The sequence below is a fragment of the Pavona decussata genome, unplaced genomic scaffold (assembly GCF_977016875.1).
Source record: "Pavona decussata unplaced genomic scaffold, jaPavDecu1.1 SCAFFOLD_69, whole genome shotgun sequence".
Taxonomy (NCBI): Eukaryota; Metazoa; Cnidaria; class Anthozoa; order Scleractinia; family Agariciidae; genus Pavona; species Pavona decussata.
Window position 1 is genome coordinate 938410 of NW_028145488.1, and position 72089 is coordinate 1010498.

General features: G+C 37.8%; 2 protein-coding genes and 1 pseudogene across 2 annotated transcripts; all 3 read left to right on the forward strand.

Annotated features, from left to right (window-relative positions):
- Nucleotides 1-10539: 10539 nt before the first annotated feature.
- Nucleotides 10540-12977, forward strand: LOC146477682 (adenosine receptor A2b-like; annotated as a pseudogene).
- A 1174-nt stretch (nucleotides 12978-14151) lies between these two features.
- LOC146477683 (adenosine receptor A2b-like) lies at nucleotides 14152-15827 on the forward strand. The gene has a single exon (XM_085113087.1). The coding sequence runs from the start codon at nucleotides 14766-14768 to the stop codon at nucleotides 15825-15827; it is 1062 nt and encodes a 353-aa protein (XP_084969213.1). The 5' UTR covers nucleotides 14152-14765.
- A 7596-nt stretch (nucleotides 15828-23423) lies between these two features.
- Nucleotides 23424-42243, forward strand: LOC146477684 (uncharacterized). The gene is made up of 16 exons (XM_085113088.1): nucleotides 23424-23729; nucleotides 24843-24990; nucleotides 26322-26588; nucleotides 26982-27155; nucleotides 28503-28748; nucleotides 29874-30056; nucleotides 30520-30827; nucleotides 32004-32151; nucleotides 33246-33548; nucleotides 34391-34696; nucleotides 35733-36038; nucleotides 37472-37777; nucleotides 38610-38915; nucleotides 39365-39637; nucleotides 40494-40805; nucleotides 41749-42243. The coding sequence occupies exons 1-16, from the start codon at nucleotides 23442-23444 to the stop codon at nucleotides 42093-42095; spliced, it is 4221 nt and encodes a 1406-aa protein (XP_084969214.1). The 5' UTR covers nucleotides 23424-23441; the 3' UTR covers nucleotides 42096-42243.
- Nucleotides 42244-72089: the final 29846 nt, after the last annotated feature.

A 72089-nucleotide genomic window follows, 5' to 3' on the forward strand; every position in this document is an offset into this window, starting at 1 on the left:
TGTTTCGTCAACTACATAAAGTGTTAAAATATGTAAAAGTCCAAAGTTGCAGGTACATAAGGAAGAACAGAGTAAAAGGAAAATGGTGGGATTTCTTCTGGACAGAACCAGTGAAAATCAAGGTTCCCTTGCAGGGCAGTGGCCAGACCAAAATTTATACCGGGTTAGTCGTAAAAATGAATCGATACAAACAAGCAAATAAGGGAAGAGAAAAAAATGAAGAAACTGGTTTGAACGAAAAGAAGCTGACATAAAACAATATATCTTTCTTTGAGCAAACTGATTTTTCTCATCATTCAAGTATCTGCAGAGGAACAAACATTTGAAACCTCACATAATCAACAAATCACAAGTTCTTACCATATACCGCATGAAAGGTGGAATCTGCAGGTACATCATAATTTAACGCGCATCTCAGAAATTGAGAGAAAAAAAATTTCTTCGACTTGATTGATGCGACATATAGGTAGGGGAATTTGCATTTTAGAAAAAATTAGCCAAACCCATATATCGTTTAAAAGAAATCCTAAAAACATCGTAAACGTAGGAATAACTCAATTGCAAATGGACCAGGTTTATAACGCGATTTGTCCGTACATTTGCATTGTAGAAAAAATTAGCCAAACCCATATATCGTTTAAAAGAAATCCTAAAAACATCGTAAACGTAGGAAGAACTCAATTGCAAATGGACCAGGTTTATAACGCGATTTGTCCGTACAGAAAAAAAAGGGGGCAAAAAAAAGGGGACAAAAAAAAAAAAAAAAAAAAGGAGGAAAGAAAGCGATAGTCAAAATTAAAACCAATTTTACTATGATATCAAAGTGATGTCGTAATAAACCAGATACGGTTTTAGAGGACATCGACCTTGAAACGTCTTGCAACTACAGGATGTTCCGTAGAATAAACTGGTCGAGCGGGTAACTCATACCTGTCTTATATTAACAACAAAAAATGAAAGTTTCTCCCGAAAATCACTCAGTGAGAAAATCTCTTGTCAGAATCCCAATATGATCTTTGTTATCCATTTGCAAGAATTGCCAGGGTTTTTTTTAAGAAATTACTTTCAAGAAAAATACCTCGGGAAAGGGCGAGACCGGTTGTCCATATTGGGACCTGTGAGAGGTATTTCTGTTAAAAAGGAGTGCTTTTGCACCTCTTTTAGGAGAAAGGGTGAAAATGTAAAATTTTGCCTTTGCAAAGACTCGCTCGAATAGACCACCAACAGAAAGGGTAGCATCAAACAGAATTATCAGAGAGAGCACCAAAAACTGAGCAGAAATTATAACGCAATAATAGCTACTAGTTCTACTATGAAAGGGAAAGGGAGGTGATATCTTTCAGTCTTGGCGAATTCTTAAGGCACAAGAATAGTCTATTTATTTTTCAATTCGTCTTCTGTATGTAAAATGAGTACCATTTCGGTAAACGCGGCAAACACAAAGGCCAGGAGTGGCAAATCTAGGTGGAGTTTTCAAATACAAAATTAATAATACTTATACAAACAAAATATAAATCTATCCAAAAGCACACAAGTCTTGTTAAGAAGAAAACACAGCTGACACATTTGACCTAACCCCTTTGGTGGCCGTTCTACGTGACCTAGAAGATAAGGGGGTTATGAGCTTGAGTTGAGGTAACCTGCTACGCTTGAGTTCCCGAGAAGTGTCATCTGCTGTAATTTGAATTCATCACCATTCAACCTTTAGACGTGACTCTTAGAGGGACTTTTCTTGTTTATGGATGAAATATTCCACAAGAACATTACCTTATGAAAGTTTGGCCACGTAACTTCTTTATCCTGCATAACGAAAGCAAACGACATCTCTTCAGAGTGGAAGGTAAGTGTCGTGTCAACACTTTTACAAAAAAACATACTGCTTAGACTTTATCAAATAGTCATTTAGTTTTATAGTTCCACAATTCTTAAATATGTTGTATATTTGAGTAAGTTCAAGCCAATAACAAGGATTATCAAAGAACGTTTTGCAAGCGATTTCGTGTTTCAGAGAGTACTATGTAGAGACAGAAATTACCCATATATTTGTATCGTAATTTTACAACTTTTAAGTAGCAAGAAATAGGACAATAGGACGCATTTGATGTTATCACGAATTCTAGAATGCTGTCAATGAAGATATTTTTATGCACAGATTTGAATAATTTTGTTTTCGCTTTCACCGAGAAGTGTTTTTGACGGGGGACAACAAAAACATGATTTGTTTATCGCATTTATTGTCTGCCTTTTTACAACTAGAAATATACTTTGCGATGCCTTTTATTTCCTTAAAAATCTACTATGTTTTATTAATTCTAATTATTATTCACTATGAAAGTTAACAGAAAAAAAAATTTTAGGGAAAATCTTTGCTTCAGTAGTAATGCATTTATACTTTAAACAATTTAGAATCAAACCAACTACAATCTACGAAATAACCAAAGTTAGATGATGGCTTCTTTGTTCGACCAATAGGAGCACTTCAAGTGATGTCCTCTTTTTGGTAATTATAAATATATTCTAGAGAATCTTCACTTGAGTACAAGGAACTGTACGGTGGCCCAAAAGTGTCACGGCAATTTCAATTTCATCACGGCAATTTCAATTTCACCACGGCAATTTCAACTTCGTTCACGGCAATTTCAACTTTGTCACGGCAGTTTCAATTTCACCACGGCAATTTCAACTTCGTTCACGGCAATTTCAACTTTGTCACGGCAATTTCAATTTCACCACGGCAATTTCAACTTCACCACGGCAATTTCAATTTCACCACGACAATTTCAATTTTGTCACGGCAATTTCAACTTCGTTCACGGCAATTTCAATTTCAATTTCACCACAGGGAGTCTACAAAAGTTGTGAAAAAGAAATAAATTGTTAAATTATTGACTTACGTTGTTCGTTTCTTATGGTTTTCTATAGTGCTCATTTGCATAAAATTTACGCGACAGCACTAATGTCGTGTACTGAGTTGTGCGCGAGCTGATCTGCATCTGCTGACTTTACTATACAAATATTGACAAGGGAGGCAACTTTTTCGCGAAACAATTTGAACATACTCAGCAAAATAGCTTTGAGCGTTCGACTTGTTCGCCTCTTTGCAACCAAATTCGTATTAAATGAAATCTGGATAATTTTGGAACACACTTACCTGTTAGAATCCCAAGAAAAAACAATTTTGAGCCAGCATTTGAGCTCTCTTTTCGTAGTTTTGCTCGGTGAAGTTTTTCGCAACAGCTGCGGCCAGTTAATACCTTGGCGCAGACGTCACAGATTTACGCGCCATCTCGAGCGAAATGTCGCCTCTCCCTACCTCGCAAAGATGTTTTTGCGCGACAGCCATGGACAGTCACCGCTCCCTGTTTAGTCACAAATTGAGCGGGGCCGGAAATAAATTTCAGCCGACTTGTCGCGCAAATCTAAATTTTGTAAATAAAACCAACGTAGAATTTCAGTTCGCGCAATTTGTGACTAAACAGGGAGCGGTGACTGTCCATGGCTGTCGCGCAAAAACATCTTTGCGAGGTAGGGAGAGGCGACATTTCGCTCGAGATGGCGCGTAAATCTGTGACGTCTGCGCCAAGGTAACTGGCCGCAGCTGTTGCGAAAAACTTCACCGAGCAAAACTACGAAAAGGGAGCTCAAATGCTGGCTCAAAATTGTTTTTTCTTGGGATTCTAACAGGTAAGTGTGTTCCAAAATTATCCAGATTTCATTTAATACGAATTTGGTTGCAAAGAGGCGAACAAGTCGAACGCTCAAAGCTATTTTGCTGAGTATGTTCAAATTGTTTCGCGAAAAAGTTGCCTCCCTTGTCAATATTTATGTAGTAAAGTCAGCAGATGCAGATCAGCTCGCGCACAACTCAGTACACGACATTAGTGCTGTCGCGTAAATTTTATGCAAATGAGCACCATAGAAAACCGTAAGAAACGAACAACGTAAGTCAATAATTTAACAATTTATTTCTTTTTCACAACTTTTGTAGACTCCCTGTGGTGAAATTGAAATTGAAATTGCCGTGAACGAAGTTGAAATTGCCGTGACAAAATTGAAATTGTCGTGGTGAAATTGAAATTGCCGTGGTGAAGTTGAAATTGCCGTGAACAAAGTTGAAATTGCCGTGGTGAAATTGAAATTGCCGTGACAAAGTTGAAATTGCCGTGAACGAAGTTGAAATTGCCGTGGTGAAATTGAAACTGCCGTGACAAAGTTGAAATTGCCGTGAACGAAGTTGAAATTGCCGTGGTGAAATTGAAATTGCCGTGATGAAATTGAAATTGCCGTGACACTTTTGGGCCACCGTAGAACTGCATATCTTCTTATAAATTGCCTAAGGAGTTCAATTCCAAAATGAGGAGTTTTATGCTCTATACTTTGTAAAATCAAAACTTTCTTGTACAGTTACTATTTCGAAGGAAGTGATGTTTCATTGAAAAATATAATCCCTTATTGTTAGTTGGTCTTAGTTGTAACTGTGGAAGAAATGTTTCGACTTTGTCGTTCCTTTTTTGCAGTGTAGCTGACGTTCCTATCTTCTTGACTTCAATGACATTGTTTCGGCTATGAATTGTAACTGACCCCCAAAATTAAGAACATTTCTCTTCGACGTATAGGTCTTATGGTTTCTTAAATAAAAGAAGGAGGGAGAGTAACCCTACGCTAGGGTTACCCACGGCACTCGCACATTTCTTGTCTTTTTTTTTTTTTTTACGCGACGTGTTTACGTGGCAGACATGGTAATCCCAGCTAAGCGCTAGGATTACCCTTGCGTCAGGGTAAGCTTCCTGCCTTGCATTTGAAAAGCTCTCAGTAGGGAAAACTCATCTACCCGGAACAATCTTTTACCTTTTTTTAGACCCTTTGGAAAGTTAAAAAATGGCAGAACGAGTATGACACGGTAAAACCCTAATGGGGCGTAAAGAGGTGCATGAAACTGCTCTTATTGCAAACATTTCCCATCTGTTTAATACGATTTGAAGCTGTCTCACCAGTGATTCAAGATGTGGTATTCTCTCGTCATTCGCTTGATCATCTCTGTCCAACGAATCAACCAAACGGCGAACAGAATCTACAGCAACCTTAAGGCTCTCCGCCATGTTGCGATCAGCGTGAGGATAAAACCTTGAACAGTCGGTTAAAAGCCGAGTAATAGTCTCCAAGAGTTCTGTTGTAGGAGAGCAGTGACAAGAAGAAAGAAGAAGAAAGGCCACAACAAGAGATCTTAAAATCGCCGCCATGTTTTTTCATTGCCATCATACATGGGGGCCTTCCCAAATGAAGGTACTTTTCGTGCCTACATACACAGACGGAATTTCGAAACCCCGCGTATATGCGCATTTTAGCACGCGTATATATGGGCCCTTTTTGGACACGTATATAGGGGGATTAATTAAGCATATATGCGCGCTGGTGGTGACGCATATATACGCTTATTTTAGTACGCGTATATACGCGATAATATAAATATTTAGCCAAGCCTAAAAGCGGAGCTCCACAATAGAACTCTGCTTATTGTATGAACGTAATAACCTCATGAGTTCCTCATCAATTCTGCAGTTATATAGTACATTTTTAATGCATATGCAGCTAACTGCTCATCAACAATAACAATGTAAAACAGAGGGCAAAATTACTGAATGCTGATTTGTTGTAACAGAGGGCAGTTTTTCGTAATTTTCCTTTCACCGAGGGCAAAATTAGTTACTCCTGATTGGTCGAGCGGCGAAAATACTCGCCCCTGATTGTCTGAGCACGACAGTTTTGCATTTTGTTGGTTTCTGCATTCTGCCTCCAAAAAAACAAGTTCTTTGAGGTTCTTTCGAAGTTCGACTCTTTAAGCCGGGTTGTTTGTACCAAAAATACATGGAAATCAAGTGCTGCAGCTAGGAAGGAAATTCCTAAAGGTTAATTTTGGTGTCTCTCACAAGAAACAGCAAAACATTATTGTGTCAAAAGCTAAAGACTTGGATCAGATTGTTTTTATTTTGTTTGGTCGAGAAACTGAAATCAGTCATGGCGTCCAAGTGCTTTCAACGAACGATAACCGAGCATGAAAGTGTTCTTTTAATGAGAGGAAGAAGCAGGAAGAAATTACTCCGCAAGTTCCTTCTTTGGATCCATCTTTTGGTATTTTTATCGATCTATGTTCGTGTGATTTCCAAGCGGTAGGAAGCTTCACAGCGCAGGTGAACAATTAATTGATGCCTAACATTTGATTTATCGTTGTTAGTTTGCTTCTGAATTAAACTTGTATTCTCTCTTAATTGCATGTGTATAATGGGAACTGCTCTCGTCGGTTTTGTTTGTTTTGTACGCTACGAAAAAATTAAATAATTTGTTGGTTTGCTTGTGCCTTCGATGAGTGTTTTACTTACTGTTTTACGAAGTTCCTTGATAGTTTTAGGAACATTCTGCCCCCTGTGTTATAAAAGCGGAATTTAAATGGCTCAAAACGATATTTTCTGTTTTTATTATTGTTTTTAGTTTTTAAGATGATCGAGGCAAAACGGTTTGTGAACAGCCAACGCGCGCTACCGGCACTGTCACTGTCTAGTAAATTTTGCTTATCAAGAAGGCCGTACGCTATAAACCTCAGAGAAAATGGATGCACTAACCAAAAATCACACTTCAGATATATCTTTGAGTAATAAATGAAAAAAGCACTGTGATAATTCATAGCAATAAGTACAGAAATAAACTAAACAACGATCTTTGAAAAATTCACAAAAAACAAGCGAATGAATGTTTTGCGTAAACTTTGTTTTGATGAAAATGAAATCACACTTTAATTTTACATTCGCTTTTAACGTTCTTTGAAAAGACTTTCAGTGAAAATTACTCACACATCTTAATCTTTGCGGTTATATCCTACTGTTTTAAGTATTTTTGTTTGTTCTCTGTCAAGATTGTCAGAAATAAATGCTAGAATTAGAAATATATGCGAGAAAAACTTGTCAGTAGTTTATGCCAACGATACAATGTTGGGAGATCTAGACGTTTGTTTGACTGACTATTTTAGCTCAGAATCATTTTTTTTTTAAATGAAGCAAAATGGGATGAGATTTGAAAATAAAACTCCAAGGGAAATAGCGCGGAACATGGACCGAAAAATTAGCTCAAAAGGCTGCTCTGAGGGTAAAGAAGTTGCAGTGTCAACACTACAAAAAAAAGTGTCAACACTAAAAAAATATCTTGCAAAAACAGCAAAGTTTTGTCAACAAAATCACATGAATATACTTGCCTCTTTGAAGAATAACCAGTCCTTTTATTCGATTGCTGATTTTTTCGTTCGTTTACAACGTTAAGTTTCATTTCAAGGGGATAAATCCATCGCTAATTTCTTATCAAGATTCGGCCGCTGTTTATGAAGTGCCGCCTCTAAAAGCTGCTAAAAGAATCGATTTGTTTCTCCCGCCGCGATCCGCCTTGCTCTTTCTCTCGCTGTTTCACGGCAAAATTGGACGAGATCAGAAAATAAAACTCCAAGGAAAATAATCAACATGGACCGAAAAAATGAGCTCAAAATACTGTTCTGAAGTTAGCAGTATTAGCTTAAGCTTAAGTTAAACGGCGTGTCAAAACTGCAAGAAAACAATATCTTGCAAACCAGCAAACTAGCAAAGTTTTGTCAACAAAATTGCATGAATGTACTCGCCTCTTCTGAGAATAACCAGTCCCTTTATTCCATTGCTGATTTTTCCGTTCGTTTTACAACGTTTAGTGAGCGAAACGTTTCACTTCAAGAGGAAAAATCCAACGTTTCGTGGCGCCGGATCGGAGTAAAATGATTTCACTTCCAGATTCTGATGACGTGCCAGTCGATTTGTTTCTCCCGCCGCTAGTTTCCTTGCTCTTTCTCCTGCTGTTGGTCACATATAAAAATTGACTTTGTAACTTGTCGTCTTCAAAATTATTTTTTTTGTTTTTTTTTTCTCAAACGCAGTTGGCGATGCAACTTCCCGCCAAACAAACGCGGCCGGCAGCGCAGTTGGCCATGCATTTTCCCGCCGAAAAACAACCCGGGTTACAGCACATATGCTCCTTTATGTAAGCCAATGTGAAATGAGACACTCAAACCCTGTTCCGCAACACGGGGTTTTTTCTGCACCCTTTCCTGTTCTTTCTCTCTTTGTTCGTCACTTATGTTTCGCCTGTTTGCTACCGCTCTCACTTGCTCTCTTTGACGTCGAACTTCGCTTCTTCGTCGCCTGTTTTCTCGATCTCTTTCTATCTCCCTTTCTTTGCTTTACAGGTTTGTAGAGGTATTCATAAAATGAGTTGGTGTTTTGTCGTACACGTCGTCTTCAAAATTATTATTATCTTTTTATCAAACGCAGTTGGCGATGCAATTTCCTGCCAAACAAACGCGGCCAGCAGCGCAGTTGGCCATGCATTTTCCCGCCGAAAAAAAACCTGATTGGCAGCACAAGGTTTGAGTGTCTCATTTCATGTTGGCTTACATGGAGGAACGTACGTACATACGTTGTACGGTCGGTCGGACGGAAGTGACGTCATAACCAAACCACTGATGGGTTTACCAAAATCTCTTAGCTATGGGGCTCCGCCGCGCGCGCCTACGGCGCGCGCGCGAGCTCCGCTATAAATGGTCATATATATGGGATAAAAGCCCATACATAACGGATGTTACGAGTATACGCGGCAAAAATACCCACGTATATCATGTCATAATTTTGAAACGAATGGCCAACAATAATAGATTGCCCTTAATTTTGAACGATTTTTTTAAGAGTATCAACAAAGTGCATCAATATCAAACAAGATTGGCTTGTAAGATCTCATACTATCTGCCTAAAGCGAGGACCAACTATGGCAAATTTAACATTCGTTTTTTTGGAGCTAAAGTTTGGAATTCCATTGAAGAGTCATTGAGATCCACGAATCGTACCTGTTTCAAAATCCTCTTAAAAGAATCGCATATCTCCAACTACTGTCTGGCTCATTGATGTACTTTATTTTCCAGTTTTTGCGTGTGCACTTCCCCTTGTTTATTGCTATTTTTGTGTGTGCGTGTGTGTGTGAATGGTAAATCGTGTCCGTAGTTCCATGTTAATGTAGGGTATTTGCAAATTTTTCCGCTTGGCCCAGCCACTTAGCTCGATTAGCTTGCTATTTCTAAGTGGCTGTGCTCTCTTCCTTAGTAACTTTTCTTTCTTGCATTTATGTTAACGCTGTATAATTTCTGGGCACGAATAAAGATTGTTGTTGTTGTCTGCACTTCCGCCCGCAGTACAGTTGAACTAAGTGATAGCCTTCCTTAACCTTCTTGCTAGGGAAGCCCTAGCACTAAAGTGTTACTCTCCTTTCTTTTAAACCGGCAATACATCCCCAAAAGGAATTGGTGCAACGACGGGGCTTCATTTAACCCTCAAAAACTTAACCAGTAAAATGGAATTATACTCACTGATCTCTCTTATTTATTTAACAAATAAAGAAGCCTCGACTGTACTCTGTTCTGTTGTAAAACACGCAGGAAGCGGCTAGAGCACGAAAGAATTGTAGGGGAAAACACGAGACGTAGTCGAGTGATTCCCCCTGTTTCTTGAGTGCTCTATTCGCTTCCTAAGTGCTTTATAACAGAACAGAGCACAGTCGAGGCTTCTTTATTTGTTTTATGATAAAGAATTCTTTTATTTCCCCCCGCATTCACCCTCATTTTCAAAACAAACTTCATCTTCCGAGCGGTGAAAATCACTTGATTGATACCGATTTTTATCGATTGACCACGCCGGGTTAGGAAGCGTGTGCAATATATTGGCAATTTTTATTTCAATTTCTTTATATTCTGGCAAGGACACATTGTGTCTCCACTCTTTTCCTCAAAAGCTCGAGTGCGTGCTGATATTCTATTGTCGATGAACACGCTGTACTTTTAAACCCTTGAACTTAAATGTATTGATTTAAATATTATTACAACACATTAACAGTCTTAGAGGTATTGACATGTCTGCTCATTCTTGCGTATGTCCATCAAGTCTCCACTTCCTGAAAGATCGACAGCATCTTCCGCAGGATATTTGCCGTTTAGCAGTGTGTCACCTTAATGCCAAAGAAAATGTTTTTGGGCATCAAATTTCGGGGTTTTGGCGGAAACTATGGATGATATCTGAACCTACCGTCAGTTCACAGCGCAAATTACTCTCGTTTGTCACTTGATGGTTCAACTTTAATCAAGGCGACGATTTTTAATTTAATAGTTGAATCTTTCCTGTCCGGCTGACGGCAAGTATAAAATTGAAAGTTTAATAGAAAAATGTAATTTTTTAATTTTTATATAAGTTAAATAATATAACAGAAATAACGGAAAATTTGATATTAAATTTTTGAAATGAGTGATAAAGGAATGCTTAATTTCCATGGTAAATAGCAAGAACTGTTCAACCAACCACGAAGAACGCAATGTACGAAAACAAAAATTGAAAAAAAAGTTATAATTAGCATATTTGAGCCTGCCCTCATTTCATTTTTTCTAGACAGTTTCAAGTTTTATTGTATGTTATTCTTTAGGATGGTGAACTCTTGCAGGCTCTTTAATGGGTAGCTGACATTTGAAATGAAAACATATTAAGTGAAAGGAAACTACATCGAGATTGTCTGATAGCAAGATTTAGTGCAAGAGTCAATAAAACGGTTTGTCAACAGCAACTAATTCACAGCTTTCTGAAATCACCCGCTGTAGTCACACATGGGAAAAGAATTGAGATGAACGAAACGGCTTCTTTGTCCTGTGAAAACGGAACCCATCAGCCACCTTGTTTGGCAGAAGTGTGCTTTGTCCTTCCAGATCCCAACTACAACATGGTCATGGCCCGACATGCATCAAATCTCATAACAGCAGCGATCAACGGATTCTGATCGCCTTTGGCCGTAATCGCCAATTTCCTCGTGGTGTTTGTGATCGCGAGGAACAGTGTTCTCCATACGCCTTCAAACGTTCTCCTGGCGTGTTTAGCGTTGTCTGACCTCTTGGTGGGTCTGCTGGTGCAGCCATGCTACGTTGTTCTCCGTCTTTTGGAAAACATTAAGCATTTTGTGCCGTGTGCGCTAAGAATCTTGTACTCCGAGAGCTTCTAGGTTTGCTATGGCGTTTCGTTTTTGACGCTGAGTGCGATAAGCTTTGAACGGTACATTGCCTTACGATTGCACCTTCGATACAAGGAACTGGTCACATCAGTGGGCGTTCTAAAAGTTGCAGTCGGCTATTTGGATCCTGGACATCTTGTTGACCTTTTTGGAATGGATCGCTCAAAGCAAGCGTCTGCGAAATTTCCACGCTGGGCTTTTGCTCTTGTGTCTTGTTGTAACGCTTGCCACTCACGTCAAGATGTTTTGGATTTTACGCCGGCACCAGCGTCAGATCAATAGCTTCCATGTTAATCGCACACAACCACAAAAAAACATTCGACGACAAAATCGACTCGCCGTTAGTGTAGCTTATATTGTAGTCATTTATGTTACGTGCAATATCCCTGTGTTAATTGCAACGGCGTATCTTTTTGCTTGAGGACATTTTTCAAGCTTTAATGTCTTTAGTTGGACTGAGACCATTACCTCTCTGAATTCTTTTATTAATCCGATCATTTGTTGTTGGAGGAACAGGGGAATTCGCCTAGCAATCGTCAACATTTTCACCAACGTCATTCAGTGCTTAAGAAAATTACCGATGCAGGTGGACTTTGGGTTTTCATCAGTCTCTTGAAGGGGTAGTAATAAAATCAACAGAGGGCTGCCGCAGGAAATGAAGATAAATAACTTGACAAACGCTAGAAGCCAATATTGTGCAGAAGAGTAAAATCGCCGACAACATCTCGATGGAAAAAGATTTACCGCCGGAGATTAAAGATCATCAACAACGGAAGGTGATAAAACTGAACGCAAATGCATAATGCAATCAAGACATTTTGGACTGTCAGGGACTGTCGCGGTCGCTTTCTGAGATGTCGCAACATTTACAAGCAATATAAAAGTTCAGAATAAACGCTAGTTTGAATTCTTTTCAAAGCATCACCAGAAGACACTGCGGATACAAAGATGAACTAAGGACCTCTTCATATTTGTCCGGTAGACGGGATGAATTTTGTCTTCTGTTTATATGGCCGGGAAATTTAATCCCGGTTACCGAATTGAAAAGTGTCCAAAAGGGCCCCAAAATACCCGTGGAACCTCGTTCCGACTTGTCAGTGACCTTGCAAGCCATGTGCAGTTGAAAATCTTTCGTCCCGGACATTCCCGGTATCCGGGCTGGAGTGTTCATGTGGGAAAAATTTCAGCTCGGTTACCGAGATCTCGGTCGCAAAAACCGAGATCTCGGTAACCAGGCCAGCCCACCTTCTGATATGAACACATCGAAATTTTTGTAAAGAAAAGAGTCGTGGGGCGAGATCTCGGAAACCGAGCCAGCCCGGTCTACCGGGCTCGTATGAAGAGGTCCTAATTCATGACTCACCCGAAGAAATATATGCATGCTGTCAATAGTCGCGTCTTTTTAAACAGCAAAAAGAAGGCAAAGAAATATATCCACTCTTTAATTCAGCATTTAATTAGACATCTTTAATCTAAAACATTGCAATTGTAGATTAATTTATATCATGATTTACTCGCGATAAGAATACAACAGAGTAAATATGTTGCATTCTCGAAGGCCCAGGGAAATTTCGATCAAGGCTCAAGTGGAAAAATAAATTATTTTCGCCGAAATTTCTCTTGCCGCCACAATATCTTCCTGGCAATGGGTAAATGTAAATATAAATGTGAATGTGAATGTAATTTATTTACTCACAAAGCACCAAAGAGCTCTAGGAGCTCGTTCCGGAAGGTGTCCGTGCGTTCCCGGTCGAATAGAATTTGGAAATGTTCAGTTTCGTGCAGGGAGGAAAACCGGAGAACCCGGAGAAAAATCCTCGGAGCAGGGACGAGAACCAACAACAAACCCAATTCACATATGACGCCAAGTCCGGGAATCGAACCCCGGCCACATTTGTGGGAGGCGAGTGCTCTCACCACTGCGCCATCCCTGCTCCCCTCAACTAGCGTGATGTGCTTAATTAAAATCACTTTCGAAGGTATTGACATCTTAACTGAATGTGAGCAAAAATGTTAACTACTGCTGATGATATGTTTCAAAGGGAGGTTTGACCCCATGAGTTTGTGTTTGAAACCTTTTAATTAAAACATTTGAGTTTATGGTTACAACTCTAAACTGTTACCCTAATTTAAAGCAATAAAAATATACGGCTGATCGACCGAAGCTATAACAATAGTAGCGTCAGTGCAACAGAAAACTATACATAGTTCGGATATCACATCAAAACCATATTGATCAGAAAAATATGTTTTGTTATTTGTTATTAATTATTACTATTATTATTATTATTATTATTATTATTATTATTATTATTATTATGATTTTAATGCAAAGCACAAACATTCACAGCATTTTATAATTATACAATCAACCAATACTATCAACGATTTACGATCTAGGTTACAAGATACGTTTTTTTTCTAGTTTGGACGGTAAATGATTGAACTTGCACAAATTGACAACATTTACTAAAAAGAAACAACGACAACAAGTTAGAAAACAAAACATAAAGAAAAAACGTCACAAATGCATATTGAAGGAATATTTAAAGGTATTTACGAAGTTAGTGATAGCAGTTAAAGTGGAGGTTGGGTGGAGTTTAGAGAGTACGATGTATTATCTGGAGATGCGAGTGTGCGTTAGTTTCTTCGATCAAGTGTTACATAATATTCGATCACTCTGTCACTGAACAAAACTCCAAGCAGATAAATGACTTGTTATATTTTACCTAATGATTCGTATATCTAAAAGAGATTTAGCCACCATTTAGTTTAGCGTGTTTTTATTTTTGTTGACTAATAACTAGTATTTTATTGCATTTTAAACAATCTCTCCCAAGACGACCTCTTACATTATGAAATAGCTACATTTGCTGAATTTGTTAAGTTGTAACCAGATTTAACAACCCCGGAGTATTTCAGTTTTAGTGATCCCCTGAAATAACACTAGAAAAGTTTAAAAAGGTATAGAATTCGTTGAATGTCTGGTCTAGATTAATTTAAGAAAATAAATAGCCTGTTTTCATAAACCCAGGAAGAAGAAAATTTCTATTTCACTCCGAGAAAGAACAAAGTTCTATTTGATCATTCTTTGTTATTGGTGTTAACTGGAAAAAATAAGGAGTGTGAAATTTAATTTCCTGTGACGTTAACATTTTGATAAAAAAAATAATATTGGTTTCTAAAGTGATATAATTGTTCCATTTTTTAGGAAAGTATAAGTTCCACAAAGACACATTTTTTCATGCACTTCATCCAAGATGCACCAGCGTCAATTTTATCTAGCCCGTCGGAAAAAACACAAGGGTAAATTTTAATTTGTTTTTTCTGTAACACTGTAATTCATATTATGGCTCTAACAACTCATTTATTTACTTTAACCGTGTGGTATATCTAATTTACATACTGATTGAAATAAAACAATGCTTGTTTTCATCTTTCCAGCTTATGATAATAATTTTATGGCGGCGGCCAGGGCGAATTAAGTGCTATTCAAAGTTGATGACAGTATTTGAATAGCGCCATATCTCCTTGCCATATCTGGATGATATTTTACTGACATTTTTTAGTGCTTTCGTCGACAAGGGTTATTGGGAGGCAAAAATATAGCCCTGGAAAAACAGTTTGCTTTAATTCATTTGATTTTGTCAAGCAGGGATTCAATGGCATCGAATCAATCGGATCAGTGCTTTTTCCTATTCAATCCTGACTTTGATAAAATTCATTACCGTTACACAACTAACTTCATAACAAGCATTCTTAACGGTATCTTCTCTCCGGTCGCCCTTCTTGGAAATTTCGCTGTTCTTTTCATAATTTGCCGTACACCATGGCTTCGAGAACCGTCAAATCTTCTTCTGGGATGCCTATGTGTTTCTGACATTCTAGTCGGTGTAATCGTCCAACCCAGCTACGTTGCTTTTAGACTTGGAGAGAACCTTGATGGTTTTGTGCCTTGTGCTGTGAGGATAATCTACTCGACTTCGTTTTACGTATGCTATGGCGTATCCTTCCTGTCTTTGAACGCTATAAGTTGCGAAAGGTACCTCGCGTTAGCGCTTCATCTGCGTTACAAGGAGCTACTCACCAAACGCCGTATCCTAATGGCAGCAGTTCTAATTTGGACCCTTAACGCCTTTCTCACCTGTCTCCAATTTGCTGGGATCAACACAGTCGTGCGAGCGATACACTTGTCTTTGTGGTTCACGTGTTTGTTATCCTCAGGAATACTTCAATTTAAAATCGTCGGTATTGTCATTCGGCATCACGATGACATCCGAAGACAAGAAATCCAGTTGAATTCACATGGGCAAAGCTACCGACGCCAACTTAAGGTCGCTGTAAACATCGCTTATATTGTTGGTATATACGTTTTCTTCAATCTACCAGTCCTTGTAGTGACAGCTTATCATCAAGTAGTCCAGGGAAATCTCAGTAGTTATAATTACTACAGCTGGGCAGAGACGGTTGCTCTCTTAAATTCGTCTCTTAATCCCCTGGTTTGCTGTTGGCGGAATCGAAACATACGAAAATCTATTTTGAAGTTAATATCATCATGGTTTAACTGTAATACTTCCAATATGAATAGAAATCATATAGCAAGATCAGAAGTTTCTGGTGCACTTTCTGATGGGTATGATTTTCGTTGTGTTGAGTACAAGAGAACACAACACCACGAAGAACTGAAGTTTGAAAGGGGAAAGTTTATTCCAGTAAAGCCTTAAATCTGCTTTGTGCTACAAGTAAACTTCAACGTTACTACATGTATAATTTATGCTATATTTTTTTTACAAGCTTTTGTATAGCTCTGAGAGTGTGATAAAAAACAAACAGTAGCATTACATGTGTTATGTCGACATAAAAGTAGTATTTGCTTTTCATATCCGAGCAGTGGGGCTGCTTTTTTTTTTTAAGATTAAATATTCAAACTGTTATGTAAATGAGCCTTGATTTTGTGTAGCTTTCCAAGATTGTTCTCGTCAGCAAATCCGAGATTAAAATATTAATTGTCAAACTGGGAGAAATATTTGAGAGGCGAGCCGAATCAATTTCCTGATCATGTTTTTTAGCTTTCTTATTGGCTGGTTTGCCGATGATATTTGCGGAAGAGAGACTTGTTTCTTTAACTGCAATATTTAACGGAAAATCAAGCATCAAACGTCAAATACTAGCCAGGTAAACTAAGACCGCCAGTCAGTTTGTACCGTCCACCATTTAAGGAGTTTGTCAATTGAGTAGTGATTCGTTTGGTGTTTCTTCGCAGGTTTAGCTGATAAAACAAGGAATTATTTTCCTTTTCAGCTGTGCTCACATTGTTATAGGAATTGACAAATAACAGACCTGTGCTCCTTTTTTGTATAAATCAACGAGCTTGGCGGGAGTGTAAAAAATAACTACGATTTTCGCCTCTCATTTTATGGTGATTTCAAAGAGATGTAATTGTGATTTTTGGCGTTAAGCGACGAGCGCATACAATATGAACATAAAACGATCCCTTGTGTTTTTTATTTCTGCTCTCACTGAAAAAAAAAAATAGAAATCAAATCTCTGCGAAAATCGCTAGTACAGTGGAACCTCGAGCTAAGGAAATTGTTTCATACGTTTTAAAAGGCTGGGCTGGAGAATATCGTTCGTTATATACAGAGGACTTCGTTATATGGAGTTTCGTTAAATCGTGGTTACACTGTAGTATACACTGGCGATTTTTATATCGCCCCAAGAATCGGCTGTGTATATGGCTCTTTAAACGTGCTGCACAACCAAATTTTCATGCAATGATAGTGGTGATTTGATGTGACATTTTCTATTGCCTCTGTTAAGACTACCAGGGATTTTAGCTGCTGTTTTTCGTTGGGTTTTCTTCACGGCAATTTACCGAGATCGAGACTGTAATAAGAATGTTGTAGAAAGTACAGAAGCAGAACTTATACTAATGTGGGAAAAGTCGCTCTTGGCAAGGGCTATTAAAATCTTAACAGAATAGTGGAGGTAACCATTTCTCAGATCGTGCATTAAGTATTAATTAGAAAAAAATGTCAAACATTGTTACGTAAGTATAAGGCTATTTAAGGACGGTGCCTGCTTTTGTTACTGCGCATACGTTCTGTACATCTTGACATGCTTGGGTTTCCTACGGGTGGTGCCTACTAATACAGGAATATTTTTGCGCGGTTTAAACTATGCGGAGAAAGCAGAACTTAGAAAGTGATCCTGGTATCCAAAAAGAAAATTTGGGGTAACCATTAAATTTTCAGAGATAATGCAGTTTTAATTCGGAAAAAGACGCCGTACATTGCTTTGTATTTTACTGTATTTTTAGAATAATTGTTGTTTTATTACCTCTAAAAAATGCGTGGTTACCCCCATTTTTTTCATTTCAAAAGCCCTTGCTAAGATCTGCTTTTCCCGATTAGTCATAAAAGCGTAAAAATATTTTTGAATTACGAGGAATCGGTCTGAGAAACTTCGATTTATTAGGGACATCTCGAGATGCGAGCAACGTATGCATTGAAATAAAAGTTTCGCTTTGTTGATTTACAGCTTGGGTGTAACTAAGAGAAAACATTGAAACTACTGGAGAGGGTATCAGGAGCTGTCTAAAATTTGCCTGCCACCAAAATGAAACGTTTAAAAACTTGGATTTTTTGCGTTTTCCTCGCCACATCTTTGTCTCTTAAGAAGACTAGCGTGGGTGAAAGTTTGTTTGGCCCAGTCTGTTTGTTGGTAAATAGCACACTTTCCAGTTGTTTTTGGTGGCGTTCTGATTATCACACCAACAGACTTAGAAAAGCTACGCGGAGGTCTTACTCTAGAGGTCCGATATAAACGGCTCTTTTGAACTGATATCGCGTTCGATATTCTGTATACAGTTCAAATTACGTAAACCTGGTCCCCTTTTCCTTCCCCCCCCCCCCCACTAGAAAAGCGTTTGTTTTGGCGCTATTAGCATTATTTTCTGGTTTATTGTACACATAGCATCGTTCGATGTTAGACCACCGCCTAATAACGCTTCTTTTCCTACAGCCAAGACGAAAATTGGTTGAGACATCGTTTTTGTCCGTACAATATCTTTCCCCACACCAAACCTCAACAAACCGTGACCACAGAAAGAATATAATACCATATATTGTCGGCAATTACTGTACTCTGCATAACAATGGCTTGTTTTTAGGAACAAAGAAATTAGTTTAAACAGTTTTGATTAATGGGCTGGGTAGTGATAGCTATGTTACAATCCAGATTGTTTACGCCGGTGGCACACAGTGACTGCAGTCATGTCGTTGGCGCTTATTCGTTGTCTCTACCTTCATGTCACCCTTTTCGCAACTTTATTTCATTTGGTTTCAGGTAAGTACAATTGAATCTTCAAGGTGTCCGGAACTGAACATTTTTGGGGTTTAAATAACTCTATTTTCCGTCAAGCCTGCCGTGTACATTCATAAAAAAACCCGTCATTACAACTCAAAGCTATATCCAACCCGAATTCTTTTTGATCCCATGTCGATTCCCCTTCTTGAAAGAGCAGCTGCTATTTCACAATTCTTACGAGGACTTTCATCTAACAATGGCCGCAGTACGACATTGAGACTTTGAACCATCTTTTTTACTTACTGGTTCAAATTACAACATTTTAAACCAAACAAACTGCAGGATTAATTTTTTTGGTGGCCTTTTCTCTTCATTGTCTTCTCTGCAGGAAGACCATCTCGTTTGCATAAGTAGGACTTCTAACAACATTTAAGTTAACAAGATAACGTACATGAAATTCGCTGTTGTTGGACTTCTAGTTACAGCTATGAAATCAGTGCCCACCTTGTCCAATCACCCCTCTCCCTTCCCTCCACCTCCACTGGAGGTCAAACCTTACAGTGCAGTTAAACCAACTATCCGGGACGAAAAGAGTGGTTCTTTGAGGAATGATAATATTGCCATAATATTTTTTAGGCGTCATTCTATTTTTCGACTTTTCGTTAAGAGATCACTGAGAGCCTAGCAGACAATTTTATTTCTCAAAGAACATATTACAAAAAGGCAGATGCTTTTAGAAAATAACTAAATGGCAATCGCATACTGGTTGCTCAGTCTTGAATTGGTCAGATTTTTCAGCGCGAAATAAAGTCAGCCTGCAGAATCCATTTTTCTTTCTTTCTTTTTTTTTTTTTTTGCGGATGACAAAGATTTTCGCTTCGTTTTTGTTCATCTCAGAGGTTATGTTAGCTGTTGATTCTATTTATCTCAGGATCTGCCAAAGAGTATATAGTTTGTAAAATCGGTGAAGCCATACCAACTCACAAAGATCTCTGTGTAGTAAAGAAATTAAATACTTCCGGGGTCTCAAGGTCCAACTTTTGCTTTGATATTTGTTCTTTGTATTATTAAACGGTGATTATTCACTTGTTCAGCCATTCAATATATCGGCCTCATTTCGTTGGTACTGTGCTGCTTTGCTAACTTTGAGCCTAAAATTTTATTTACAGCCTCAGTCTAACTTCATGATGCACAATTAGGACCCTTGAATCCTGACTAGGCCTGATTATCAATAGTGAATATAAATCAAGTTTATTTAGACATATATATAAGGCGAATTCATATCATGGACGTTTCTTTCTGTTATAAGAGGTTACTAAAATAATACTACTAAGCATTACTTGGTATTATGCAAATTTAGCACTCTCAATAACTATACGTGGTCAAGGTTTACCAAAGCTTTTATAAATAGATCAGAATGTCTAGATATATCAGATGGATCATGGTCGGTATTTGAGCAAAGTCCACTATCACGTTCTGATATCGCTAACAGTTCTTTTATGCTATTGAACATTACGAAGCATTAATAAGCATAGCGTACGTTACTTTGTTTGTTAGCACGTAAACGATCGAACAAATAGTCCTGTTGGTGTCATCATTTATATTAAAGGCACTTGGGTTTGCAGTACATGTACTTAATAGGTAGATTAACACAGAATCGAAAACAACCAAACTATATGTTGCAGCACGCTTATTTGATGTTTATTCGAAGTTTACGATAGTTAGTTGGCGTTCATTGGTCAATGTTTTGAAAGTTCATTTCCGTGATGCACTTTTCAATTCTAAATGGAAGATACTATTAGAACGCTTTTTTTGCCCAAATCAACGTGCTCTGCTCAAATGACCCTTGGCAAAGTGGAAACGATACTAGCTGTTTCTCCACTTTGAAAGCCTGAGCTTGTAATTGAAATGCATCTCACTTGCTAATGTGGTTTGCCAGATAAAACCTACAACATTTATGTTTCAAATTTTAAAGTACTTTAAGGCCCAGGGGGTGTACTCGGGTATATTAGTTACGGGGAGGTGCGAATGAGGCCAAATTTTGAAACCCAAAAAGATTCCCGTCACGGTAAGGAAAACCCAAAAAAAGTCCAGCGGCCAAAAACGTAACCTAAAAAAAGTCCAAATTTTTTAAGCATCAAAAACAATAAAAGTATAAAACACCAAGAGAAAGCGAGATATTTCATGCATCTGACTTTATTCATTCCTCGTGTATCTGTCACAAAACTTTAGGCAGACTGCAGTCATTTTTCAAAGTCCAGCGCAATATATGTTTGTTCAGGAAAACCAGGAGCTTAGGGTCATAAGCTCCTGGGAAAACCAAAAACGGGAACATCTTGTCTCTTTTCATATCACAAAATAAGGCTTTACGATTTTCATCAACCCCAAAAAAAGTCCTCACCAAAATCTTAAGGGCAAAAAAAGTCCACCGGAAAATTTCAAACCCCAAAAAAGTCCCAAGCCGAGAATTTCAAACCCAAAAAAGGTCTTCGCACGTCCCCGTCACTAATATACCCGAGTACCCCCCCTGGGCTTTAAGGAAGGTAAGCATTTTTGTGATCTATAGATTTGAAACCCTTTAGTAAAAGTAAATTGAAAGATGGAACTAATACAAGCTAAGAGAAGTTACTTCTAAATTTCAAGGGAAGTGTGGTTGGATAGAAACATTTCTGCTGTTTTAGGCTTCTGATCAATTTTGATATTATATATTCCGGATATGACCGATATGCTCCAGCAAGAATATTTTCTGGCTCAGTTATGTTATCTGTGAACGTGTCTTGCATACACAACGGTTTAAGAGTTACCGAAACGAAAAACTGAGAAAAAAATATATAGAAGTTAACAATCTTTCTAGATCAGAGAGTTTGCTGACAAAACTTCCTCTTCGTGACGTAGGATAATAGCCAGCTTTATGTAATGAACACTCCAGGTACAGTTTCGAATTCGCAGTTTAATGCTTTACGATTCACTAGAACAAATGTAAACGAAAGGAAAATATGGAATAGGTGGATTGCATTGCCGCCATGATGGCGGTAAAAACAAAAGAAAATTTGCTCACAAAGTTTGCATTGAAATGGAAGTTAACTCCCGGGGGAGAAAGATCTTATTGTTCCTAACTACCAACATGGCCGCCATGACGTAACGTGCAATCAACCTAATAATAAACACGAACTTAAAAACTTACTGAACAAAACTGAACGCACAATAAATCGAACAGAAAACAACCAAAGTAAAAGGCGAAAATGTAACTACTTACAAGATCTGTACGGCGACTCCGGATTAACAGCATCTGCTTTACAAAGGCGAAGTACAAACCTTTTATACTAATTTGAAACGAAAAAGAATAGGCTTAATGAACTTACGAACTTAACAATAAACGATTACATAACGCGACGCCCAAAATTTAACTTGCAAGAAAAAATACACACATTTAAACTAAATTACAAAAACCTAAACTAAACGTGATGAAAAATAATTTACCCTGATTACACATCAATAAGAAAAACGGAAAAATCCAACTCTCCTGCACGTGGCTACAATTTAATTAGTAGTGCTTATTCGTTACCTAATTTGTCAAGTTTTGATTTCGTTTTCCGCGATTCATAACTTGTTCTTTACAATTTGTTACTCCTTTTTTTACCTTCAAAATTTGTGTTAGTGACGTCATAATGAACAGGGTTCATTTGCTTCACTGGTTAAAGTTTCAGTTGGCTGCCTCAAGGAGACTCTCATTTCATAATGACGGGTTCGTTCGTCGGGAATTTTGGAATGGTCGTTAAAACAAAATGAGTGATACACAAATACGGAGTTAATATCGCGACAAAAGAGTACGAACTAACAGTATGGCAGACTTGAAAACATGAATATTGGTCACAACAACCATTTTAACGCGTATACAAAGTACAAAAAGTTTTTGTACAGTGGATGAAAGAACATATATGTCTCGTTGCAGTTCTAAAGTGCATGCCTCCCTTCCTTAGCCAGAATTCATAGTCACAGTATCTCAAAGACCTTATTATGGCGAAAATAAACTCAAAGACCGTAAAAATACGATAACCGAGAAAATCCGCCACTCAGAGCTTTTGAAAATGGCCTTTAGATTAAACTGAACGAAACGACCTTATCTTCTAGTATTTCCGCAGCATTGATTGTCGGAAGACAGAAACGGTTGATTAAATAGCCCTTTTTATACTAAAGACACATAATCACTCCAGACGAATTATGCTTCTGTCAAGTATTTTGTCTTGTACGAAGACCGGACGAACTATCGGTGGGACGCATTATCCGTCTGGAACAAACTTGGGCAACCATTTGTCTCATAGTTTGTCTAGTATAAAGATGGGCTCAAGACGGATTATAAGTCCAGAAGAACTATCTTCTGTAATGCATCGTCGTAGACCAACTTGAAAAGATAGTAGATTTTCACTGTCAATACAACCACTGACTGTCTTTGCGATACTAAGTTATGGGAAGCGAGAATTTGCAGAGGCAGTACGGTCTCCAAAGAGGAGGTGGGAGTGGCAAAAAATTTAACACCGGCCCAGAACGGCGTAACGTGGCTGAAGAGACAGAAAACGAGAGACAATTTGCCTTAATTGGGAAATGAGATCTCTAGAGAATCGAATAACATGGTCTCCAATACCCTGTAGTGTTACAAGGATACCAGTGTTGCGCGTAGGCTTAATCCGTGGTAATTTAAACGGTGAAAATAGTATAAGTATCGTATTGTACCATAGTGTAGGTATTGCATTGCAAATAGTTTCAGTAGTATAAGTTCAGTAGAAGACATAGCGTTATTTCTGTAAGTAGTGTGGACATTGTAAGTACTTTTAGTTTTGTAAGTATAGATATAATGTAGATACAGTTATTGTGGTTAGTGTTGTGAGTATAGTAAGTAATGGTAGTGGTGTTCAGTATTGTAAATGACGTGTCATGCAAGGCAAATAAAAATTGTTAAAAAAAGTTCATCTCAAACTCATTCCCTGTAACTTTTGTTTTCGTTAGGAGACTGCATTGATTTGGATCTTGGAATGGAAAGCTTGGCAATTCCAGATAGTAGGATAAATTCCTCCTCCGAGCTGGATGTCAACACACCAGCAAAAAATGGCCGATTAAATTTCATCGCAGGATCATCATGGTGTGCGTCCACAAATGACAGTAATCCATATCTACAGATTGATCTACAGACACTTCATATCATCTGTGCTGTGTCAACTCAGGGGAATTCCCACGGAGATCAGTGGGTTGAGACTTACAACCTACAGACATCCGTAGATGGTATAACTTGGACAGATTATGAAGAATTTGGACAAGTTAAGGTAAAGCATATTTTATTGTTATTTTTCTTTAGGGGAAAGTCGAAAAGGTCCAGGCAGATCGAAAACACAACAATCGTGTCAAGTTTAAAAAATAACTGGTCGTTCATATCTCACTAGATATACAAGAAGATACCTCAGTACAAAATAAAACAAAAATTGCGCAAATTTTGAGACTTTCTAGCTGAAGGAAAGCGGTTTTAAATAACGGAACTTCAATCAGGGAACAGTGAAAGAAAACAAGGTAAAGAAATAGCGTGGAAAAAAAAATGGTGGATTTAGTTTGGAATTGAGACATAACTCTAACATCTGCACTGAAATGATCCCACAGAACAAGTGGTCGATAACGGAGTCAGCTTACTTTAAAACCTCACCCAAAACCCGTCCTTTGGAACTTAAGCTTGGCTTTCTGCAACATAATCGTCTTATTCAGAACACTCAGCGTTTAAAATTAAATTGCTTGTTCCAGCACGGAATTCATGCTATTCGCAAATCACGTGGATGGAATATTTGGCCAATGCTCTCGAGAAGAAATACGAGGCAAAATGACAGTTCTTGAGTATCCAATCTTGAGCATCGCTGCAGTTGTAAGAGCGAACAATAATCGAATAGCTTTTATAACTCACACAATTCGAAGGCAAAATCCTTGACAAATTTTGCTGCTGGTGACCATGTTACTTTAAGATTCAGATGTTGAGTATAATATTTGAACGGGAAACGCTAAAGGGCGCGGCCGTCTTAAAAGCAACATACCTAGTCTTTAGCCTGAGCAAAATTGCTCATATTTATGCCACCTTTCCGGCTTAGAAATGATCTCCAATACCTACTTTTTGCTGCGTCCTCAAGAGAAGCTTTAAATATCAACCCCAAATGTCAACCTGAGTGAAGTTAATACCAGCTGTGCAATGCTTACGAGTGGTATACCGTGAAATATCCCACGAGTGACGTGATTTTTCTTAGTATACACATTCGCCTACAGGCTCGTATGTATACAAAGAAAAATACCAAGAAACTTTTTGGAACACCTTTCTTTGTATCGTTGTGTGTAATCTTATCTTGCCCTATGGAAGCCCCATAAAACCGTTTTATTCATTTACTTATATTTGTTTTTTTAAGAACTTCACGGGAAATAGAGACAGGAACACAGAAAATAAAATCATAATTTATGAAGGACTGTTGACAAGATGGCTGCGATTTGTGCTGAAAAGAAGCCACAGCAACTTTTGTATAAGAACAGAGGTGTTTGGGGTGAGGCAAAAATCAGGTAACACGCTTTTCAGGTTTTTTTTTGTAATTATGATAATTTATGTTGCTTCATCCCGAATGGCGCGAACGACACCATGGAACCTTATCACTCGGCGGCCATGTTGAGTCTCTGGTGAATAAAAAGCTTTGTTTTCGCACGGCAAGCCTCGGTCAGTTCAGAGCGAGGCTTGTGGTGCAAAAACAAAGCTTCTTATTTTCCTGAGACTCAACATGGCCGCTGTGTGATTAAGGTCTATGATGGTCGTCGCGGAATTTTAAGTTTCTTGCTGCTTTGTCCGTTAAGCGTTGATCGTAGCCCATTTAGCACAAAGCATAAGGTTGAATGTTTTTTCTGCGCCTCAAAGATTTGGAGTGTACAGAGTGTGGGCCTGTTGTGTCATTAAAGAAGTGAAGATACTCGAGCGTACAACCACAACCACGGCGAGCAATTTAAGTTACTCCACAGAATCAGACCAGCTTGTTAACAACAGTAAATTTGACAAACCATCTAAGCGGTCGAATGGATTCAAAATCATACAGCTTCAATACTGTTAAGTAGCGACTCGCTTGCAATTGCAGCAGAGGAACCAGGAGTCTTCTTTGTCTCAAATCTTTATTCTTCTAGCGGCAGCTTAACATAGCTCTAAATCTCAACTGACATCTAACGTTATTTGCGAACCTCATTATATACTATAATTGTAGACATGTTTGGGTTTGCTGACCAAGGGAGCTCTAGCTTCACACTCAACTGCTTAACTCAATGTGCGAAAACATACCTACATGCTCGACAATAATAAGTGGAGGACCACCAATGTAAACTCCATAACAAAAGTACAAAGTTAGACAATAAACCCAAAAAAGAATCACAGGGCCAATAAAATCCAAGGTCAGCTTAAATCCTCAGGCATTCCTACTTAAAAATACTACACCTAAACTCGACAAACCCTTTCAGAGGACAGTACTACTCAAAAACTAAGGAAATGCCTCTACAGGCTCAAACTTGAATAAAACTTGAATGACCTTAAACAAAGAACAAACTCTAACCGAGAAATACCTTTAAACGTAATCATCACGTTCAATGCTGAGACCCGACATTTGCATGCATGACGGTGACTATATACGGCTACCATGTGATTATCGTGAAGTTTAGTCATAATTCAGCAATGGCAAAGGAAATTAGATCTTAAAACGGGTCCTTGACGTAAATAATAACTTCTTTAGCAGAAATTACAATATTTGTCCCGCATAATTACAGTATTATTTGGTAGACCGCCATTTGCATGATGCATCAGAAATGAACATCATATAACATCGTGATATGAAGATTGCTACTACTGATCGCTTTCATAGAAAACTTCGCCGCTGGTAAGCCCACAGAGCAATCCTCTACCTACTCTGACCCAATTGCCAGTGGGGAATCCTCCAAAGCAGTGGATGGAAACCCTGACACCAAGTTTGAGAATGGACACTGCACGCATACTTTGCAAGACAACCCCAGCTGGTGGCTAGTGGATCTGGGATCAGATCACGTGCCGGTCTCGGAAATATACATTGTGAACAGTTTTTCGCCCCATCCATACGTCTGGCTAAGAAATGAAGACTATAAAATAACATTAGGTGAGTGCTTTTGTCATTGAGGCAAAGTATTAAAACTACAAATTACTTCAGATGAGTGTTTTTACAAAAGTCTTCCCTAAAAATTCAGGAGGAATATACTTCAAATTTGTTGAGTGAAATCATCTCTTACTCCTTCATAATGCTAACGAACTGCTAACCAAAACAGCATTAATCCATACCCAGTTAAACTTTTAACTCCACCAGTGATAAGCCCCTGATTTCTCCCAAAAAGATCTCTTCTTTCTCAAGCTAAATGGTAATGAGAACATAGTAAATGGTCATTAAATGATACAGTTTTGGGTTTTTGGAAATATTCTCCTAACTTAAGGACCATCAGAAATTTAACACAACGGTGAGGATAATATTTTCTTTAACATATTTTAAAAATTGCAGGTGACAGCAGAAATGTAACAACCAATCCGGAGTGTGTGGGACGGTACAGTTTTATTGATTTTAAAGCATCAGCCGTGTGTTACAACAATCCACTAAGGACTGGAAGATATGTTGGGATCATGGCCACCAAGCAAAATTATTTACAGCTTTGTGAGGTAGAAGTTTACTCAAGAGGTAATACACCTTTAAGTGCGAAGGATCCTCTCCCGCTCCACTATATAGGAGCTCTGTGCGCCTGCTGTTTACAAATTCAGTTCATGTCGGTCGAGAAAGCAGCGGACTGACGACAAATTTCCAGTGGAGAACGACGTTTCTTTACTTTTGAAGACATGTCTCGACATGCTCCTGAATACCATCGTCAGTTACAATGTGTACAGTAAGACTGCGCTCAGTTAGAGTGCTAGGTTAATAAACAATTAAATTTTTACATGATAATTACAATATGTAAGTTCTTAACCAAGAATTCATTATGAAACATGCGGAAAGCGGTATTACATTGACCTTATTCCAAAATGGCTACCATTAATATTCTTTTGTGGGTATTCAAATTAGCCCTTTTTACCTGGTTCTTTTGCTCAAAAAATCAACGAGGCAAACAAAAGAATATTAAAATGGAAGCCATTTTAGAAAAAGGTTTTTGGGCAACGACAGATTCACATGTTGATTGAGAATAGGCTTTTCCCACTCGATACGCATTGCTTCTTTAAGTTTGAGTTGGAAATTAGTGCAGGCAGAGCGGTCTACAACGGTAAAGCAATCCGAGGAGCACGCAGCGCGAAAAAGCCGCTGAATTTCCAACATTGTTCATAATGCGGGAGTTTGTGTCCGAGTACAGGTGCCCTCAGTCGCATGTGGAAATGTGGGGAGGGATCTACTAATGTAGCTGGCATTAGAGCCAATGCAAGTACATTTTAGAATAGAGCGGTTTTCAATTGAGTGTCGAAAGGAAATTCGCGTTTGCTTTGGTTTGCATTGCTATGCTCTGTGATTGATTAACAAAACTCGCGCCACTTTTTCAACCAATGGGAATCCAAACCAAAACCAATCGTGGTTTGGCCGCGTGCTTTTTCCCACGGTTTGCGCCAATTACATATAATTGCTTCGAATTCTGATTGGCTCGTTGCGTTGTTTACATTTCTTACGATTGTCCAGAGTAATTACTTTGGTTTTGGTTTTACGACACTCAATTGGAAACCGCTCTTACGTGCGCGCGAATCTCCTGTAGTCTAGAATCGTTTACGCCAAATACTGAAAATTGAGGTAGCTTAAAGGACGAAAAAACTGTGAAGGGAAGGAGTTAATTAGAAAAACGAGGATCATTCATTTAAATGAATTTTTTATGTTTTAGTGGAAGCCCAGCTTTGTGTTGTTGATTTTATAGGCCCTATCTAACTAAAGTTCTCAGAATCCGAGCGTGATTATGAGACATCCGTTTTATGTCGTTTATCTCGTTCTTAAACATTTCTGTTGGTCCTCCTTTATCCCTATAATTCATCTCAATACTTTCTCTTTTTCTTTAAGAAAACCTGGCATTTAGCAAAGCAACAGATCAATCGACCACTGATTACGGAGGTGTAAGTAGCAGAGCAGTAGATGGAAGGAGCGACACACACTATATTAGCGAGTCGTGCACGCACACGATTTGGGGTGAAAGTAATCGCTGGTGGAGAGTAGACCTGGGACGAGTGGAGCCTGTGACTGAAGTGTACATTGTCAACAGAGGAGATTGCTGTGGAGAAAGTCTGAATCCATTTGAGATCAAAGTTGGTAGGTTGCAATACTCGGTATAACAGAGCAGACCATAATCAATATATAATACATCTAGAATTATCGAGCTATATGTAGTGACTAACTGTTTGATCTGTTCAGAGGTTTTAGGTAGAAAACTTTAGTCGAAGAAAAACTTAGGGCACATTATTTTATTTTCCGAAATTTCGAGCTGCTGTTGAGTTTCCAAAAATGCTAGCATTCCTAAGTCCGTCTTTCTAAGCCAAGTCAAGTAAATCCTCTCCAGATCGATGTACCAGCTAGCGATACTCGATCGATCCACTAACTTTGTGTCCATTCATATGATAAAAAATTGTACTTTTTAAATCCAGTTTAAAGTGCATATGAAGCGAAAAATAATTAATGCATATTTGAGAGGGCCTTTCAAGAAGAACAAGAATGGCGCTTTGTTTTCTACAATATCTTTTCTCGTTCCAGAGATTTTTAAAATTGTCGTTCCAAAACTGATGTCGTGACAAATTGTCTCATTCAAAGATAGAAATAATTGGCATGTAATTGTTTGTGTCCTGGGGCCTGTTTCTCGAACGACCCGGTAACTTACCGGGCCCGATAAGTGTCTTTGGTGATAAATGTTTCTTAACAGAAGAGTCTATTTTTGTTAGCTTTGAATACTAAATTTTAAGACCTTAAAATTCTATGAAAACTTTGGCCAAGTACCATGTCTGTAATCACTGTGTAATTGGCGAAAAACATTTCAAAATATACTTATCGGGCCCGATAAGTTACCGGGACTTTCGAGAAACGGGCCCCTGGTAATCTCTTCATCCTTTCTTGCTTTACAGATCACCTTTGCTTACATCTTCACCACAAATCTTCAACTTTTGAAGGCTTGCTAAATTCAGAAATATTTCTTTCACCGGTGATTAAATTTTCAAATTTGAAAGAACAGATCCACATAACGGTGATGGGATACTTTGCCTTTTTTTTTCATAAAATTTACACATGCATCATTTCATTAAAGAGGTTTTATTATTAACTGTACTACTCGTTGATTATGCAACCGGTTATGCACAAAGAATACTATTTGACTCAATGTTTATCCTTATATATTGATTTGTTTCTCTGCTTATTTTCGTTGTTCTTTCTAATTTTCCCTCTAAACAGGCACAGCATACAACAACGGAGGTCTAGGTAATCCAAATTGCGGTGGTAATTTTAGTCTTCCTAGTGGAGAAGGCAGGTCCTTCTTCTGTCGGCCCAGTTTGCATGGAAGATATGTTACCATCAGAAACCTTAATATCAATCAGCTGACCCTTTGTGAAGTCGAGGTGTATTCTGCAAGGAGAGGTAAGATTCTTCTAAAGTATTACTTGCTCAATAGTTCTTCTCAGATAGACATGCATGGCATATTAATCATCAATTTCTAAACTTTTCGTTCCCAGATTTATTGTGAAGATGATATGTGAGAGAAATATACATAGAACCAGCCAGGGGATTATTTTTTCCTCATTTGTCTTTTCTCTAAAAGGATAGTCCTTGGCCATAATCCCGGGAGGGATATCTATTAACTTGATCTAGTGCTTACTGCTGTTTAAGGAACCGGTCATTATTTAGCGGGGAGGGCTACTATATTTGGGGAAAGGGTCACTTTTTTAAGAGGCGCATTCTGAAGATCGGATTTATCCATTCCCTGGCTTAGGCCTTCTGTTGAGTGAGACGGCGAGACTTGAATCACGGTTGTTATAAAATGAAATCAGATTATCATGCACAGACGACGAATGATCTAAACACTTAATGCCTCTTCCTTCAGCATGTCCAATCCAAGCAATTGGTCTGGCCAGTAGTTACACATTTCTAGACAACAGCTTCTCAGCTTCATCATCAAGTCTTGGTAACGAAGCTTCTAAAGGTCGATTGAATGGAGTTGGAGCCTGGTTACCTCCCACTAACGATAACGCTAGCGACTACCTGCAAATCGACCTCCAGTATGAGTTCTTCATCTGCGCTGTAGCTACTCAAGGAAATCCGGCCAGTAATCAATGGACACGAGCATATAAATTACTTCTATCTCTTAACAACACTGACTGGGTAACTTACCAGGAAAACCATACTGATAAGGTTTGTTGAGAATTGATGATGCCACCTTAATTTTACATAACCACGTTATGACTGAAAATTTAAAGTGGGATAAAGCTGACAATTTAAAGACGAGGATTTTCCTTAATTTTTGTGATCTAATTGCCCTCTGTTCATGTACAAGTTAAAGCGCTTATGCGTAAACAGCTTTGTTATGAATTTGTGTATTTGTGTATATATTGACAAGCACGCATAGCCTAATATTTCTATGGGGGTGGGGGGGGGGATTGGACTTAAATGACGTAATAAAGATGTCTAACTCCATTTTTTACGACAACTATCTAAATTCCCGCACGCTGATTGGCTCAAAGATATTGTCTATAAGAGTACAGACAATAAAAACGTCGTCAGATGTAACGCGCGCGCTTTCTTAACAGAATGAAGCCATTATACCCCTCTTAATTTTTCTATGTTACGGTAACAACAAATCGACGGCATTTTTCTATGTTCTGTAACAGTATAGACCATAAAATGGCGCCATAAAACGTTAAAAACGTGGCAGTGAAATCATTCGCCTGCGGCTCGTGGTTCCACTTAAGTTTTGAACATTTTTTATGTCATTTTTTACGGCCTATAAGAGTACAGACCATAGAAAACTGACTTAGATTTGTTAATTAAATCATTTTATGGCGAATAAACGATTGCCATCCCACAATCCACTCAAAAACGAAAACAGAAACCAAAAAATTGGCAAATAAAGCAAAACTCAACAAAAAACGAAAACTCAAAATAGAAGAAAGATCCTCGCAGTTAGTAGCACTTAGGGAGTAGCGAAAAGAAAGCCTGAAAAAAGTTCAGGCTTGAACGGGATTCAAACCCACGACTTCTGCGATGCCGGTGTAGTGCTCTACCAACTGAGCTATCAAGCCAACTGGGAGCTGGTCATATTGTGAGTTCGTAATATACCCGTGAAGGATGAATAAATGAATGTATTTAAATGAAACATATGAAATAAAGTGTAAGTTAGAATTTTTTCGTGTTAAATCGTTCAGGGATGGCTATACTCAGTGACGTTCAAACACTTCTACTAACCGTACCTTCTCCGTGTAAATTATAGTCAATCATCCGGTGACATATATCCTCACCATTGTTTGCATGACTATTGTGTGTTGTCCATCAGTTCTACCTACACTGACAAAACGCTGACTTTCATTGCAGATCTTTCATGCAAATAGTGGAAGAAACGACATAGTAAAACACTATCTTGAGACGATTGCAAGAGCAAGGTTCATCCGGTTCCTACCAACCGCATTCGCATTCCATAAAGCAATGAGAGTAGAAGTTTATGGAGTTCTTAAGCCCTCAGGTAACTAACCTAATCTTCATTTTAACGCTTTCTAAGTTTGTTGGTTAATTGTTTAATCCCATTGCACCAAAGTAGCATAAAAACTAGGTTTCGGCAATGATGAATAATAAGTCACTTTTTTTACTGTTGACAAGAAATCAAATACAAATATATTTCAAACAAAAAAAAGAAAAAAACAGATGCCAAACTTATGCACACATACAGATCCTCACAAGGAGACAAATGAAAAAAACTAACTGATTACACTAATTGTTAAAAAGAACTAAGTAATTAGAATAATGACGCATGAACTATTTAACAAACTAACCTATTCAATCATCCAAAGAAAGAATGAATTAGTTAATAAGTGAAAAATAAACAAGTGATTGAAAGAATGAATGAACGAACGAACGAACGAACGAATGGATGAATGAATGAATGAATGAATGAATAGACGGAGGAGTGAATGGATGGATGAATGAATGAATGAATGAACGAACGAACGAACGAAAGAATGAATAAATGAATGAATGAATGAATGAATGAATGAATAGATGGAGGAGTGACTGGATGAATGAATGAATGAATAAATGAATAAATGAATGAATAAATGAATAGATGGAGGAGTGAATGGATGGATGAATGAATGAATGAATAAATGAATGAATAAATGAATAGATGGAGGAGTGAATGGATGGATGAATGAATAAATGAATGAATGAATGAATAGATGGAGGAGTGAATGGATGGATGAATGAATGAATGAATGAATGAATGAATGAATGAATGAATGATTGAATGAATGAATGAATGAATGAATGAATGAATGAATGAATGAATGAATGAATGAATGAATGAATAGATGGATGAATGATTGAATGGATGGATGAAAAATCAAACGCCAGTTTTTTTTTTATTAAATAGAAAGGCTGTTTTCATGAAATGACTTGTTCTCCTTTATCTATAGTTTTTTGTTAGTTTGGCTTGATGTTCATTGTGTGAGCTCTTTCAAGGGAACTTGCTACTGTTCTGTTGTTGTTATTTTTTAATGCAAGATTTCTTGAAAGAGCATTGCTAACGAATGTATTTCTAACCTGTTTTACTCCCTTGTTTAGCTCCAAGCATGGCGCCTACCAATTTTCGAGTGTTACCTCTGACCTCCACACGTGTTCATGCATCATGGCGGTTACCACCAGCCAATTCTACTTACGGAGCAAACATTGGGTTTAAACTGCTGTACAGAAAGAGCTTTGGTGCAGGCCCTCTAACCGTCATAACTATTAATGACAACTCAAGCGTCTCCACAGATGTAACTGGACTTGAGAAATTCACCGAATATGAATTTCAACTATTGGCCTTTTCATCCGTTGGTAATGGACCAAAAACGTCTCTTCAAGTGGTAAAGACAAACGAGGACGGTAAGATGGCAATATAATTATGAAGATTACCTGACATTTCACCTGAAGCCAGGCATATCTTGAAACGATAATTTAACATATTATGTGTTGCGTTTTCCTGTGATCAAACCTTTTTGTGCCATTGTGTTCGCTCGTGCCATTTTCTACAAATAATAATAAACTACAGGACATTGTCACCCGTTTGGGTAAAAGGCAAATCAGGAAGATAATTTGTGGCGTACCTTTATTGTTCCACCACATGTTTACCTCATAAGTAATCTGACCCTCGCAAGTAATTATGGTTGCATTCGATTGACTCTATTCCGGAATACAATGATTGCAAGAAATCCTTCATACGAGGTTTTGGGAGTTACTGGAGTACAAAATGGCTCTTAAACGTTTATGTGTCGGAGAAAGTTTGCAGAAACGTCTACTCAAATTTACTTAGAAGGAGACATCTAACAGCTATTCCGCATATTCTTTTCCGGAATACAGTCGATCGAACGCAACCTAAATGATGATGAGTTGTCTTAGTGATTAACCAGCTCAGTTAAAGATCCAATTATGGGGTTGAAGTCCTGTTCAATTTATTCACCGTCTCTCTACAAATGTATAAAATGGTACCTGCGAACCGTTTGGGCTACATCGCAACCTTTGGGAAAAGTCGAAATGAAACCACAAAATACAGCATATTCATATTCACATTCATTGTTATTGCGTTATATATTTTATTATTAACCCTTAAGCATTTAATCAACTTTGTAACTCGTAATACTCAACTAACGATGGCAAATGAAACTGCCGAAAAACGTATTGAAAATTATATAAATAAATGTTGTTTTTATCAAAAAATTTAATTGCAGTTCCATCGCAGGCCCCTATAAGATTCACTGTGACTGCAGACACTTCTACTAGTATCACTACGACCTGGCAGTTACCACCAGCAGACTCCAGAAATGGAATTATCAGAGGCTTTAAACTATTCTACAGAGAGGAAGACACTGCTGACTCACAAATCACCACTCTAGCTATCAACGACAGCACAACTTATTCTAGGACTGTGTCTGGACTGCTTAGGTACACAAAATATGAATTTCAAGTGTTGGCTTTCACTTCTGTCGGTGATGGACCGAAGAGCGCTGCAAAAGTTGAGAGAACGAAAGAAGATGGTAAGGGACTAGAAAGACGAAAAAGTGATAGAAAAGATCGAATACCTTTTCCTTTCAGGTGATATGGCGAGGTTAATTGTTTTGTGGCGGGTCATCTAATTAACGAAGGCCTTTGTGAGAAAAAAGTAATCAAACGCAGTTCTAAGGTGCTAAAAAAGACAATATTACAGCCTTAAGCGCTCAATCAGCGTTGTCTTTATCCTATGATAAAGCTTGGAATACCTTGAGTTCTTACGGTATCTGCGCCCATCTTCGTAAGTTAAAGAACCTTTAATCGTGACATGCTTGGACGGGAAGTAGGGATGATGCAGTGGTGGGAGCATTCCCCTGCCACAGATATGGCCCAAGTTCAATTCCCGGACTCGGCGACATATGTGGGTTGAGTTTGTTGTCGGTTCTCGTCCTTGCTCCGAGAGTTTTTTCTCCGGGCTTTTTCTCCGGGTACTCCGGTTTTCCCCTTTGCTCAATATTTATAATTATTTCTAACTTCGCAAATTCTAAGACATCTCAACTTCTAATTCCAATTCTTTCGGGAGAGTGCCCTCCATTAGTGCTCTGCGCAAAATACGTCGACACTTAAAATGGAGTGGTTTATAAAGCTGTTTCTCTTGAAGTATGTAAAATTTGACGAATCCCTCTTTTATCGTGGGTCTTACGTTCATTTTTTCTTTAGGGCTGCCATCGTGGGTTTCTCTTATTTCTCGAAAACTTGACAATGGTCCAAATTGCTGAAGAGAAATCAACACCAACAAGCTTAAATATTTACGCTTAAATAGTGTAAAAATGTATCAGTCTTTACAATGAAAAGCCAAGAAAAAACAGTGTATGTTTATTTTTTTAAACGGCTCTCATGATATTGTTTCCTTGGAAACATCAAGTCATGATGGTCAAGTCATTCTTGGTCTTGTTTGTTTTCCCTCTTTTTTGCGCCTTTTCTAGCGCATTCGGTTATTGTTCGTTCAAAGATGATAAGCCAACAAGACATATATGCTATTCTTCTTATGATTAATTTTATTACTTATTTGATGAATTACAGCTCCTTCGAAAGCGCCCGCCAGCTTCACAGTGACCGCTGATACTTCTACGAGTATAACTGCAACCTGGCAAGCACCACCAAAACAATCCAGAAATGGACTTATCATAGGATTTAAATTGTTCTACAAAAAGAAAGGCGCTGCTGACTCATCAACTTTCATGTTGCCCATAAACAGCTCATTAATTCTTACTAAAGCTATCGATGGCCTGGATAAGTTCACAGAATATGAATTTCAAGTGTTAGCCTTTACTGGAGTTGGTGATGGACCAAAGACTTCAGTGAGGGTTGAGAGGACAAAGGAGGATGGTAAGAGACCGAAATACTACTAATTCCAGACACTTTCCAGATAACTTTTCTTTTAGATCCTATAAATTACTGCTGGTTTCAGCCACGGATTCAAAACAAATGATTTATGTCAGAATGATGCATTAATCAGTAAAATGACACAGGCATACTCGGACAAAAATCCAAGTGCACCTATCAGGAATCGAACCTAAGACCTTCCGATTACTAGTTCGGATGCCCTACCACTAAGCTACAGGAGTGATATGATATTTTGTTGTCCGCAAGATCCGTGTTGTCGATCACTAAATAGGGCCTTAAGCAGTGACGATGACGAAGCCAGCGAGAACGTCAGAAAACAGTAGTTTTATTAACAAATTCCATTGGCTCTGCATGTGCGTTATAAAATTTGGTTAATTTCTTTGCCGCCTTCTGCAAAACAACGACGTGAAATGACCACATTCAAGGTTTTATAGCGAACGTGAACGAATGATCATTGATTTTCCTTTCTCCTTCTGAACTTTAAAGCCGTCTCCACGACCTTAGGTCCAGGATAGTTCGGCTACATTGCGCAAACTAAATGAATAGAAATCATCGCGAAGTTATTCAGAAAACGCAAAGATAATTTTTGAAGTCCCGTTTTCGTCACCGTCGTCGTCCTACTTAAAATTTCAACTATGTAATGTTTAAAAAACGAGCAGGAGTGATTTATCGGGTTTAAAACCACGAGGCGCAGCCTAGTGGTTTTAGACCCGATAAAACATGTGCTGCGAGTTTTTTTGAACGACTTCAAGAGCATTCCTGGAAAACCGTGTGTCAATAGAGTTCATAACAATTATGCTTTTGTGAACGTTGGAAATTAGCATATCAGAAAAGCACCGCATAATGATGAGGAGCCTTTTATCAGCTGATAAAATACTGCATACTAAGAAGGAGGTTTATCGATATAAAGTCACTGCACGTGATGTATTATCGACTATTTGATAGGTCAATGGGCTTATGAATTAGTAATGAGTTTTTGAAAGTCGCTCTTTTGACATTTTCCCTGTAGTTTTCCGTACACTGATCACCGAAGAAGAATTATGATATGTCAACTCTTGTGAGGTGAAGATAATTTAAAACCCACTCATCTCGAGTTCCGGCATTACCGGTCTACTGGTCAACAAACTAAGATCATATCACGTTACCATTGTGTTTGAATCTGCGGATGAAACTAACGGTGTATGAAACAGGCTGAATAGCAACAGCAACAGCAACAACAACAACAACAACAACAACAGCAAGCCGTTTGAACGGGTCTACAACAGATGTTGTTGAGTTAATCATCGCCCATACGGGGTTGTTGTTGGTCGGTTGTTTTTAATGAACTATTTCTCTTGTGATTTATTTTCAAACATAAGAAAAAAAAATATGCTTCCACTGATAATCCATGTCCTTACTTGTTTCGTTAATTTTAGTTCCCTCGCAAGCACCCAGCAGTCTCACTATTACTGCTGACTCCTCTACCAATATTGTTGCTTCCTGGCTGCTACCACCACAAGATTCAAGACATGGAATTATCAAGGGATTTAAACTGTTCTACAAAAGGAGTGACCCTGTTGGCTCACCAACAATCGCGATACCTATTACGGGCTCTACAAATCTGACTAAAAATATCACCGGTCTAAATAAGTACACGGTGTATGAATTTCAAGTGTTGGCCTTTACCTCTGTTGGCGACGGACCAAAGAGTTCAGTGAAGGTTGAGAGAACAAAGGAGGATAGTAAGTAAATGGAATGTAAACAGAAGAAAGTCTCACTTGACTTGTTTACTTCTCAATCTTTGTTACTTGTAAAGATTATACCTTTTAACTCAGTGCTTCGATCCCGGGTCATGTGCTTTTAAAAGATCTTCTATCCGTATCCAATACACCAACTAGCTTATTTTAGCCAGACAACAGAACAACAACAACAACAATTTAACAGATGATCATATTAAGCCGTTTCCAAATCTGTGCGGCTTAGACCAAAATAGTGTACTCGCAGTACTTAACAAACCTTCTTCCTTGCCTAAATGGAGCTCTATTCTCTCAGTTTTCTTCCTTGCAAACGGACTTCTGTTTCTTCTGCATCAAGACTATAAGGAGGAGAAATGCTACATTGTTTAAAGAGCACAAGGTGACCAACCGTGTTTTTGAGTGACAAACAACCATTTGTCAAACATTGAAAAAGCAAAAAAGTTCCTGATTCATTCCCGACGCCCAGATCCCGGTGTTTCTGATCATTATTATGTTTTGTATACTCTTAAACTGACTCCTACAATAAATTAGTCCTCATAAAGATATTTAGAGTGTAATATTAGCTTGGAATTGTCAGTATGTTAATTTATTGACATTTATTTTATTTTAATTTTTACACCGACCCACCAATCTAGTATCACTTGAGAAAGGGCAAACTGAAAAAGGGTTTAAAAGGCATCGTTTAGTTAAACTGACTTTTCTCTTCTTCTTCTTGTTACACTCGGACGCATCGGCAAGATTTATTTGTGCTTTTCATCTTAATTTGTCAGTATAGCTGAATGATTGACTCTGGATTATCTATTTTATCAAAATACAGTTCCTTCAAAGCCTCCCAGCGACTTTAACTTGACCTCGACCACTTCAACCAGCGTCACTGCTTCATGGCAGCTTCCACCGAGGGATGCTAGAAATGGAATCATTACAGGAGTCAAATTGTTCTACAAAGAGAGAGGGTCTGCTTCTTCTCCAACGTTTCTGGTGGTTATAAACAATGTGGCCATCCTCAATAAGACTGTCACTGGTCTTGCAAGAAACACATTTTACGAATTTCAAATTTTAGCTTCCACTTCTGTCGGTGACGGACCAAAAAGTTCTGTTAAAGTTGAGAGAACAAGGAAGGGTGGTAAGAGGCTATTTTTATTTATTTATTTATTTATTTATTTATTTAAAAGTGTTGATACAGGGTGCTCTCTCACAACATGGTGGTTTTCAAAGAGGCCCTGTATATAAAAGCTACAAACGAATAGAGATTTAATAACAATAATTAAAATTTACTCTACTAGATACATGTATAAGAAGACCTCGTATAAATACAATATTTTTCCTTCATATAGAATGCAAAAAAAACGTTCTTAAAATAGTTAAATTAATCCCTTTCAAGGGAAAATTTTTATTCGCTAATGATGAGAAATGATAATTTTATTACTTATTTGATGACATATAATTAAGTTGGCTATTTTAACCTAGCTTGGTTCGCATATTGTACAATGTTGCAAACGTTCTAGATCTCTCTACTTAACGAGTGTTAAATTAACCTTTATCGTTGCACATTATTGGAATTTACCTTCTTAGATCCGCCTTTGGTTCGGGAGCTGCCCGACAGAATAAGTTTCAGGATCGGCGAACTAGCTATCTTGACCTGCGAAGTAAAAGGGGCTACAGAGCCGGCACCTTCCGTTACCTGGACCAAAGACCGAGACACCAATATACCGCGTGCTCAGTTCCAGAATAATGGCCGCGTTTTAGTCATTAAATCCGTTCTCCCTAGGGACAGTGGTCTTTATGAATGTAAGGCATCCAACGAGTTTGGTGAGAGCCGCAAGTCTACTACTGTGATAGTCGTTGGTAAGTTTACGGCCCCAAATAAAGAGCTACGATGGAATGGCTTGCTCTCACTGAATTGAAAAGTTAGTTGAACCGATAATCCGGAAAACTGAATGGATCTAACAATACACATAATTTAATACATATGACCAACATATAATGATAACATAACGCATTCCAGTAACGAAAGAACAAAAATATATACTCTAATTACTTGCAATTGCATCAAATCAAAGCCCAGTCATTGCGAGTCGTTTTGAAGTGATGGTATAAAGTGCAGTGTGACAGTTATGTGGGCTATTGGGAACACTCAAATTACAGTAACTGAACGAAAGATACAGACTGAACATAACATTTGTTAAAAATGCAGAATGGTGGGTGGCAGAACACAGCGTAGCCATTTAGTTTCTATATATTTAAGGGGAGGCGGCGTGGCCTAGTGTTTAGGGTGCTGGACTTGTTATCCAGAGGCCCCGGCTCTGACCACTTGGATTTGTTTCACGGTAGCCCCGTTTTCAAATCCAAGGCCACGCTTAAGTTTGTGAATAGCCAACTGGTTTGCCTCCCACCAGTTGGGATTTTTAACATATGTTACGTACAGTTTGTATATTTATGTCAGTGCTTTATAGTACGTGTCGCCAAATGGCACAATAGTGCTAAATACTTCAACACTTAAAAGAAGTCATTGAATTATTTTATTTTATAGCTAATCCAAGTGTGGTGAGAGCGGGACTTGAACCTAGGACCGCCGGATTACAAGTCCGGCGTCCTAACCACTAGTCCACGCTGCCGCAAAGAAAAACAAAACCATGTCAACGAGCCATTTAAATAAGTGGTTTGTTTATTTTTGTTGTTGTTGTTGTTGTTGATTTCACAGCACCACCCGTCATCGTAAAAGAGGTATCCCCACCTTTAGTTCTATGCGAAAGGCAAACTCTATGTTCGCTCAATTGCCGTGCAACAAGCGAATATGCAGTTACTTACACTTGGGTAAGGAATGGGGAAGTCCTAGACAGTGATAACGTTCAGGTTATGAACAACAGCGTGGTTGTGAGACCTCGTAGTGAACAGGATTATGGGGCGTATGTCTGCAATGCTTCAAACAGTTTTGGGTCCACGACTTACAGAATCACCCTGACGGAGGCGACAAAGTGTTCATCGTCGACTGTCAAGAAAAAGGAAGATGAAAGTGAGTCATGTTCAAATCATATGCGCTATATCTACTTGTAAAACTTAAAATAAACAAACCTTACAGGTGATAAGAGGAAGGTATTACTTACGTGTAAGAGATGGTAAGAAATTTAAAGTTTGTTTTTCAATTTGAAGTCTCTTTGGTTGTTTTCCTTCTTTGGGCTTTATAATTTCACGTTTCGTTTACAAAGAAGGCAAGTTTGGCCATTGTAAATACAACTATAGTGATAGATAACCTGTTTACTTGCTAATGTGCAAGTAATAAAACAGCTGACAGTCATTTGTCATGTTCTCTTCATAAAGTTTAACGTGATAAAAAAGCTGAATCCTTGGATGAAAATATACGTTTTTGTCAATTGTACCTGCATTGCCAAACGGGATTTTTTTTTAGTTTTAACATAGCTTTGCCATGAATTCTACATTTTGGATCCAAATTTTAACAAAATGAAAACATGGTGCCCTTTTTCTCGTTAACCGAAATCAATCAATATAATAGAAGATAGTACTGAGTGGTTGTTTTGAAGAGACAAACAAACCACAAACATTTTCTTAATTAAGACACAACGAAATTGGCACTAAGTTAAATCTAAGAGTCCAGCAATCACTGGGAGGTTACAGTCGCTGATTCTTTTTGATAAAAGGTACAACATTTTCAATGTGAAAGACATGTTTCGGTAGTTTCATCTGGCATCGTCAGCTGAATATTTCAGGTTAAATACTAGTGCTGATTAAAGCGATAAAAAGTTATGTAAAGACAAACCAAAGACAGGCATGCCTACCAGTCACAATCTATGCACCATACCATTCATGCGGACACTAATTTTAATTTTAATATCTTTATTTTGCTTCTCCAAGTTAATCACGGGCATAAGTATCTCCCTTTGAAGATGCATTTATCGTTTTTCCTTTGTTTCTTTTCTTTTCTTCTTTTTTTTTTTTAGATCAACACAATTTGTTTCGAGTCGCTACCTTTTCATTGTCTTGTGTTGTTGCCCTGCTTCTCATTATCATTGGTGTGTTTACCTGGCGGAAAACACGAACAGCCTCTGCCGAAACAAGCATTCCTTACAAGCACAACTATAATGTTGACGACTCGCCACATGATGAGCACGTGACAGAGCCAGTCATCTTCATGGAGCTCAATACCAGGCTTTCAGATGCGCAGACAAGTGCACCTCCTGAGTATCAGTCACCACAAAACAACGATACCCTTGCTGGGTATTATAACGTGGGATTTACCCAGGGAAATACAGCAGAGGAGGAAGAGGTTTACACCACGATGAACTAAGGCATTCTAATTGCATGTATAATAGTCTGCACCTATAGCAACGTCAACAACGGCAAAAATCTCGTATCGGAATGGCTCATCGCTTTCTCTATAGCTATTTTAGGCATAATTATAAAGTTTGTAGTTAAGATGCTAATTTCCAGCTGCTTTTCAACGGGACTTTACGTTCTTTGCAATGGCCAGTAAGGTGATTTAAAAACAGAACGGGAACTTCATTTGAGGACGCGAGAGCGCGCAGAATAGTCTAGACGCAAGTCTATTTCGACTATCTTATGGGTATTCTTGATGCTCGCGCCGTTGTCAACTGACGCTCCCGTTCTCTTGCTAATGCAGTGTTCTGGAATGGTTACGTATTTCACATTCACTAATTAGTCAATTAATTGCTGCGGAGCGAGCGCAGCGAGCGAGTAACAACATAATCTGGGTTCAAGAAAAATATTTTAAAAATTGCACGTATGTAAGCTGGGGCGAATTTTCGAATTCATCACTTTTTCCCGGATTGCATTGCATTTAACCAGAATGCACTGCGTCACGAACAACACAAGGTCGTCACTCAGTGCTTCCTTTTCGCAAGAATTTCGATGAAAAAGGTGAGTGTTGGTGTCGTCTTGCTTTCTCATTTACATTGTACTGTGGCATGGTGATAAAGCACGACTTTCACACCCCCCATTTACGTCCAGTAAGTAGACCTTTTCTGAATCTGGACAAATTTTAAGTTACATCATTCAGTCTCAAATCATTATTCAGGTCACGGTCTTTCTGCGTAATTTTCAAGTACTTCTGGGAATTCAACTCAACAAAAAAAAATACAGGTTTGATCGCGAAATTGTATTGAAATACTTTTTTAGACCTAAGGGGTGTTTTTTTATCCTGTAAGTTGTGCATTTTTATTGGAAATGGGGTTGTTTATTACCAATTTGCAAATTTGGTGACTGTTTGGAAAACCTCTGGTAACGGTTGGATCAATGGGTTAAACTACCATGTGCTTCAAGCTGTAGCATTACATACGTCGCGGGAGCTCTGGATCTCGAATCACGGGTTAAAATTCAGTGCATCCACGAATCAAGAAACTTTCTGGAGGGCTTTTACGAATCATGTGGTTAAATTTTTAGAAATCAATTTAGGATTATTTAGGTCTATCGGTTCTATCCATGTTCCAACTGTTTCCTTTGGCTATGCTGAACTACTGTGGCGCTGAATTAATTTTACAGTCAATCCACGTTACGCGTGACCGGTATCTTTGAAATTTGAACGGAGTTTTGAAATTTACATGTCAGTTTCGAACATCGCCAACGAGATTTCAGAGTTCTGTAAAACAGCAACCCGCTCGCGACTGTAACGGAGGTACCGAGAGTCTTCTTTTAAGCAAATCTTTATTCCTTACGCAGCTCCCACTTACAACTGACTGACTAACGTTATTTGCGAACCTCATTATACAGGGTCTTCTTTGTCTCAAATCTTTATTCTTCTAGCGGCAGCTTAGCATAGCTCTAAATCTCAACTGACATCTAACGTTATTTGCGAACCTCATTATATACTATAATTGTAGACATGTTTGGGTTTGCTGACCAAGAGAGCTCTAGTTTCACACTCAACTGCTTAACTCAATGTGCGAAAACATACCTACATGCTTGACAATAACAAGTAGAAGACCACCAATGTAAATTCCATAACAAAAGTATAAAGTTAGACAATAAACCCAAACAAGCTTAACAGGGCCAATAAAATCCAAGGTCAGCTTAAATCCTCAAGCATGCCTACTTAAAAATACCACACCTAAACTCGACAAACCCTCAAGAAGACAGGACTACTCAAAACTAAGGAAATGCCTCTACCGGCACAAACATGAATAAAACTTGAATGACCTTAAACAAGGAACAAACTCTAACCGAAAAATACCTTTTAACGTAACCCCATCAATTGAAACTACTAAAAAGCGTTCTAATAAAAATGATTCCTTTTGACTTTCTAACAGTTCCCATAGAAATTTCCCTGCAGTTATTGACGGTATAAATTATGACTTTTTCTTTTCACTACAGCGTTAAGTATTTCAAGAATAACAATTGTTTCCCTTGAGTATTTTGAATTCCCGTTAATGCGTCTTTTTAGGAAAGATTTCCAGAGAAATGTCCAAAATTCCCTTCAAATGCCGGACATTACAAAAGAGGATTTCGAATGTTTATTTCATTCTCGGAAGTACTGGTTCCGCGTGACGTGGATCGACGGTAGTAGTCTAAAATCCAGGATATACAATGAATATTGGGTATTTAAAAGGTACTGCCCCCACTATTAATTATCATTTCTATTGTTTTTTTTATGCAAAAATTGAAGTATATTTCTATTATTGCACTTTTATTATTCTTTACTTTTTTTTTGCTCTATTTAGTTGCAGGTTATACGCCAGTTAGTTGCACGTGGCAGTGACCAATTCGAAAGCCTGAGCTCCTTTGGTCACTGCGCACATTTTACTTTTCACATTTATGTTTTTTTTTTAATGCTGTCTTTATGTTACTTTTCTTATATATTGTAATTTCCTTTTGTTGTAAACCATTGAAATAGTGCATAATAATAAAAACAAAAAACAAAAAAAAAAACCCATTGTTTTAAGATTTTTCTAATCTTAGTGTGACAGCGTTAAAGCACAAATAAATGACGTTTGTATGGATACACAGCACTGAATAAAGGTCACAGCATCTTTGTCACTGACACGTTTTGTTTGGTTTTGTTGCTGTGGGTTGCATACAATCTAAAATACACATCTCTATTTTCTTGGTGTGTTTTTGCGCACCTCGTTTATGTAGTGTGTTGGCACGCCTCTTTCCCACTGTGTGTTTGAACTTGATAGTCACTTTTCAAGATTGTGCCTTTAACGGGCACTTTTTGTAACATACAATTTTTAAAAAAATATTTAAGATACTGTAAAGTAGTGCAAGGTTGAAGGTATGTGAACATAACTGGAAAAAATGGGTAACTCTCTTCTGCCGTATAGAATAGTTACTGGAACGCACTGCCTATAGCTAAAAGCACGAGAATGTAGTGAATGTTTCAAAGGAAAGGTTTGGAGTTCTTAAGTGCTTTTCTACATGAAAGCAATATATTCACCTGTTTGAAAACACTTGTTCATCGTTTTGAGCTTATGCAAATCAATCAAAACATATTTTTGCCGATTTTACATTCCTGAATTAATACGGCTTTCAAATAATGTTAAAACTAACCCAGGGCCTAATTATATAATATGGATCTGCAACTGATGACATAATAAAAAAAAACTGTACACAATAAAAGTAACAGGATGCTGACTTCAACAAAGAATTTGCAGACCTCACTGATGATGACATAACTAAACTGACTTATTCTCACAGTTTAGGCAACAGTTTTTCTCAATAACAAAAATGCCAAGGAATTATCAAATCATAAACACACTATGCTTCCCCTTCAATACTTCAATTATAATAATAACAATCAATAGATCAGGAGTTGTCAAATTCGAGTTGGACCACTCAACAGTTGAGGTCTCTGGGTACGAGATTGAAAACTTACCGACGAAAAATGTGCTTTATGGCTAAGCGTATTTCACGAACACGCCAGCAGTAAACTAAAGGGTTTAAAGAAGAGTTAAGTAAAATTATTGTACCAGTTGCGTTCAAAGCACTTCTAGATGCCTGCCAACCCTGAAGTAAAATAATTGCCACAAAAGGAATGTAACAGCATAGAAGAAGAATATACACGAGAAACGTGTTCAAAGCAGATTTTTTGAACCTGTTTACTCTAAATATGTTTCCATCGTTTATTCCTTGGTGATGCTGTTGAATCTGGAACTGATGGCGACGAACAACTGCATAGATTCTACAATAAACAACAAAGTTAATGACCAGTAGGGTCAGCAAGGTCGGTGGCAGAAGGATACTGAATAGGAACGTAACCCACATCTGCAAGCTCGTAAATAACGCAGAAAAAATCCAAATAGAAGTTATCATCCAGAAAACCCGAAATTGTGTAACAGTAGATTGATATCTTAAATGTAATTCAAGGGCAAGTAAGCGGTCGAGACCAATCGCTGTTATGCTGAGGAAAGATGCACAACACAGAAAGATTGTCAGAATGTTGAAAACCACGAAGAGAATGTCAGGAGCAGTCACGTTTGCAGACACATGAATTGATGACAATCTTGCTATAAAAATAGGATGCGCTATTAAACCAACAGCAAAATCCGATACAGCAAGACTGGAAAGAAAGGTGTTGGCAGACGAATGTAAAGAAGGTGTCCTCCAAATTGCGATGAGTGTGGCGAGGTTTCCAAATAATGCTAACGGGCAGAGAAAAACATTCACAGTCAAGGTCGCGATCGTATAATAAACTTCCTCTTCAGAAATTTTGTTTCTTTTTTCAAAGTTATTCGGCAAACTCGAGTTAGAAGAATTACAGATATGTAAAAGGCAACTGGCGTTGCTCTCCATCGCACTGTACACTGTATGTTCCCACTCCTTAGCTAGCTAAGCAAGTCATTCGAGTTTTCCTTCCTCTTTTTTTTTTCAATCTATATGTTTGAAATAGTGGGTTAGAACAATCTTTCATTCTATGATTGTGATCAATTAAATATTTACTCTATTTTTTCGCATTTGGGTTAAGATTATTACCTTCTAGCCTATATATGACAGGCGAAATTTGTTCGTCAATAATGTTTTAACAAACGTTCGGATCAGGAAACACAAGAACCGTGTTATTCTTAATTAATAATTTCATTAGAGATGATCTGAAAGAAAAGCAATCAAGTTTGCTATTGAATACTGTGTAAATAACAGTCCTTCTTTAATTAAGATTACAGTAACGCCGTTGACCACGCTTTACATGAGTTGATCCAATTTTCAAGTAATTAAAAATCCAAGACTGCATTGTTAACAAGAAAGCAGGTGTGTTTTTGTATTCCACAAATGAGAGCAAACGTTTAAGTTTTAATATCCCATGCGAAGCTGGTCGGCGGCTGTTTATCGAAGTAGATGACACCTCTATTTTAATTGTAAATGAAATTTACAGCATTTAGTCTTTGACCAATGCATTTCTCGGATTTTGAGTATGCTAGTAAAGGAATATTTAAATTAAACAAAACTTTAATACTCTAAGACCAAAAAAGCGACTATGAGATACGAGTGGTATTAGAAAACCTAAACGCAAATATTTTCATTAACTAAGATCTACAATGTCAAGGTTCAGTATGACAGTTTTCTGATAATCGACTTGACAGAAATTGCACTGACTGCTACATTTTGACTCCAATATAAAGTTCTCGCGTGTTTGCCTTAAGCGTTGTGATAGCACAGTAGTACTGAGATTACATCCAGTATTTTTAAATCTTAAACCACCTAAATCTTTGTTAAAACATCGAAAATACTGGACGTTGTCAGGTTTAAAGAATGACGAGATTATTAAAGTACACTCTCTTGAATTTGGAGGGTATAAATTTGTTAGATCTGGAAAAAAAGTACCCTTTCGTTTTTCATCGTTTTTAGTATGATAAAATTGAGTATATGAGCGAATAGGCTTATCGAAGTCCAGGCGTGTATCCTCGACTGGGCTTGGCTATAATTTCGGTGGTCAAGTAAGCAGCTCTAATTTACGTCTTGTTTATTAACACTAAGAAAACCTTTCGTGTTGCAGTGAATTATTCAAACTCTCCGTGCCATGTTTTTCTACCCCCGAGTGATTATTACCTCATACGAAACCTTTCGTGTTGCAGTGAATTATTCAAACTTTCCGTGGCAAGCTTTTCTGCCCTCAAGGTGCTCATTTCGCACACTGGAAATAAATAAATTTGTTCTGTGTGTAAATGAATCCACCACGAACGTTACGCTTTTTTTATTCATGGGCCAATTCCCTCGTTCCTATCCACACAACTGCGTTTTGGTTTATGTTGATGGTTTTTCACGCAAAAATACAAAACGCTGGAGAGCATGATTCACTTCAGGAAATAAATTGAATTATAAAAAACTGGATCATTGTATAATGGGTTTTGATTGGCTTAGCGGCCATGGTATTTGAGCCATTATACCATGCCCGAGAAGTAGGGACCATAAATTATTTTGTGGTTGCTCTTGATTGCTTTTAATAAAACTATTATTCCACTCGCGCTTGTTGGATATGAGATGATTATAGCCAACCCGGCGCTACGCGCCTCGTTGGCTATCTATCATCTCATATCCAACGCGCGCTCATGGAATAATCGTTAAACTGTGATTGGTGTGGTTATTAATCATTTACTTTTTGTTTGGGAAACTGGTCGGCACTATGTGTCTACTGCGTTTCAAGCGTTTGAATACGTGACATGCAGAAAACTGATGGTTGCCGAAACTTTTAGCATTTCCTGAAACGATTTAGTAAACTCACCGACTCCAACTTATCAGCTGTTAGCTGTTAAAGTGAAAACCTCATCTTTAATGGACTTATCTATTTTTTGTTCTTGTTATTTTTTTTTTTACTTTCAACCGCTGGTAAGATCTACTACTTATACACATCTACTGACATTAAAAATTTTAAAAGAACAGTCTCAAAAGATGCATCAATGGACACTCAAACAGCTTCCTGTTTGTTTTGTTACGCAGACAGTTTCGGGTTATAGCTTAAATGAGCTAGGGAATTATTCCATTACAGCTTCGCTGAAACAATATATTAGATTACTTCCTATTAAACGGGTTGGAACTATCAGGGGAGTTGGGGAGTACAGTGTCCTCGAGGCCTTCAATCATATTTGTGAACTCGATGAACTCGAATGTTCTCATTACTTGAAACAGGTACTGTTTTATTGGTTGGCGGTTCGATCGGGGAACCCAAAGCTAGTTAATACACTCTGTTTTTTTTTTTATAAGAACGTCTAATTTTGGCGCTGTGGCTGAACGTTCTTATATTTTTTTGTGATTTGAGGCTGAAAATGTTCTTAAGATGTTCTTAAATTACATGGTATACACTACATGTATTTCAGTAAACTCAATGCGGACATGACCAGGAAACCTATCAAAGTGATTATGGCAAACCGAATATGTGTGTCACCATTGTTATAATGTTATACAAAACATGCCCTTATTTTATATACAGATTAGCAAAATACTAAAAACGTTCTTAATCGACTCTCAGCCTGAGGAATGTTCTTAATGCGTTCTTAAATTTTTGGTTAATCACAGCCTCGACGTTCTTATGAAAAATGTTCTTATAAAAAAAAAAACAGAGTGTAACAGTTCCGATAACGTCATTCGGTCGTGCTGATAATGAACATCACTCAATAAGCGAGCAATGAATTTGACAGTAACTGGAAAAACTGCTTTCACTTGTTTATTGTGGGTAAGGGCTCCAAACGATAAGCAAATATCACTGTCCGCAATGTATGGCCCGGTGACGGAGCTTTATCGCAACATTTATTGTCGAGTTGTATTTCTTAGAGTGTTACTTCCTTTGGTATTAGGTGAGCACGATTGAATCAGTTTGATGTGTCCGCCTTAAAAAGTTAAAGGCACTTTTTCAGACCATCAACGTCGCTTAATCTTCTTTTGACGTCCATTAATGACGGTTTTTGCTGGTTAAAAGTTAGCTGAATGGACTGAGAGAAAACATACCTAGCACATTTCCTAACCTTGCATTTCAGTTCCCTTCCTCACCGTCACGATAGTTGCAACGAGTGTTGATACAATTTCGATGTATATTTTGTTGTAATGTTATTGACTAAGGACCCCACGGGATTCTGGGTCCCTGACTGTTTCCCAGGCCACCCCGCGAACTGTTTTGGTGGCCATCTTTGAGTTCAGTGCGAGAGCACGTGTTTGGCAGTTTTCACTTCGTTTCTTTCTTGAGAATAGTTAAAGTTAAGGCTTAGAACTGTGTTAGAGACAGATTTACAACATATTTCTTGTCAAGACTCATTGCATATTCCTCCAGGTGTCTTGGCTCGACACTTGATTTTCTCTTGATGTTGTTCTACGTCTTCAGTGTGTTCTTTTGCTTTCTGTTCTGAGATAATTTTACTTAAACGTTGGAAGCGCTTGTTACATTTTTCAAGTCACTCTACCAGCAGTCTTCTCTGTAATTCTCTTGTAATTATAAGACCGCTGTTAGGTAAATTAAAAGAGGGCATCGTCAGGCTTGTGTTTCGCCTAATTGCCCGGCAACGTTGAAATCATCACAAATTATCCACGGACGTTTAATACCCTGGGGCTTATAACGGTCTAGGCTTGATTTCATTCTATTTGGACAATATCGCTTTTATGATAGCCTTAATGTTCTCAACCTCAGATTCTACTTAAAATCATGCTCCAAGACTACTATTCTGCCCTAATTATTCCCATGAAAATTTAAAATGTAGTACATATAATATCTCGAAAACACTGTACATTAGGCCGACCATTAGATGTTTGGCAGCAATGAGCTTAAGAGTGTCCTGTTCTTGATAATAAAAATAATATCATATTTCAGCACATGTTTGCTTGGTTCTTCTTGGTTTTCACGCGACGTCACCAAATCCTAAAATTCAAAACCTGGAGGCCTACAGAATTTTAACTTTCATTCAAGCAAGGATTACCTAAAAATATATCTTCGCAATTTCTTAACTCGATATCGTACTTCCTTTTGGAAATAGATGTGCTGCCTAGGGTCTGTCGGATTATGCCAACATGATTTTGAGCAGAATACTATATCTGGAGCATCAGGCATAATGTTGGAATAATACTAATGTATTTTGCAGCATAATACTGTTGTTTCTGAAAACAGTGAACAGTTTAAATTTCGAGTTTTCATCGTACGTGACATCACGCCGTGACAGGGCTGTTCCGTGTCTTAAAAATTACTTTTCGGGTGATTTCAATTTTAAAAGAAATATTAATCCAAACCTTCGAAGGTTTACAAGAGAAAACTAACCTCTTTTCTGACATACAGTCAGCAAAACATGAATTTTTTAAAGTTCAATAGGAACTGCTGCTAGAGCTTTGTTAATGCGCATTCAGAACTTCCAGAGAAGTCTAACAAAGGAAACAAAACATAAATCCGAAAAGAAGTCTTTTGAGATCATTTTGCCGCATTTTTATCTTTTCTGAATTATTATAAACACAGATGGTCCAAAGATACTTTTTAAAACTTTCACCTTTACCGGAATCACATTAATCCTTCAATCCTCAACTCATGTCAACAACAAGTCAAATTGGGGAAAGTACACAAGTTTGCCGTGGGAGTTAACGTATCCTGTTTTTGACTCAGTGATGAATCAGTTAAATATTCCAGGCTAGGACATTGAAACACGGCGATTTACCATTTTCTTTAACGATAGCTCCCTTAGAAAAGTCACTTTTTAAAACACGTTATACTCAGACAGCATTAGGGTCTGTCGGATTATGTTCATAAAATAGAATATTATGCTTTCGGGCGTCACCCATGAAAGCAGGGTATTATGCTCAAAATTATGCTCGGCTGGAGGTATAATGCTCAAATTATGCCGGACTAAAATGACACTTCCACCCCACCCCCCATAGGACCGTACCTATTATTAAACATCCCTAGTCTTTCTGAATTATCTGATTCTGTCATGATGCAAATCCACGAACACTGTACAAGCTTGGAAGCCTGGCATAAAGAGGTAACCAGGCCTTCCATTATACCAAAATGCACTGGGTACCAGTCTAAGGTATCCAGATCCTAAAATATTCCCGCTTTTATCCACTTTGTACATTCTAGCTGATCTGGGTGAAGGAAATAACACCAATATCAGTTACATGAGCCATTGCAAAACATTCAGGCGTTATCAGGCGACAATTATGAGATTGCGAAGTTCAGAGTACGAGTGAGTGATGTAAAAACGAAAATGTAGCTTGTGTTTGTAGGTTTCCACCTTATTTCATTTTCCTCTCCATCAATACTTACTTTGACTTGTCAATAAAGGGCTATCTTTCTCATTGCTCCTAATGCAGAGGAGTATGTTTATGATCTACAAGATACCAACAGAGTACATAGAATGTAGAAGGCCGTCTAACAATAGATTAAAGTACATCAAATGGACTTTGTAACTCTAGTATTTAAGAGCAAAGGCCAGAAAAAATCGAGCAAAATCAAAATTTAGCGGCCACAGTGAAAAAATGTTTTTCGCTCATATTTAATGTGTAGGTAGGCAATACTAAGTCAATGATAGTGATATGGTTTGTTTCTCGAAAATCCGCTTTAATTTTAAGAAAAGCGGAAAAAATCATTTTACCGTCGGTGGCCTCAGAATTGCCAGACTTGAGAGCCAAATTAGTAGTCATCTAAACAAAACTAATGTGCAAATGGGGAGAGCGCATGGATATATTAGCACTAATTTTCTGATTTGGAAAGTGTTTAACATTTCATATTAATTGAGATTGTTTTCTTGCCAGCGGCTTAAAGTGGAAACAATTGCCGTTAAAGATGTGTATTTTTCAAAATACCAAAACATATGGTTATTATTCTAAGTCGTGATCAAACTGTTTTGTCTGTGCCCAATGATGAATTGCTCTGTCATTTATGCTGTGAAGAGATAAAGAATTGTACTAAAACATATGTAAAAACTGGAATGGGTTTTTCGTTTTTCACTTTACACGAGACCTTCGAAATTGGAGAAAATTTCACCTGAATATGCATAAGTAATGAGTTTCACTAATTAGTATTGTTTTCATTCGCCGATTGTAGATGAGAAATGTTGAATTTCAGCTTGAATTAAAAGATCACATGAAACAATTTACCATTAAAAATACTTCTTCTGATCGGGTTTCCATTCACTCGAAGCTTAATAGTGTGAATTTGGGAAACTTGCCATTCCTGTATCCACCGCTTAACTTTGACCTCAAAGGTCAATTTACTCGGATAGGAAAAATTCGTTGACACATGCAAGACTTTGTCGGCAGTTTCATCAAAAATATCAACAGAAGGCTCTGTTGTCAGCATTTCGCTTTTTTAACTCAACCTCCGATTTCGGATATAGGAGCAGGCGAAAAGCAGTACAGGAAACTAACTGGGCTCTAAGTTGACGTTGTGTGACTGCGTGACGCGCTGTTGTGGGGGTAGCTACAACAGTTGGTTGCGTGTAGTTGTTAGAGTCTTAATACACTTTACACTTCAGATATATTTTGAAAAAAAGTGAAAAATGTTTTCCTTTTGGTGATCTGCAGGATCTATTTTAGCAGTACAAACCAATTAACATGGTTCTTTGAATTGACATATGTGTCAATAACAGTCGTCTTATCAAGCAGTGTTTAAAAGTGATCCAAATATGAGCTTTGAGCGAGCTATGGAAAGCACTTGTTCCTTTTTAGCAATTGTGGGAGGCCAGTGTGGTTATGACCGAAGAGATAGAAAGAAATCAATAGAATGTGTTCCATTACTAAGCCGTGACAGGGATATCACAGGCCACATGTCAACATTTCAAGTGGGTTTTACGACATAGATACTGAAATGGAACTTACACTAGCGAGAGCAGGATGTTTTCTCTTCCTCAACTAATAAGTATTGAGCAATTCGCAATCTGCCCATCACAATGATTATCACTTGGCATCGGATGGAAGTGGTCATCTGACAGATGCAAAGTACCTTCAATTTTGTCCAATCACAGTGAAGACATCGGGGAGAAACCAAAAGCAGAGAGAGGCCTAAGCAAAGCGTGTGCACGGGCGATATTCAAAAAGTGTGGAGGTATGCTAGCTTTTGATTCAGGTGCGTAGTCACGTATAAAAAAGTTTGTTTGCCTGAATTTTTAAATATTTTAAACGTTACCGATTGCAGTAACAATACAAATTATCACTATTTTTTAACCACACGCGGCATGAAATGGACAAGTCTAGAACACCCTGAGAAGTAAACATTATAATCAAATTAAGGGAAAATTTATCTTTTGTTTTTTAAGCTTTAATTAACATAAATTGTTTCGATTAGTTTTCACGAAACAGAAAGGTGATGTTCCTTTTGGGTGGGCGAGAGGGATCGTAAACGAGACACGAAAGGGGAATAATAATTATGTTATCTCGTCATAGGGGTCTGCCCAAACTGCAGGCATTTGCTGCGTCAACTGGGGATGGAGAGTATGAGTTCTTCTGAGGATACCGAAGTTGTCTTGCGGATTAAAGATATGTCTTTGGTAAAAATATCAAAGTCGCTAGCACCAAAGCAATTCAGCAGTCATAGGGCAGCTGTGCGGTTTGAATTTAACAAAGCAACAATGCCTATCTGCCCGTCTGTCTGTACGTTTGTCTGTACATGTCGCTCTGTTACATGTAATTTTTAAAGACCTATATTACTGCTATTTACATAAGACTGTCATGTAAAAAAGTGCGAACTTATGGAAGGCGTTCATTCATTCATTCATTCATTCATTCATTCATTCATTCATTCATTCATTCATTCATTCATTCATTCATTCATTCATTCATTCATTCATTCATTCATTCATTCATTCATTCATTCATTTTCTGTTTTCTGAACATAGCACTCGCAAAACTTGACGTTGCTCGGGTAACAGAGGTCCCAAATGTCACAGAATGCCATTCAAGTCCAAAGAAAGATGTTTCGGAGGGGCAATTTCTCAAAGTAAATATAAAGCCACGGGCCCAATCTTCTTTGGAAGACGCTCAGAAGTACTTTGACTCTGAAAAGGAGTCAGTTGCTGATGAATCACATAGCCTTCTTTTCTCATGTCCCGAGGAAGGATGCATTAAGACATCAAAGTTTTTCTGCCTCACAGCATCACCTGGATTGTGGCAGACATGAACGCGCTCTTGAGCACGAGACTCTTCTTGACAGAGCAGTGTATGGATACGCACAAAGGCTCCAGGAGCAGTCTGGTGGTGTACCACACATGCAGGAAGTTGCGGACAGTAGAAACGTCTCCTGAAGATCAACCGTGTTTGCCAGTGGGATAAAAGTCTAGTCAAGTTAGCCAAACTAGATTCACAGAAAATCAGAAGGAGTACTCGTCCAGCAAATTTCTCATTGGAGAGACAACCGCCCAAAAGGTAGACGCAGTGTCAGTTGATGACTGCGAGAGCCAGCAATGGGAATCATATATTTTCCAGTTTTGAGTTTCTAACAAGTCAGCAGTTTTCAAGTTTCTTTTCTAGACCAGCCTCGAAGCGTTCACTTGAAGAAAGGGTGACCGATAGCGAAATCGAAGACGACCAAAACGAGGAAGCCTATAGCTAGTTAAGAGGTCAAATCAGTTCAATATGTTGCACTCGTGCACCCAATCTGCTTTGACAATCATAACCTTTGCGAACTTATTGCGAACTCAAAGTTGTCGAAATTTGCAATTCAAATGCTTAGGGACATCTGTGAGCACTTTGATATCCCAACGGCCGACATTACAGTAAGAAAGAAAGTACCATACATTCAGAGAATTGTCGCCTTTGGTAAGAAGTGCACTTTTCAGGAGTGATCTTTTCTTTTTAGCTAACTGAACTGTTAGTAATTGAAGTTTAATCATTCACAGATAGCCATTGACATGTAACTCTATTTAGTGCCCTACGATCGAAAAGCGTTTGTTTAAGGTATTTCTCCTTTTCACGGTGCACTTTATGTTACGGCAGAGGACGACCACAGGACAACCAGACAATTGTAAGCCACTCCTTAGGCCTCCTATTAAAATAGTCGAAGATGCACCGCCTATACTCGAGCACGAGGTGTTAGCTTTCTGAATGGCACCAGTTATTGTCTTTTTATCAATAAGGACATGAAGCAAAGTTAAAGGATTGCCTCATTTCTATAACTAGTACTGCCACAATTTTAGACGGAAGAAAAAACGTCCTGTGCGACGCGGTTGTTAGTGTAAACTATGGATGTGTCATCGCATCAGTGAATTCATTAGAGTATACATAACGTTACCTGGAAGAGGTGGTTAGATTGGTAATTGAGTAATAAAACAGTACGTGACTGCAATAAAGTGGTAGTTCACCGAGTGTAAGTACCAGGAAAGTGCTCTGTTTGAAGCAGAAGGTTGCGGATGGAAGGTAAACAATTAATCTCCTTCATGGCAACCAATATTTGAAAAGACCTTCCAGCTCCTTTAAAAAAACTCATACAAAGTGTGTCTGCTTTTCCGAAACAAATTATACGTTATTTACTGTCAGAACAACAAATGGACTAATTTTCTTTTATGCTGACCTCGTAACATAAGTTAACATTTTACAATTAATAAGTTCTTCCTTCCTTTTGCTTTTTCATTTTTTTTTCTTTTTTGCCTTTTTTGCCTGCCATCTAGAACCTAAATTAGCCAGGAAGCTAACAAGATAACCAAATGGTTCATTTAGCTTCCTTGCTTGCACATTATTTTAACTAACAATTAATTTAATTCTATGTATTACCACTACAAGATTGTAAGAATCAACTATGTACATTAAAAAAAAAAAGCACAAATAAAAGATTATCATTATCATCTGTCCCCGTCCCCCAGGGAACAACGTCACTCAATTGATACATTGTTTTCTAATCATATCATGAAATGATGGACGATTTAATTTTAAAAGATTCATTTTTTGACACTATCCATAAAGAAAAGTAAGGTTTTTTTACTTACCATTTCTTATTTTTTGTTTAAAAATTGTCACGGCAGGCTTGCCCCTACTACACCCCGCTGCGTTGAGATTTGTTGGTCACGCAACAGACAAGTATCAACCGTCAACCAAACTCAAGACTATTCAACTTGTTTTCCACTGCTTTGGGGTTGATCATTTCAAATTTCTTCGACGTCGATGACTTATAATCCAGATAATGTTACAATAGAAGTATTTGGTTTAATCAAAGAAAGAGATCTTGTGAAGATATGTCTTCGTCAGGTTTTGGGCTTGCCGGTGAATTTGTGCGTGACTCGCTTTAACCTCAGAAATGGCCGACGATATTTTGATAGCACTTCGAAAGTCAATTGCGGGTATTTATTGTGATAGGTAAGTTATTTTGTTGTTTAATCGTTTTCATTTTGTCGTCCATAAGACACTGTGACAAGAAAACTGAAACTCGTTCGGACGCGAAGACCCCGTAAAGACCATAAACTGTAATTTTAAAACAACGTAATTATTTACAGACCTCTGAGAATTTCCCAAAACTCGAAGGACTCATGCGGGGCGTAAAAGTTAAAACCCATTCCGGCTTTTACACATGTTTTAGTACTATTCTTAGACGACTCACAGCTCGAATGCTGGAGCAATTCGTCACTGGGCACATGGAAAATAATTTGATCGCAACTTGGTGGTAAAATTATATTTTTGTCAGCTTGAAAAAATGCCTGTCTTGAGTGGGATTGTTTCCGTTTTAAGCGATCGCTAAGAAAGCAGAGTCGAGCTCAGATGAAGTGTAAACATTTCCCAAATCAGTACATTAGAGTCAATATAACGAGCCGCTCTTTCCGTTAGCACGCGAGTGATCTTTTGGTGACTTGCAATCCTGCCTTCAATTTGGGCTATTTTTAGGCCACTGGCCGTGAAAATGTATTTTTCCGTCTTTCGCACAATTAAAGCGGTTTTTTCAAAAATAAACTGCATCATGATTATCAAGTTGGTAGTGCCTAACAATACACTAAATATGACGGAAAAGTAATTTTTTATCGTGGCCACCATTTGCTCGAAATTTTCAGGCATTGCTTCTTAATTATCAGCATTCTATTTTATTCAGGTGGTTGCAGTCATACGGAGTTAAATTTATCAGTTTCTTTCCAAACGAGAACCTGTTTAAAAGAAACAAACATAATTAGCTTTTGAACAGACTGGTCGAAGTAACGTCTAAAAAGTTATCAAGAGCAATAGGAAAGACCTCAAAAATTTCTAGTTAGGGAAACTAAAGCTGATAACGAAAAGGCAAAACATGTATTCACCCAAAAAAAAAACAAACACTAAACAAGAGAATTTGTAATAACTGTAAGTCCTTAAATCTTAGAGTAAATCATGGAGTACGAAATGATAGTAATTGCAATCCTAATTATATTGATTAAATATTTGGTAAAGTGTAAACTGCTATTGAGCAAAGCTCAATAATGTACTCTATAACGCTATATATTATCTTGTATGTATACTAATAAATATAACATGAAAGAACTTTAAAATTGCTTTAGTGTATCCACGCGTAATATAGGTATTATCATCATTTATTTATTTGCCTTAGTAGAAAAAGAAGAAATGATAAAATTTACAATTATGGCGAGGAGACCTCAAGAAACCACCAGGCTTATAAGAGATACCACCTCGGCTGTCATTAATTAATAGAAAATATAGTGCTGCGTAAGTGCAGCTTGGTCAATTCATGATTTTATAGATAAAAACTGCAACATTTTTTCTTAAAGGTAAAAAAACTATGCACTATAATGGACTTGTTTCGAAAGGTTAAAATTCTTCTTGAAAGCAAGGCCTGGAGAAAACAAACAACAGAAAGAAATGAATGTGTTTTTGTTGGAGTTTTCTCAGTGAAACTCGTTGTACAGTGGAACCCCGTTAATACGACCACCTTCGGGCCGTGAAAATGTGGTCGTAATAACGGGGTGGTCGGATTAACGAGGCTGTAAAATTAAGGAAATGATTGGACCTTAAATTCGTTCGGGGCACAAAAAAATGGTCGTAATAACGAGACGAGGTGGTCGTATTGACGAAGTGGTCGTAAAGCGGATTTCTACTGTATAGCTGAATATCAAAAAACCGATATAAGCCTATTAGGTGGCGTAATATTTTATGAAGATAATGTGGGAGCAGTCATTATTTATTGCCTTGGGATGGGGTGAAGGATTCTTTTATTGTTGTTGTTGTTGTTTTTTTTTTCTTATTTGTGGTGAAGGGAGAAGGGGGTAAATCACTCAGTGAATCTGAGACCGAAAGGCACATGTGCCAAACTTCATATCAATTGCTTTCGTCTTGTAGTGTGGATAAGTTGCGAGCCAAATGTTTGTGCCATGATAGCTTTGGGTCATTTGTAGCCACTATTGATTTATAAATTTAACAGCGTATCTCCAGCCATTTAATTGAGAAGACTAGAAGATAAAACTTTGCTGGCAAAACAAGTCCCCATCTCCACCTCCAAGAGGGCTTGAGGCCACGCATTTATTTGTCCTTCTCATACACTCTTACTTGCGTTGGCGCGCACCAGTCTTTCAAATTTTGCCTCGCAAAAAACTACACACTCGCCACCAGGGTTAAAGTGCAGCTTTGTACCACCCAAAGATGTTTCTTATTGTCTTGTACGGCTGGCTGGTACAAAACTGCGCTAACCCGGGATGGGCAGGGGGGGGGGGGGGGGGGGTTTGCGGTTTGTTGCGAGGCTAAACGTTTCACGCGGATTCCCCCGTCAGGCAAATTTTAGTGCTTATGCCTAGGTTTGATCGTGAGTTGCTCATGACATCCCAGAGACACTGCTAGTCAACTCAACTTTGTTTTCAACGAAGGCCTGTGTCTCAATTAATGAACTTCTCCGAGAATGAGTTGTTCAGGAAGGACTGCACATCATCCTTCTTGGCGTGTGCTTAAGTTTTAAGAGAATTATAGCGAGGTTTTCGAAGAACTCTTCTCAAATGACGGGTCAAATTATGTTCAAATTCGACTTTGTACTGTGCTGCACGTGGACATGCCACTGAGAGATAAACCGCTCAAAACAGCTTTCGGAAGCTCTGAGAAGTCTTGAAAACGCAGCAAAACACACCAGGTGAGCTTTTTCAGACTTTATTGTAATTTTTATAGGTTTCGAGAGAGTTTTGTTGCTTAATTTTCAATCGACTTTTTGACGCCATACACACTCTTATAGGTGGATTACATTGCTGCCATGTTGGTGGTAAAAACAAAAGAAACTTTGCTCACATAGTGTTCATAAAAATGGAAGTTAACTCCCACAGGAGAAATTCTTATTGTTCCATATTGCCAACATGGCCGCCATGACGTAACGTGCAATCAACCTATATTACGCTTTGGTGACCTGTGGAACAGTATGCGCTGCGAATAAATTACACAAGTCCAACACAAAATACCCAAAAAAATACAGAATTTTGTGAATATTCCCTCTACAGAAATAATTTTTGTCTCTGAAACGTTAACAAAAGGAGTGTAGAAGAAAAATAATGTTTAGTTGTGGACCGAAATAGTCGAACATTTAAAATCAATGCGCTGAGAATGAATTACACAAGTCCAAAACAAAAAAAAATGGTTAAAATAATTCAATCATAACTCTGTGAATATTTCCCCCTGCATAAATAATTCTTGTATCTAAGTCAAGGTTAACAAAAGGAGAATACAGGAGAAATGGTGTTTATTTGTGGCCCGAAATACATGAGCGTTTAAAGTTTGTGCGTGTTTCTAAGCGCATGGTTAGCACAAAATGTTAAAAAAATTAATTTATCCACGAACATTTGTCCTATGGAAACGATTAAAGTATCTGTGTATAGTTTGAAATCCTTCAAATGTGGAAAATTATCGGCAGTTGCCTGCAAGAACGCATTTAATTTCTAAGCGACTTGCGAGTTGTTCACCACCTGGTTTGTTTTCAATAGGCGTACAATTTGGCGGTCCGGTTATAAATATTTGAAAATTCACAACTCTGTGAATATCCCTTCTACAGAAATACTTACAGTTTCTTAATAAACGTTAACAAAAGGTAGATTCAAAACAAATAATGTGTCGTTGTGGCCAGACAAAAAACATTTAAAATTGGTGCGTACTTACAAGCGCTTGGTCACTGTGCTCTGTGAATTAATAACACATTGTCCAACACAACACGGCTGAAGGTAATCTGTGTCCAGCGGTAATAGAGCATTTGAAAGATGCAGGTATACTGCAGTTTCCGTATAATTTCGTCTCTTTTCTCGTGCACTGTGTTGCTGTTTCTCCTTTTGTTAGTCGCTGATATTTTACCTGTTTGCTAGTGGTCTCAGTCGCTCCCTTTCACGTAGAACTTTGTTTATTCGTCGCCGGCTTTCTCTTTCTATTGTATTCAATGAATACATTAATTGACTGTCAAATTGACATTGTTTTTCGCTGTCTAATTTTATTTATTTTTACTTATTTATTTTTTAAACGCAGTTGCCCCATGAAACTTCCCGCCAAACAAACGCGGGCGGTACTGCACAGGCTTCGCATACTTGAGTGTGCCATTCGCATTGATGGGCCTGTGGTTCTGCGTGCGGACGGACAGTGGCGTCCTAACTGAACCCAAAATTTCTTGCATCGATATGTTACCACATTTTCTTACCTATGGTGCAGCGCACGCGCGCCATCGACGAGCTGAGCTCCGCTATTACTGAAAAACCACTCTAGGAGGCTTTCAAATATTTTTCCACAATTGCGAAAGTGAATGAATGATTGATTGATCGAATGAATATGATTGTGATTTTCAACGTTTCAACCTCCTCTTTTCAAGCTAAGGAGTATAATGCAATCTCACAAATTTGATTAAAGAATTGTTACCTGACAGACTAATCTGTTGTATGGTTTAATTTGATCACTCTCTATAGTCCACGTTGTGTATGAAGGCTTATGGGAGCAACTATAAAACCATCAAGTTCAAACGATCATGGTAACCTTCCATTCAAATTCTGTGATCAGTTTAAACAAATTGTTTGCTCATTCGATGAAAAAAGCAGTTATCTGGAAAAAAAAAAGAGGTCGCGTCTTGTTTTATTTTCGCTAAAGGATGAGATACTGAAAAACTTGTTTTAAATATGAATGTTACTTGCCTCCACAGTAGCAGCAGTAATTAAAAAAAACGATTTAGCATTATTGCAGCCACAGTTTTGCTTTGAAAGAACTTGCAATGGTAAATTCTTTGACACTTGAGAAATGAAATCAATTTTGTTAATCAATTTGTACTATTGGATTGATTTAACTTGTTTTCAGTAAACGTGGTCATTACTTCCTTTAAGGTCGCCCCCAGCAGCATTGCTTCCAATCCAAGGCCAGGTCACATCTGTAAAATAGCCTACTGCAAGGTTTTGTGGAGAACGTGAACACACGGAGGTGAATGTTTCATTTTCTTTTTTAACTTGAACGCCACTCCTACTAATTTGGTTCCTAGGTATTCCGCCGTTACTGTAGAAGTTGAGCAACTTGAAGTAATCGCGAAGTAGCTCAAATGAAATAAAGTTATATTTTCAGGCTAGGTGACGTTTACGTTGCCGTTGACGTCGTCGCTGCTTAAGTTTCCTTTTGTCACCTGCGATGCGTTGAGCGGTTGACTGCTGCATTATCAACAACAACAACAACAACAACAACAACAACAACAACAAAAATGGAAAACTAGCTATCATTATCATAGTACTTGACTTAAGCTATTAAAAGTTATGAAATACATCAAATCAAAAGTCTTAAAAATTCAGCCATAAAGAGCTACCCTAACGCAGGGTCTTGAAAATGTTTACATGGCAGGCATGAAATGAAAGCATATGTATATAGTTTATTATTAAAAGAGTCAATAAAGTTCACTTCTGTAAGTAGGTCCGGTTTATTTCTATTCCCAATAATGCAATTGTGGAGAGACACTTGCTGCCATCATATGTGCTAAGTTACGCCTTTTTGGGTTTACCTTGGTGTAAAACCGTGACAGGTTTTCTGCATCAGTGCGTGCGTTGATTATCGTTTTCCTTTCCTGGGTTGTTTGGTAATTCCTGTTTCCTTAATGTTTTACGTCAACTGTAAGTTTTACAGGTTTTGACACCGAGGTACAGCCCCTTTTTACGGCTGGATCTTGGGACCCAATGAAACTTAAAATCGACAACAAACTTAACGTAAGTTTGAGTTTTCTGTCTTATTTTACATGATAGATTTCAGCCACAAAAACGCTGCTTCGTTGCTGAGCGTAGTTCACGAACTCTCCAACAATACAGAGGAGGATTAGTCAGCGATGAGTTAAGAAAAGCTATAGTGGTAGTTACATAATAAACAGTAAGGGAATATCCGCCGGCAATAAGGACAGACATTTGAGGCACATAACAAAAAATCAGTAAAATAAAGACAAGGAAAATATTAACTGTGGATTTTTTCAGTCGGGTTAAATTGAAAATATTGCTGCTGTATGCCCCAGGCTGATGCGGCTGAATCTGTGCTTGATGGCGTCGAACGACGAGACGAATGTCAAAATAAATAACAAAATTTGCAACTAATAAGACAAAGGCGCCCTATTACAACTAGAACGGTGAAGTCACCAGAATTACGCAACCAGAGTAAGGAGCAAAGTCCACCCCAGAACCAAATACCGACTTTGGCAAGTTTGACACGGTTTGTAGTTAATATTATGGAATTGTATCTCAAATGCAAACGAAGAGCGAGGAGTCGTTCTAGACCAATGACTGTAACAGTGGTAAAGGACACTCCACACAAAAAATACGCCACCGAGTTGAAAACTAAGCACTTCATCTGGAAAATGCGTGAGGAACCATAATTTGCCGTCAGTAGAAGATATATTAACAAAGGCTGAGCTATCAAGTCAACAGCAAAATCCGTTACAGCAAGGTTCGCCAGCAATATATGCGCCGGCGAATGCAAGGAAGGCGTTTTCCAAATTGTGTTAAGATTGCAAAATTCCCAAGCAGTGCTGCAAGACAAAGAGGAATGTTTACCATAGAGGTTACTGTCAAGTTATACACATCAATTTGTTCAAAACGTCTTAACTTTGGCAGACACTCCATCCCAAGTGTAGTTGCAATTATGCCAAGCCCTGTTCGGAATTACGGAGTAAACTGCTAACACAAATGGAAAAGCGATTGTTTTTTATCAAGCAATTGTCTGCCCGTTTCTGTCATCATACTGGGAGAAGACAGCTGCTGTAAAGGGAATTTTTAATCTAGCAAATCACTAGCAATTCGAAGCAAAACAAATTCCGGTATTCTCTCCTAAAGATCTATTACCGGACAGTCGATTTAAATCTGAATAGAAATCTACGATTCTTTTTGACAGATTTTCAATTATTTGATGAAAGGTCATCTAAAATAGCATTAGCCACCGACTTAACCGTTAAAATACTGCACAGCAAATTAACTAACTCACAAAAGCACAATTTTAATTTTATTTTTTTATGCTCTAAATGAAATTGCAAAATGCTTGTTCGTTTTCGCTGTCACGTCAAATCAAACTTAATATTTTCGTCTCTTTAACCCACGTTCCCCTTACAGATATTTAAAAGAGTTGTTGATAAGCCGGGGAAATAACGGTATTTTGTTTCAATAGCTATTGGCACATCCCTGAACATCATTGAACACTGGTAAGAATAATTTCCATTCACATTTTTTGTCGCACTTTTCTTCATATATCAATTATTGTGAGAAAACCTATCAGAAATCCTCCTTTAGGGATACAGCTTGTTCTTTCTTGCATAATTTCTGATCTTCTCACTGCTTTTCAACAATGTTAAGGCCGATTTAAACGGTTCAACTTTTCTTACCACTGTCGCATGCGATTTCTCAGATTTCTAGAGCGCGCTCTGCTAGCGCCATACAAAAAAATCGCACACAACTCTCGTAATTCAATATTGTCTACAATTACGATCTTTGTCGTGGCGTAAGGTAGTCACATGCGATGGTCGTAAGCAAAATCGTACTGCCTAAATCGCTCTTTAGAGGTCTTCTTGGGGAACAGAACCACTCCAACACTCTTTTCTGTGACCGTTCTTTATCACATATCTATTTATATTCAACGCAAGCAAACTTCCCTGCAATCAGCGTACACGTGATTGACAGCAGTATCCCAAGTCTCTTAGTTTCACACATACCGTGATCTCTGGACCGGCAAACACATGTCTAGGCTTGCATGGGGATTTCCAATATCATTGTAAGTTTCAAGTCTTTCAATATCACTTTCAAATTAAAAAAAAAAACAAAAAAAAGTAAGAGAACAAGTTAAGTGCATTAATTTCTAATTAAATGTGATTTATATTTCTACCTAAAACCACGAATCTATTATATTGGTTACATATTGATCGATATAGGCATTAATCAACTTAATCAACTGCATGTTTAGTTGATAAAGTATACATGAGTTAACAAAATGAATTGACAAATCAGAAATTACACGATTGCCTTAAAGCTGCTCTATCAAATGATAAGCATGTCGTGAATTTGCGCTTGATCAATTGATTTTCATGGTTAAACTGACCATAACGTTTAAGTACAGTCTCTTTCAGAATTGAATTTTTATTCCAGATTTCGTTTCGTTTATACCTCGTTCACTTTTAATTTATATTGCATTGAAAAAAATAATAAAATTAGTCTGTTGGAGAATATGCATGATTATCAATATAACGTCAAATATTTATGAACGATTCTTCCAGGGTTCTTTCTCTGTCAAAAAGACCTTGACACTCCTGAATAGACCTTTGTCACTCGGCGGCCATGTTGAGTCTCAGGAGAATAAAAAGCTTTTTTTTTGCATGGTAAGCCTCGCTTTGAATTGGCGTCTGGGCGAGGCTTGCCGTGAAAAATCAAAGTTTTTTATTCTCCTGAGACTCAACATGGCCCCTTGTGACAAAGCTCCATTACATAAAGGTTGATAAACAAAAACGTTCAAAAAGAGAGAGAATGCGTTTATGAAAAGAAAACCTTAATCATTGTTAACTGCAAAAAAAAAAAAAAAAAACAATAAAAAACACAAAAAAAACCCCCACGATTTTATAGTATAAACTCAAAGCAAAAGGAAATCATCCATCCGAGCCATAATAGAAAAGCGAGAGAAAACTAATCACCTGTTATATTCCTTTCTATACCTTTCATAACAACTTCGTATAAAAGGATGATTTCATCAGTTTTGGAGACTGAGTTGTTTTAGATCTTTTTTCTTATTTGTAATTATTAAAAAAGAAGAAGAAGGAAATTAACATTTTTGAGTCGTGCATGGATGGCAATTTCCTAATCTAGCCAAATAACGGCAGTTTTACATATATAAACGTTTTCATTTTAAAATTGTGAAATGTAATTAAATCAAATTTTCATTACCACCTAACCTGCTGAGGGATCATAAACAACATAGAGTGATCCAGTGGATTTGAAAATAACACTGAAAAAAATGCATCTACCAGAGATCCCTGGCAAATAAAACTTAGACGTTTTGCTATGAGATTCGAGTAAAGCCAGTGATTCGAAGGCAAAGAGCAACTTCTGTATCTGAAACGTAATGTAAGTTTAATGACAAACGTATGAATATTAATTAAAGCGTTCATTGCTCGCTTTTTGGCCTGCCTACATCTCCAAATCTTGGCGGAAAAATCTTTAAAAGTTGTAATTTTTTCTTCATGCAAAAGCTAAACACAGAAAAATTGACATAAGGGGTCGTTTCGTTCCGTGGAAAACCATATTTCCTATCTTTTTTTTAGCTGTCATATGTCCAAAATCTGGAATTCCAGCGCAAGAAATTCTGTTTAGTTTGGACTTCGTTTCATGAAGCGATTGAGTATCTAGGATATTACAATTCTAACTAACCTTTTTTTCGGCTTGTGACACAATGACACTAGTCGGAAACAATGATTTTGGCGGCGTAAGTTTTCATATGTCAAAATTATAGTTTTCCACCACAACAAATGCTGTTCATTTTTGACTTCGTTTCTTGAAGAGATTGAGCGTCTAGTACATCACAATTCTACTAATATTCTGTTTGGCTTGTGACACGCTAAAGCTAATCGTAAACAATAAATCTATAAAGCCTCCAAAAACTAGCTGTATTCATGGACCATCTGTGCTTTTCTTTAATTATTGTTAGTTTTTTCAAAGTGAGAAACCACTGGAAATCGCCCTTAAGGGACACAGCTTGTTCTCTCTTGCATGATTTCTAATCTTTACACTGTCCTTCAACATGCATCCGTACAGTTGTTTCCACAAAGCCTTTGTGGAAACAGCTGTATATGTCTCTTATTGCTAGCCTGATTGGTCAACGAAGTAGACATGTTTTTGGTGTTTGTCCGTAAGCCGTGATGTTATTGGCTGTGAAGACTGTAGAAAGTGATCGGTGATCGGGTTGTCCAAATGAAAAGCATTAAAGCGTACGCGACAATACCGAAAGGCATGATGGGTTGTGATTGTTCACTTTTGCATCGTCAATTTCACGAGTTTACACCGCGGCGCGATGGAAGGCGGTAAATGTATACTTGTTTGCGTGTGTTAAACAAAATGGAGCCTGGGCTTTTATTTAAATTTATTGAGTATTTCCAAGACTGCCTTGTGGCATTGTCGCGTACGCTTTTACGCTGCTATTTGACAACCTTTGTCGAAACAGCTGTATACCACCTACTGACGTTCCACAATAAACTGGACTCTGAAGATGACTTCCACTCAGGTTGTCAAAACGTCAGTCAAAGTCACCCCAAGTAATCCTTCTCAGGACTACGCTCATCCGGATGATCATAACTTACGTACTTATGACATTACTCCTGGGTTCAAACCATTTATAGTATTAAGATCTCGTCTTTCGTTGTTCGGTATAGGGTAAACTTGGGCAGTAGCATACGCAGCCGTGTATATATTATATCTGCGTTATTTCTATTACGAAGTAAAAGGAGCATTGCTTCACCTCCCTCACGAAATTAAAAACGGAGTGATAGTTCATCACAGGTCATCCATTGTTTTCATTATTATTTTTCTTAAGCTTGTGACGTTAATTAACGGTACGCTTCTTTGTGTCCCTAGAAGGAGAGAGACACCAAGAGCTAAAACAGGAATACAGCTGATTAAATGAGATAAAGTTCTCATATAATTTTCACAAAGAAATGCACCTGTCTTTGCACTTAGAACATAAACTCTTTAGAAGTTCTTGGTCAAATTTGAATAACAATTCATTACTAAGAGTTGCAATAACTAAAAGAAACAACAACTTGGAAGTCAAACTTTCCCCTTGGTCGTCATTTAATCTTAAATTTGGTTATTTTGATAAACGATTTTTTTGTTATGTGAACATAAGTAATTGAGGGACTGGTTATGAAACTTTGCCATGAAAACAATGGTGCTGCAGTTTATGTTGGAAGGGCCGCGACCGTGCACAATGCTTTGTTTTAACTGTTCACACCACAGTTGAATATCTTAGCAGGAACGTTTCTATTGGTCAGTTGCTCCAACACATTTCAAAATCTATTGTAGTTTGTGCACGGTCAAGGCCAAAAACGCTAACAAAAACATATAACAAAGGAGTTTGTCAAGCTTCATAACCATTCCCTTTTATTAACTATGATGTGAATAAACCTAACTGAAAAAAAAGAAATACAACTCAATATTAACATTATGTCACGTCATATTGCAATTTGATGAAAGGTACAGCAAAAGTGTTCAATATTTAAATTGCAACCCTCTGTTTTTATTTCAGAGCACGTTTTTGCTGACATTATCATGATTTCGGGATATTGTGTTCAACACAATTCCAACCTTTATGGCACACAGTTTAATTGCTTCCTTCGACTTTCTTCATTAGTAAAAAACAAAATCGAAATTGGTGTAAGAGGTTGAAAACGTGGACGTGGCTTATTTTACTTTTCTCTTGAGCTTGTATTAATTAAATCCCAGTTTTCTCTTGAAGTTAGACTCGAATGTGTGAGGCGATAATTTCCTTAAAGAGACATTTCACCGAGGAGATTCATTAGGTATGCCTGTGTTATACCTATACCACTATAACTTTAGTTGCAAAGTTTAATGAAAAACATGTTATTTTAGGTGTCCCTGTGTTACACCTATACCAAAATAACCTTCGCTTGCAACGAAGTAATGACCACGTTTGATGAAAAAAAGTTAAATCAGTCAAAAAATGTGCACAAGTGATTAATAAAATTGTTTTCGTTGCCTCATAATTTGTCAAAGAATTTACCCGCGCAAGTGCTTTCAAAGCAAAACCGTGGCTAAAAAAGACGCTAAATCCTTTTTTCATCACCGCTGCTATTGTGGAAGAAGGAAAGTAATTAACATTCATATTTAAAACAAATTTTCAGTATCTCAGCTTAAATTTCCTCTAAAATTAAACAAGATGTGGCTTGGTGAGGGAACAATTAGTTAGGGTTAGACGACAAAGGATTATTTTTATTTCACTCGAAGGTTACCATGATAGTTAAAATTTGATGGTTCTCCTATTGCCCCTATAAGCCTTCATGCATGGTATGGATTACAAAGTGAACAAACTAAACCCGATACAACAGAGTAGTCAGTCAGGCAACAATTCTTCAATCAAATTTGTGTGGTTGCATTATACTCCGGCTTGGAACATTCAAAATCACAATCACATTCATCCATTCATTCATTCATTCATTCATTCATTCATTCATTCATTCATTCATTCATTCATTCATTCATTCATTCATTCATTCATTCATTCATTCATTCATTCATTCATTCATTCATTCATTCATTCATTCATTCATTCATTCATTCATTCATTCATTCATTCGTTCGTTCGTTCGTTCGTTCGTTCGTTCGTTCGTTCGTTCGTTCGTTCGTTCGTTCGTTCGTTCGTTCATTCATTCATTCACTATAAAGTAAATTAGATCTGTTTATTCCTTCATTCATTCATTTGTTCGTTCGTTCGTTCGTTGGTTCGTTGGTTCGTTCATTCATTCATTCACAATAAAGTAAATTAGATATGTCTTTTTTTTTTTAAACTAATATATCAAACACGAGAGAAGTGTAGAAACTCAAAGCAAAGTTCACCAAAATTTATGATAGTTAAGACCACATTTCCAAACCTTCTTTACGGTAGTGGTTTGCTTTGTTCTCTTCTCGTGAATCATTCATGAGTTTCAGAATCGATTGTCGTCACTCCTTAATAAAGCTGAGTTAGTGATTCTTAATCATAACCAATTGGGACATGAAGTGGAACCATGCGCGAGGAATTGCGATTGATTTGACTTCTTATAGTTTTAGAAAGTGCCAGAAAAGGAAGGATGCTTTTGGTACTAATTGAGGGCCAATATAGGTATGTAGCATGGACGAGCATCCCATTCAAGAGACAGAAGCAATACACCTAGTATTTGCGGTTACCCTCCGGCCGTGTGCGTCATTTATGTAGTGCGATGTTACCCAACATCCAAATGGACAACTCAATTCCTTGCAGACCCCACCCATCCCCCTAACAACCCCATCACTACCTCGTCCCTGACAACACATGTCTATGTCTATGTTAAGTGCTGCAAAAGTTTGAAAACCTGGTGCACGCCAATGCAAGTGAGAGTGCATGAGAAGGACAACAAACCCTCTGGGAAGTGGGCATGGGAACTTAACCAACGGGATTTTAACTAACGCCTTCTCTGGGGAGTTAGGATGGGAGACGGCTTGTTTTACTAGCAAAGTTTTAACGTCGATTATTCTTAAATATCTGGAGATGCAAAAACCGCCATACGCTGTTAAATTTATCAATCAATAGTTGCTATAAACAACCCAAGGCCGTTATGGCAGAAATACCGTCGGTTACATCTAAGCGTGGACACAAGCACAAAAAAACATGTTCTAATAGCGTGCCAGACATGAAGTGTTTTGTCGCCAAACATTTGAAGTTTGACAGCCGTTAAGCAAACTGTCGCGCGCTCCGCTCATAAGCCTTTTCTCAACTTGCAGGCATATTTCTCGCTCAAAAACAGCACACTTGCCTCCAGAAAGTATTCTTAACATCTAAAAGTGCTTGCAAAATCAAATCAAGACAAGAACAGCCGCCTTCTCTAAACCTCGAATGTTTGGCACCAAAGAAATGTCATGTTTGCACGCAACTGTAAGGTGTTTATCCCTCCCGTGTACATGCTTAGATGCAACCGACAGTATTTGGCATGCAACTTATCCACACTACAAGACAAAGGTAATTGTCTTGAAATTTGGCGCAAGTCCCTTTCTGACTGAGGGATTTCCCCCCTGCGCCCCTTACCAAGAAAAAAAAAAAAAGGAATCCTCCAACCCACCCCAGGCGATAAATAATGATCGTTCCTTTATTTTCGCTCAAAAATATTTTGCTACCTAATAGGCTTCTTAAAATATATATTGATATTCATCTTCACAATGAGCCTCAGATGACCAAAACAAAGAGAACTGAGAAAACATCATCATTCCTTTCTGTTGTTTGTTTTCTCCAGGCCTCGATTTCAAGAGGAATTTTAACATTACGAAACAAGTCCATTAATACCTATATTAGGCGTGGTTACACTACAACATTTCCAACAGTTTATTCATGTTATCTTTATTAGTATACAGACAAGATAAATTAAAGCGTTGTGGAGTACATTACTGAGCTTTGCTCAATAGCAGTTTACACTTACCAAAAATTTAATCAATATAATTATGATAGATATATATTGTTATTATAATCATTAAGTACTCCACAACTTCAAGTTTTCAGGACTTATAGTTATTACAAATTCTCGTAATTAGTGTTTAATCTTTGTTTGTTTATTGCTGGATGAATAAAAGTTTTGCCTAGCTTTAGCATCTCTAACTAGAAATTTTTGAGGGCTTTCTTCTTGTTTTGATAACTTTTCAGAATTTTCTCCAGCTTCTTAATTAAAAGGTAACTAATTATGTACGTTCATTTCAACATGTGCTCATTTGGAAACAACCCATATGATTGCAGGCAGCGGAATACAATAGAATGCTGGGAATTAAATAGTAGAGCTCCAACGTTTAATAAACTCTAAATCTCGTGTTGAACCTTATACATTCTGTGTACTTTGTTATTATCCTCGATATCAATAATATTATATATTATTTATTTATTTATTTATTTTAATAATGACATTACGATGTCAATATATCAACAGTTGTGAGTCGTAAGATACCCCTATTGCAGTCTGAAAAATCAGAAAGTTAGTCCTCTATAAACAAGTCATTGTGATTATGAAGGTCGTATTTTCTTCGGTAAATTAAAGAGGAAAAAACTGCAAACACACACCATATTTCCGTTTTCACATCACTCACTCTGACCATTACAATCATGTCGCCTTGTAACGCTTCTCATAATACTGCAGGCTCACGTAGTTCTCACTGGTATAATTTCTTCCGCATACGGCCCGCATATTGCACGTTATTTCCAAGCTACGGGAAATTAAACTGGAATATTTTAAGTGAAAATTGCT

What these genes read in the sequence shown, in the direction of transcription:
- LOC146477683 (XM_085113087.1), top strand. Translation starts at nt 14,766, where the DNA reads ATGGCATCGAATCAATCGGATCAGTGCTTTTTCCTATTCAATCCTGAC.
- LOC146477684 (XM_085113088.1), top strand. Translation starts at nt 23,442, where the DNA reads ATGGAAAGCTTGGCAATTCCAGATAGTAGGATAAATTCCTCCTCCGAG. An exon ending in TCCATTTGAGATCAAAGTTG is followed by an intron (nt 28,749 to 29,873) that starts GTAGGTTGCAAT and finishes CCCTCTAAACAG; the next exon opens with GCACAGCATACAACAACGGA. An exon ending in TGGAGTTCTTAAGCCCTCAG is followed by an intron (nt 32,152 to 33,245) that starts GTAACTAACCTA and finishes TCCCTTGTTTAG; the next exon opens with CTCCAAGCATGGCGCCTACC.